At 33.9% G+C, this 72,089-nt stretch overlaps 1 protein-coding gene and 2 long non-coding RNA genes across 4 annotated transcripts; all 3 read right to left on the bottom strand.

The window, feature by feature from the left end:
* Positions 1-27,459: 27,459 nt before the first annotated feature.
* On the bottom strand, positions 27,460-43,549 carry LOC135156116 (uncharacterized). The gene is made up of 6 exons (XM_064107421.1): positions 43,451-43,549; positions 38,872-38,956; positions 34,429-34,491; positions 30,798-32,879; positions 30,403-30,490; positions 27,460-29,881 (listed from the first exon to the last, which is right to left on the bottom strand). Exons 1-4 carry the CDS (start codon positions 43,506-43,508, stop codon positions 32,711-32,713), a joined length of 375 nt encoding a protein of 124 aa, XP_063963491.1. The 5' UTR covers positions 43,509-43,549; the 3' UTR covers positions 27,460-29,881; positions 30,403-30,490; positions 30,798-32,710.
* Positions 43,550-44,085: 536 nt separating this feature from the next.
* On the bottom strand, positions 44,086-52,225 carry LOC135156117 (uncharacterized). The gene is made up of 4 exons (XR_010295242.1): positions 51,844-52,225; positions 49,151-49,204; positions 48,441-48,486; positions 44,086-44,196 (listed from the first exon to the last, which is right to left on the bottom strand). It is a non-coding gene; the product is annotated as an uncharacterized LOC135156117 (long non-coding RNA).
* Positions 52,226-53,282: 1,057 nt separating this feature from the next.
* On the bottom strand, positions 53,283-59,151 carry LOC129263044 (uncharacterized). Of its 2 annotated transcripts, none has more exons than XR_010295243.1 (4): positions 58,777-59,151; positions 56,289-56,428; positions 55,580-55,724; positions 53,283-54,982 (listed from the first exon to the last, which is right to left on the bottom strand). It is a non-coding gene; the product is annotated as an uncharacterized LOC129263044 (long non-coding RNA). The 2 variants fall into 2 exon arrangements; XR_010295244.1 differs by having other exon boundaries at positions 53,283-54,979.
* Between the last annotated feature and the right edge of the window lie 12,938 nt (positions 59,152-72,089).

Genomic DNA, 72,089 nt, shown 5'->3' with positions numbered 1-72,089 from the left:
TTAAACAGATTAGTAGAAATACCGTAATCTGTTATAACAGATTAGTAGAAATACCGTAATCTGTTATAACAGATTAGAAGAAATACCGTAATCTGTTATAACAGATTATAATCTGTTTAAACAGATTAGTAGAAATACCGTAATCTGTTATAACAGATTAGTAGAAATACCGTAATCTGTTATAACAGATTAGTAGAAATACCGTAATCTGTTATAACAGATTATAATCTGTTTAAACAGATTAGTAGAAATACCGTAATCTGTTATAACAGATTAGTAGAAATACCGTAATCTGTTATAACAGATTAGTAGAAATACCGTAATCTGTTATAACAGATTATAATCTGTTTAAACAGATTAGTAGAAATACCGTAATCTGTTATAACAGATTAGTAGAAATAGTGGTTTTTTTTCTCCGTGGCACTAATGGTCTTTCGTAATCTTGCCCACGATCAATTATAAGAATTCTAACAAATAATAGCTAAAATATTGCAAAATAAAACAGATTATAATTACTTTTTTATATCATATCTATTTATCTGTCTGTCTATCTACCTACATGACATATCTATCTCTCTGTCTAATATATATCTTTCTGTTTGAATACGTCCCTCTCTCTCTATCTATCCATATGTCTGTCTGTCTATCTACCTACATTGTATATCTATCTGTCTGTTTATCTCTCTCTCTCTCTCTCTGTCTAATATATATGTATATATCTGTTTAGATATGTCTATCTATCTATCCATCCATCTGCCTGTCTCTATCTATCTATCTATCTATTTATATATCTATCTATCTATCTGTCTGTCTGTCTCTCTATCTATCTATATATCTGTCTATCTATCTATCTATCTATCTTTATGTCTGTCTCTCTATTCATCTATATGTCTGTCTCTCTATCTATCTCTGTCTCGATCTCTATCAATCTATATGTCTGTCTCTGTATCTATCTATATGTCTATCTATCTATCTATCTATCTATCTATATATCTATCTATATGTCTGTCTCTCTATCTATCTATATTTCTGTCTCTCTGTCTATCTATATGTTTGTCTATCTATATGTCTGTCTATCTATCCATGAAGCTATCACGAGAAGGAGAACCATCTTCCAATTTCTCTCTTAATCCTTTGTTATCGCTTCCTTCGGGCGAAGGAACGATATCTAACATCAATTGGCGAGCTGCCAGGCGAAAGTTAGAGCCCGCTTACATAACGCGATAGGACCACGCAGCATGAAGCTATTACGAGATAGCTCGTAATAGCTTCATGATATGTCTGTCTCTCTATCTATATATATGTCTGTCTATCTATCTGTCTATCTATCTATCTGTCTGTCTCTCTTTCTATCTATATGTTTATATATGTTTTATTAATATAACCACCAATCATCTCTCTATCTATCTATATATCTATATATCTATCAATCTATCTCTCTATCTATAAGTCTGTCTCTCTATCTATCTATATGTCTGTCTCTCTATCTATATGTCTGTCTCTCTATATCTATCTTTATATGTCTATGTTTTATTAATATAACCACCTATAATTTATCTCTCCATCCATCACTCCATCCATCTAATATAATTATCTTTCTTGTATGTATCTGTTTGATTATGTAAATCTGTTTGTCTATCTATTTTTCAATCTAATATCTGTTTAAATATTTTTTTCCTGTTTATCTATCTATACGACAGACCACCTAATTCGTCCGCATGACGAATTAAAATCTAGTTTATTTATTATTAGGTGGTCTGTCTATGACAGATCACCTTTTATGTTTGTCCGAATTTTCTTTCTTTATTTATTTATTTATTTATTATTTCTTATTTTTATTTCCTCCATTTCTTGTGGACAGCAAATCTCAGAAAGTCCATATTCAATAATCATCAAAATATCACCACATATCAACATCAATAAGACCTCAATTCTGCAAGAATCTTAATGTCATGACGTCATCATGACGTCATCTAGACGCCATTTTGTAAAATCACATTATCAATCATATCTCCATTATCAATTATCAAAAATCAATCAAATTCACATGACATAAACTTCAGATCAAGGGTCATCAGGTCATGTCATCAAAGGTCACCTGAAGGTCACGACGCGCGCGTACGCGCGCGTCAAAATTTTAAAATGCTAAAAATCACTTTTTGACCAAAACAGAGTACGTTTCAGGTCATTTTAAGCATTTCAAAAAATTGCGCGCGCAAACGTATGCGCGCGCGTTTCCGCGCGTAACGCCTCAATGCAACTCAGAAACACCGTTTTTTTTTATTTCATCGCATTGATCATATAATTTTGAGCAATTTGATACCTTGATCAACCTTCTACGACCATTAATAAGGAAATTAACACCCGTTAAAGTTTGCAGCACGTGTGCGCGCGAGCTCTCACTATAGGCCATATATGGGCAAAAACATGCCTATAGAAAATCCGCTGTAGCTCTTCAGAACGCATGGGGACCCCCAATTTTTTTTTCATATTTTGATAGAGTATGAACTAGAGATATAATTTCATGTCTCATTTGACCCTCAATTATATTATGACGTCATCAAAATGGCGTCGGAATTCAAAAAATCCATTTTGCCTATTATGACGTCATTATAATTATGCAAATCTTGCTCTAACTCCGTGAATATTGGTCAATTTTCACCCAATTTTTGATATGTTGTAGCTTAGTTCTTACTCTTTCTGAATTAGTTGCCTTTATTTTTCATTTTGATAGACAAATCATCCTCAAAAATTGCAAATAATAATGGCATGTCATTTTTACTCATTTTGCGTGTAATCTCTATGGGACATGACTTTTTCTCAAAACTAGATTCTACATTCTTCTATTTCGTAAGCCATATCTCCAATTTTTGTTGCTAGTTATCCCTGAGCTTTTAGTATGTTGTAGCTGAGATTCTAAGCTTTCGGTTGCGTTTCCTTCATTTTCCGATCAGATGTCGGGATCATGCCCGTAATTCACTTGCAAGATTGGATTTGAGATTCTGGTGTTTTGCTTACGTGTTAAGTCTATGGGAAATATTCTAGCTCAATCGGTTAGGCGTCAGACTTACTTCTCATTCCATCATGCAGGCAGGGGTTCGAGTCCGCGGGTGAACATGATTTTTTTTTTTTTTTTTTTTTTTTTAGCTATCTTGCCCACGATCAATTATAAGAATTCTAACAAATAATAGCTAAAATATTGCAAAATAAAACAGATTATAATTACTTTTTAATATCATATCTATTTATCTGTCTGTCTATCTACCTACATGACATATCTATCTCTCTGTCTAATATATATCTTTCTGTTTGAATACGTCCTTCTCTCTCTATCTATCCATATGTCTGTCTGTCTATCTACCTACATTGTATATCTATCTGTCTGTTTATCTCTCTCTCTCTCTCTCTGTCTAATATATATGTATCTATCTGTTTAGATATGTCTATCTATCTATCCATCCATCTGCCTGTCTCTATCTATCTATCTATCTATATATCTATCTATCTATCTGTCTGTCTGTCTCTCTATCTATCTATATATCTGTCTATCTATCTATCTATCTATCTACATGTCTGTCTCTCTATTCATCTATATGTCTGTCTCTCTATCTATCTCTGTCTCGATCTCTATCAATCTATATGTCTGTCTCTGTATCTATCTATATGTCTATCTATCTATCTATCTATCTATCTATCTATCTCTATATCTATCTATATGTCTGTCTCTCTATCTATCTATATTTCTGTCTCTCTGTCTATCTATATGTTTGTCTATCTATATGTCTGTCTATCTATCCATGAAGCTATCACGAGAAGGAGAACCATCTTCCAATTTCTCTCTTAATCCTTTGTTATCGCTTCCTTCGGGCGAAGGAACGATATCTAACATCAATTGGCGAGCCGCCAGGCGAAAGTTAGAGCCCGCTTACATAACGCGATAGGACCACGCAGCATGAAGCTATTACGAGATAGCTCGTAATAGCTTCATGATATGTCTGTCTCTCTATCTATATATATGTCTGTCTATCTATCTGTCTATCTATCTATCTGTCTGTCTCTCTTTCTATCTATATGTTTATATATGTTTTATTAATATAACCACCAATCATCTCTCTATCTATCTATATATCTATATATCTATCAATCTATCTCTCTATCTATAAGTCTGTCTCTCTATCTATCTATATGTCTGTCTCTCTATCTATATGTCTGTCTCTCTATATCTATCTATATATGTCTATGTTTTATTAATATAACCACCTATAATTTATCTCTCCATCCATCACTCCATCCATCTAATATAATTATCTTTCTTGTATGTATCTGTTTGATTATGTAAATCTGTTTGTCTATCTATTTTTCAATCTAATATCTGTTTAAATATTTTTTTCCTGTTTATCTATCTATACGACAGACCACCTAATTCGTCCGCATGACGAATTAAAATCTAGTTTTTATTTCTTATTTTTATTTCCTCCATTTCTTGTGGACAGCAAATCTCAGAAAGTTCATATTCAATAATCATCAAAATATCACCACATATCAACATCAATAAGACCTCAATTCTGCAAGAATCTTAATGTCATGACGTCATCATGACGTCATCTAGACGCCATTTTGTAAAATCACATTATCAATCATATCTCCATTATCAATTATCAAAAATAAATCAAATTCACATGACATAAACTTCAGATCAAGGGTCATCAGGTCATGTCATCAAAGGTCACCTGAAGGTCACGACGCGCGCGTACGCGCGCGTCAAAATTTTAAAATGCTAAAAATCACTTTTTGACCAAAACAGAGTACGTTTTAGGTCATTTTAAGCATTTCAAAAAATTGCGCGCGCAAACGTATGCGCGCGCGTTTCCGCGCGTAACGCCTCAATGCAACTCAGAAACACCGTTTTTTTTTATTTCATTGCATTGATCATATAATTTTGAGCAATTTGATACCTTGATCAACCTTCTACGACCATTAATAAGGAAATTAACACCCGTTAAAGTTTGCAGCACGTGTGCGCGCGAGCTCTCACTATAGGCCATATATGGGCAAAAACATGCCTATAGAAAATCCGCTGTAGCTCTTCAGAACGCATGGGGACCCCCAATTTTTTTTTCATATTTTGATAGAGTATGAACTAGAGATATAATTTCATGTCTCATTTGACCCTCAATTATATTATAACGTCATCAAAATGGCGTCGGAATTCAAAAAATCCATTTTGCCTATTATGACGTCATTATAATTATGCAAATCTTGCTCTAACTCCGTGAATATTGGTCAATTTTCACCCAATTTTTGATATGTTGTAGCTTAGTTCTTACTTTTTCTGAATTATTGCCTTTATTTTTCATTTTGATAGACAAATCATCCTCAAAAATTGCAAATAATAATGGCATGTCATTTTTACTCATTTTGCGTGTAATCTCTATGGGACATGACTTTTTCTCAAAACTAGATTCTACATTCTTCTATTTCGTAAGCCATATCTCCAAGTTTTGTTGCTAGTTATCCCTGAGCTTTTAGTATGTTGTAGCTGATATTCTAAGCTTTCGGTTGCGTTTCCTTCATTTTCCGATCAGATGTCGGGATCATGCCCGTAATTCACTTGCAAGATTGGATTTGAGATTCTGGTGTTTTGCTTACGTGTTAAGTCTATGGGAAATATTCTAGCTCAATCGGTTAGGCGTCAGACTTACTTCTCATTCCATCATGCAGGCAGGGGTTCGAGTCCGCGGGTGAACATGATTTTTTTTTTTTTTTTTTTTTTTAGCTATCTTGTACGAAAGACCATTAGTGCCACGGAGAAAAAAAAACACTATTTCTACTAATCTGTTATAACAGATTACGGTATTTCTACTAATCTGTTTAAACAGATTATAATCTGTTATAACAGATTACGGTATTTCTACTAATCTGTTATAACAGATTACGGTATTTCTACTAATCTGTTATAACAGATTACGGTATTTCTACTAATCTGTTTAAACAGATTATAATCTGTTATAACAGATTACGGTATTTCTACTAATCTGTTATAACAGATTACGGTATTTCTACTAATCTGTTATAACAGATTACGGTATTTCTACTAATCTGTTTAAACAGATTATAATCTGTTTAAACAGATTAGTAGAAATACCGTAATCTGTTATAACAGATTATAATCTGTTTAAACAGATTAGTAGAAATACCGTAATCTGTTATAACAGATTAGTAGAAATACCGTAATCTGTTATAACAGATTATAATCTGTTTAAACAGATTAGTAGAAATACCGTAATCTGTTATAACAGATTAGTAGAAATACCGTAATCTGTTATAACAGATTATAATCTGTTTAAACAGATTAGTAGAAATACCGTAATCTGTTATAACAGATTATAATCTGTTTAAAAAGATTAGTAGAAATACCGTAATCTGTTATAACAGATTAGTAGAAATAGTGTTTTTTTTTCTCCGTGGCACTAATGGTCTTTCGTAATCTTGCCCACGATCAATTATAAGAATTCTAACAAATAATAGCTAAAATATTGCAAAATAAAACAGATTATGACTACTTTTTTATATCATATCTATTTATCTGTCTGTCTATCTACCTACATGACATATCTATCTCTCTGTCTAATATATATCTTTCTGTTTGAATACGTCCCTCTCTCTCTATCTATCCATATGTCTGTCTGTCTATCTACCTACATTGTATATCTATCTGTCTGTTTATCTCTCTCTCTCTCTGTCTAATATATATGTATCTATCTGTTTAGATATGTCTATCTATCTATCCATCCATCTGCCTGTCTCTATCTATCTATCTATCTATATATCTATCTATCTATCTGTCTGTCTGTCTCTCTATCTATCTATCTATCTGTCTATCTATCTATCTATCTATCTATCTATATGTCTGTCTCTCTATTCATCTATATGTCTGTCTCTCTATCTATCTCTGTCTCGATCTCTATCAATCTATATGTCTGTCTCTGTATCTATCTATATGTCTATCTATCTATCTATCTATCTATCTATCTATCTATCTATATATCTATCTATATGTCTGTCTCTCTATCTATCTATATCTCTGTCTCTCTGTCTATCTATATGTTTGTCTATCTATATGTCTGTCTATCTATCCATGAAGCTATCACGAGAAGGAGAACCATCTTCCAATTTCTCTCTTAATCCTTTGTTATCGCTTCCTTCGGGCGAAGGAACGATATCTAACATCAATTGGCGAGCCGCCAGGCGAAAGTTAGAGCCCGCTTACATAACGCGATAGGACCACGCAGCATGAAGCTATTACGAGATAGCTCGTAATAGCTTCATGATATGTCTGTCTCTCTATCTATATATATGTCTGTCTATCTATCTGTCTATCTATCTATCTGTCTGTCTCTCTTTCTATAGATATGTTTATATATGTTTTATTAATATAACCACCAATCATCTCTCTATCTATCTATATATCTATATATCTATCAATCTATCTCTCTATCTATAAGTCTGTCTCTCTATCTATCTATATGTCTGTCTCTCTATCTATATGTCTGTCTCTCCATATCTATCTATATATGTCTATGTTTTATTAATATAACCACCTATAATTTATCTCTCCATCCATCACTCCATCCATCTAATATAATTATCTTTCTTGTATGTATCTGTTTGATTATGTAAATCTGTTTGTCTATCTATTTTTCAATCTTATATCTGTTTAAATATTTTTTTCCTGTTTATCTATCTATACGACAGACCACCTAATTCGTCCGCATGACGAATTAAAATCTAGTTATTTATTATTAGGTGGTCTGTCTATGACAGATCACCTATTATGTTTGTCCGAATTTTCTTTATTTATTTTTATTTATTTTTATTTCTTATTTTTATTTCCTCCATTTCTTGTGGACAGCAAATCTCAGAAAGTTCATATTCAATAATCATCAAAATATCAGCACATATCAACATCAATAAGACCTCAATTCTGCAAGAATCTTAATGTCATGACGTCATCATGACGTCATCTAGACGCCATTTTGTAAAATCACATTATCAATCATATCTCCATTATCAATTATCAAAAATAAATCAAATTCACATGACATAAACTTCAGATCAAGGGTCATCAGGTCATGTCATCAAAGGTCACCTGAAGGTCACGACGCGCGCGTACGCGCGCGTCAAAATTTTAAAATGCTAAAAATCACTTTTTGACCAAAACAGAGTACGTTTTAGGTCATTTTAAGCATTTCAAAAAATTGCGCGCGCAAACGTATGCGCGCGCGTTTCCGCGCGTAACGCCTCAATGCAACTCAGAAACACCGTTTTTTTTTATTTCATTGCATTGATCATATAATTTTGAGCAATTTGATACCTTGATCAACCTTCTACGATCATTAATAAGGAAATTAACACCCGTTAAAGTTTGCAGCACGTGTGCGCGCGAGCTCTCACTATAGGCCATATATGGGCAAAAACATGCCTATAGAAAATCCGCTGTAGCTCTTCAGAACGCATGGGGACCCCCAATTTTTTTTTCATATTTTGATAGAGTATGAACTAGAGATATAATTTCATGTCTCATTTGACCCTCAATTATATTATGACGTCATCAAAATGGCGTCGGAAGTCAAAAAATCCATTTTGCCTATTATGACGTCATTATAATTATGCAAATCTTGCTCTAACTCCGTGAATATTGGTCAATTTTCACCCAATTTTTGATATGTTGTAGCTTAGTTCTTACTCTTCCTGAGTTATTGCCTTTATTTTTCATTTTGATAAACAGATCATCCTCAAAAATTGCAAATAATAAAGGCATGTCATTTTTACTCATTTTGCGTGTAATCTCTATGGGACATGACTTTTTCTCAAAACTAGATTCTACATTCTTCTATTTCGTAAGCCATATCTCCAATTTTTGTTGCTAGTTATCCCTGAGCTTTTAGTATGTTGTAGCTGAGATTCTAAGCTTTCGGTTGCGTTTCCTTCATTTTCCGATCAGATGTCGGGATCATGCCCGTAATTCACTTGCAAGATTGGATTTGAGATTCTGGTGTTTTGCTTACGTGTTAAGTCTATGGGAAATATTCTAGCTCAATCGGTTAGGCGTCAGACTTACTTCTCATTCCATCATGCAGGCAGGGGTTCGAGTCCGCGGGTGAACATGATTTTTTTTTTTTTTTTTTTTTTTTTAGCTATCTTGCCCACGATCAATTATAAGAATTCTAACAAATAATAGCTAAAATATTGCAAAATAAAACAGATTATAATTACTTTTTAATATCATATCTATTTATCTGTCTGTCTATCTACCTACATGACATATCTATCTCTCTGTCTAATATATATCTTTCTGTTTGAATACGTCCCTCTCTCTCTATCTATCCATATGTCTGTCTGTCTATCTACCTACATTGTATATCTATCTGTCTGTTTATCTCTCTCTCTCTCTCTCTGTCTAATATATATGTATCTATCTGTTTAGATATGTCTATCTATCTATCCATCCATCTGCCTGTCTCTATCTATCTATCTATCTATATATCTATCTATATATCTGTCTGTCTCTCTCTCTATCTATCTATCTATCTGTCTATCTATCTATCTATCTATCTATATGTCTGTCTCTCTATTCATCTATATGTCTGTCTCTCTATCTATCTCTGTCTCGATCTCTATCAATCTATATGTCTGTCTCTGTATCTATCTATATCTCTATCTATCTATCTATCTATCTATCTATCTATCTATCTATATATCTATCTATATGTCTGTCTCTCTATCTATCTATATTTCTGTCTCTCTGTCTATCTATATGTTTGTCTATCTATATGTCTGTCTATCTATCCATGAAGCTATCACGAGAAGGAGAACCATCTTCCAATTTCTCTCTTAATCCTTTGTTATCGCTTCCTTCGGGCGAAGGAACGATATCTAACATCAATTGGCGAGCCGCCAGGCGAAAGTTAGAGCCCGCTTACATAACGCGATAGGACCACGCAGCATGAAGCTATTACGAGATAGCTCGTAATAGCTTCATGATATGTCTGTCTCTCTATCTATATATATGTCTGTCTATCTATCTGTCTATCTATCTATCTGTCTGTCTCTCTTTCTATCTATATGTTTATATATGTTTTATTAATATAACCACCAATCATCTCTCTATCTATCTATATATCTATATATCTATCAATCTATCTCTCTATCTATAAGTCTGTCTCTCTATCTATCTATATGTCTGTCTCTCTATCTATATGTCTGTCTCTCTATATCTATCTTTATATGTCTATGTTTTATTAACATAACCACCTATAATTTATCTCTCCATCCATCACTCCATCCATCTAATATAATTATCTTTCTTGTATGTATCTGTTTGATTATGTAAATCTGTTTGTCTATCTATTTTTCAATCTAATATCTGTTTAAATATTTTTTTCCTGTTTATCTATCTATATGACAGACCACCTAATTCGTCCGCATGACGAATTAAAATCTAGTTTATTTATTAGGTGGTCTGTCTATGACAGATCACCTCTTATGTTTGTCCGAATTTTCTTTCTTTATTAGGTGGTCTGTCTATGACAGATCACCTCTTATGTTTGTCCGAATTTTCTTTCTTTATTTTTATTAGGTGGTCTGTCTATGACAGATCACCTATTATGTTTGTCCGAATTTTCTTTCTTTATTATTTATTAGGTGGTCTGTCTATGACAGATCACCTCTTATGTTTGTCCGAATTTTCTTTCTTTATTAGGTGGTCTGTCTATGACAGATCACCTCTTATGTTTGTCCGAATTTTCTTTCTTTCTTTATTTCTTATTTTTATTTCCTCCATTTCTTGTGGACAGCAAATCTCAGAAAGTTCATATTCAATAATCATCAAAATATCACCACATATCAACATCAATAAGACCTCAATTCTGCAAGAATCTTAATGTCATGACGTCATCATGACGTCATCTAGACGCCATTTTGTAAAATCACATTATCAATCATATCTCCATTATCAATTATCAAAAATCAATCAAATTCACATGACATAAACTTCAGATCAAGGGTCATCAGGTCATGTCATCAAAGGTCACCTGAAGGTCACGACGCGCGCGTACGCGCGCGTCAAAATTTTAAAATGCTAAAAATCACTTTTTGACCAAAACAGAGTACGTTTTAGGTCATTTTAAGCATTTCAAAAAATTGCGCGCGCAAACGTATGCGCGCGCGTTTCCGCGCGTAACGCCTCAATGCAACTCAGAAACACCGTTTTTTTTTATTTCATTGCATTGATCATATAATTTTGAGCAATTTGATACCTTGATCAACCTTCTACGACCATTAATAAGGAAATTAACACCCGTTAAAGTTTGCAGCACGTGTGCGCGCGAGCTCTCACTATAGGCCATATATGGGCAAAAACATGCCTATAGAAAATCCGCTGTAGCTCTTCAGAACGCGTGGGGACCCCCAATTTTTTTTTCATATTTTGATAGAGTATGAACTAGAGATATAATTTCATGTCTCATTTGACCCTCAAGTATATTATGACGTCATCAAAATGGCATCGGAATTCAAAAAATCCATTTTGCCTATTATGACGTCATTATAATTATGCAAATCTTGCTCTAACTCCGTGAATATCGGTCTATTTTCACCCAATTTTTGATATGTTGTAGCTTAGTTCTTACTCTTTCTGAGTTATTGCCTTTATTTTTCATTTTGATAATTAGATCATCCTCAAAAATTGCAAATAATAATGGCATGTCATTTTTACTCATTTTGCGTGTAATCTCTATGGGACATGACTTTTTCTCAAAACTAGATTCTACATTCTTCTATTTCGTAAGCCATATCTCCAATTTTTGTTGCTAGTTATCCCTGAGCTTTTAGTATGTTGTAGCTGAGATTCTAAGCTTTCGGTTGCGTTTCCTTCATTTTCCGATCAGATGTCGGGATCATGCCCGTAATTCACTTGCAAGATTGGATTTGACATTCTGGTGTTTTGCTTACGTGTTAAGTCTATGGGAAATATTCTAGCTCAATCGGTTAGGCGTCAGACTTACTTCTCATTCCATCATGCAGGCAGGGGTTCGAGTCCGCGGGTGAACATGATTTTTTTTTTTTTTTTTTTTTTTTTAGCTATCTTGCCCACGATCAATTATAAGAATTCTAACAAATAATAGCTAAAATATTGCAAAATAAAACAGATTATAATTACTTTTTTATATCATATCTATTTATATGTCTGTCTATCTACCTACATGACATATCTATCTCTCTGTCTAATATATATCTTTCTGTTTGAATACGTCCCTCTCTCTCTATCTATCCATATGTCTGTCTGTCTATCTACCTACATTGTATATCTATCTGTCTGTTTATCTCTCTCTCTCTCTCTCTGTCTAATATATATGTATCTATCTGTTTAGATATGTCTATCTATCTATCCATCCATCTGCCTGTCTCTATCTATCTATCTATCTATATATCTATCTATCTATCTGTCTGTCTGTCTCTCTATCTATCTATCTATCTGTCTATCTATCTATCTATCTATCTATATGTCTGTCTCTCTATTCATCTATATGTCTGTCTCTCTATCTATCTCTGTCTCGATCTCTATCAATCTATATGTCTGTCTCTGTATCTATCTATATGTCTATCTATCTATCTATCTATCTATCTATCTATCTATCTATATATCTATATATATGTCTGTCTCTCTATCTATCTATATTTCTGTCTCTCTGTCTATCTATATGTTTGTCTATCTATATGTCTGTCTATCTATCCATGAAGCTATCACGAGAAGGAGAACCATCTTCCAATTTCTCTCTTAATCCTTTGTTATCGCTTCCTTCGGGCGAAGGAACGATATCTAACATCAATTGGCGAGCCGCCAGGCGAAAGTTAGAGCCCGCTTACATAACGCGATAGGACCACGCAGCATGAAGCTATTACGAGATAGCTCGTAATAGCTTCATGATATGTCTGTCTCTCTATCTATATATATGTCTGTCTATCTATCTGCCTATCTATCTATCTGTCTGTCTCTCTTTCTATCTATATGTTTATATATGTTTTATTAATATAACCACCAATCATCTCTCTATCTATCTATATATCTATATATCTATCAATCTATCTCTCTATCTATAAGTCTGTCTCTCTATCTATCTATATGTCTGTCTCTCTATCTATATGTCTGTCTCTCTATATCTATCTATATATGTCTATGTTTTATTAATATAACCACCTATAATTTATCTCTCCATCCATCACTCCATCCATCTAATATATTTATCTTTCTTGTATGTATCTGTTTGATTATGTAAATCTGTTTGTCTATCTATTTTTCAATCTAATATCTGTTTAAATATTTTTTTCCTGTTTATCTATCTATACGACAGACCACCTAATTCGTCCGCATGACGAATTAAAATCTAGTTATTTCTTATTTTTATTTCCTCCATTTCTTGTGGACAGCAAATCTCAGAAAGTCCATATTCAATAATCATCAAAATATCACCACATATCAACATCAATAAGACCTCAATTCTGCAAGAATCTTAATGTCATGACGTCATCATGACGTCATCTAGACGCCATTTTGTAAAATCACATTATCAATCATATCTCCATTATCAATTATCAAAAATCAATCAAATTCACATGACATAAACTTCAGATCAAGGGTCATCAGGTCATGTCATCAAAAGTCACCTGAAGGTCACGACGCGCGCGTACGCGCGCGTCAAAATTTTAAAATGCTAAAAATCACTTTTTGACCAAAACAGAGTACGTTTTAGGTCATTTTAAGCATTTCAAAAAATTGCGCGCGCAAACGTATGCGCGCGCGTTTCCGCGCGTAACGCCTCAATGCAACTCAGAAACACCGTTTTTTTTTATTTCATCGCATTGATCATATAATTTTGAGCAATTTGATACCTTGATCAACCTTCTACGACCATTAATAAGGAAATTAACACCCGTTAAAGTTTGCAGCACGTGTGCGCGCGAGCTCTCACTATAGGCCATATATGGGCAAAAACATGCCTATAGAAAATCCGCTGTAGCTCTTCAGAACGCATGGGGACCCCCAATTTTTTTTTCATATTTTGATAGAGTATGAACTAGAGATATAATTTCATGTCTCATTTGACCCTCAATTATATTATGACGTCATCAAAATGGCGTCGGAATTCAAAAAATCCATTTTGCCTATTATGACGTCATTATAATTATGCAAATCTTGCTCTAACTCCGTGAATATTGGTCAATTTTCACCCAATTTTTGATATGTTGTAGCTTAGTTCTTACTCTTTCTGAGTTATTGCCTTTATTTTTCATTTTGATAGACAAATCATCCTCAAAAATTGCAAATAATAATAGCATGTCATTTTTACTCATTTTGCGTGTAATCTCTATGGGACATGACTTTTTCTCAAAACTAGATTCTACATTCTTCTATTTCGTAAGCCATATCTCCAATTTTTGTTGCTAGTTATCCCTGAGCTTTTAGTATGTTGTAGCTGAGATTCTAAGCTTTCGGTTGCGTTTCCTTCATTTTCCGATCAGATGTCGGGATCATGCCCGTAATTCACTTGCAAGATTGGATTTGAGATTCTGGTGTTTTGCTTACGTGTTAAGTCTATGGGAAATATTCTAGCTCAATCGGTTAGGCGTCAGACTTACTTCTCATTCCATCATGCAGGCAGGGGTTCGAGTCCGCGGGTGAACATGATTTTTTTTTTTTTTTTTTTTTTTTTAGCTATCTTGCCCACGATCAATTATAAGAATTCTAACAAATAATAGCTAAAATATTGCAAAATAAAACAGATTATAATTACTTTTTTATATCATATCTATTTATCTGTCTGTCTATCTACCTACATGACATATCTATCTCTCTGTCTAATATATATCTTTCTGTTTGAATACGTCCCTCTCTCTCTATCTATCCATATGTCTGTCTGTCTATCTACCTACATTGTATATCTATCTGTCTGTTTATCTCTCTCTCTCTCTCTCTGTCTAATATATATGTATCTATCTGTTTAGATATGTCTATCTATCTATCCATCCATCTGCCTGTCTCTATCTATCTATCTATCTATATATCTATCTATCTATCTGTCTGTCTGTCTCTCTATCTATCTATCTATCTGTCTATCTATCTATCTATCTATCTATATGTCTGTCTCTCTATTCATCTATATGTCTGTCTCTCTATCTATCTCTGTCTCGATCTCTATCAATCTATATGTCTGTCTCTGTATCTATCTATATGTCTATCTATCTATCTATCTATCTATCTATCTATATATCTATCTATATGTCTGTCTCTCTATCTATCTATATTTCTGTCTCTCTGTCTATCTATATGTTTGTCTATCTATATGTCTGTCTATCTATCCATGAAGCTATCACGAGAAGGAGAACCATCTTCCAATTTCTCTCTTAATCCTTTGTTATCGCTTCCTTCGGGCGAAGGAACGATATCTAACATCAATTGGCGAGCCGCCAGGCGAAAGTTAGAGCCCGCTTACATAACGCGATAGGACCACGCAGCATGAAGCTATTACGAGATAGCTCGTAATAGCTTCAAGATATGTCTGTCTCTCTATCTATATATATGTCTGTCTATCTATCTGTCTATCTATCTATCTGTCTGTCTCTCTTTCTATCTATATGTTTATATATGTTTTATTAATATAACCACCAATCATCTCTCTATCTATCTATATATCTATATATCTATCAATCTATCTCTCTATCTATAAGTCTGTCTCTCTATCTATCTATATATCTGTCTCTCTATCTATATGTCTGTCTCTCTATATCTATCTATATATGTCTATGTTTTATTAATATAACCACCTATAATTTATCTCTCCATCCATCACTCCATCCATCTAATATAATTATCTTTCTTGTATGTATCTGTTTGATTATGTAAATCTGTTTGTCTATCTATTTTTCAATCTAATATCTGTTTAAATATTTTTTTCCTGTTTATCTATCTATACGACAGACCACCTAATTCGTCCGCATGACGAATTAAAATCTAGTTTATTATTTATTTTTATTTCTTATTTTTATTTCCTCCATTTCTTGTGGACAGCAAATCTCAGAAAGTTCATATTCAATAATCATCAAAATATCACCACATATCAACATCAATAAGACCTCAATTCTGCAAGAATCTTAATGTCATGACGTCATCATGACGTCATCTAGACGCCATTTTGTAAAATCACATTATCAATCATATCTCCATTATCAATTATCAAAAATAAATCAAATTCACATGACATAAACTTCAGATCAAAGGTCATCAGGTCATGTCATCAAAGGTCACCTGAAGGTCACGACGCGCGCGTACGCGCGCGTCAAAATTTTAAAATGCAAAAAATCACTTTTTGACCAAAACAGAGTACGTTTTAGGTCATTTTAAGCATTTCAAAAAATTGCGCGCGCAAACGTATGCGCGCGCGTTTCCGCGCGTAACGCCTTGAATGCAACTCAGAAACACCGGTTTTTTTATTTCATTGCATGGATCATATAATTTTGAGCAATTTGATACCTTGATCAACCTTCTACGACCATTAATAAGGAAATTAACACCCGTTAAAGTTTGCAGCACGTGTGCGCGCGAGCTCTCACTATAGGCCATATATGGGCAAAAACATGCCTATAGAAAATCCGCTGTAGCTCTTCAGAACGCGTGGGGACCCCCAATTTTTTTTTCATATTTTGATAGAGTATGAACTAGAGATATAATTTCATGTCTCATTTGACCCTCAATTATATTATGACGTCATCAAAATGGCGTCGGAAGTCAAAAAATCCATTTTGCCTATTATGACGTCATTATAATTATGCAAATCTTGCTCTAACTCCGTGAATATCGGTCTATTTTCACCCAATTTTTGATATGTTGTAGCTTAGTTCTTACTCTTTCTGAGTTATTGCCTTTATTTTTCATTTTGATAAACAGATCATCCTCAAAAATTGCAAATAATAATGGCATGTCATTTTTACTCATTTTGCGTGTAATCTCTATGGGACATGACTTTTTCTCAAAACTAGATTCTACATTCTTCTATTTCGTAAGCCATATCTCCAATTTTTGTTGCTAGTTATCCCTGAGCTTTTAGTATGTTGTAGCTGAGATTCTAAGCTTTCGGTTGCGTTTCCTTCATTTTCCGATCAGATGTCGGGATCATGCCCGTAATTCACTTGCAAGATTGGATTTGAGATTCTGGTGTTTTGCTTACGTGTTAAGTCTATGGGAAATATTCTAGCTCAATCGGTTAGGCGTCAGACTTACTTCTCATTCCATCATGCAGGCAGGGGTTCGAGTCCGCGGGTGAACATGATTTTTTTTTTTTTTTTTTTTTTTTTAGCTATCTTGCCCACGATCAATTATAAGAATTCTAACAAATAATAGCTAAAATATTGCAAAATAAAACAGATTATAATTACTTTTTTATATCATATCTATTTATCTGTCTGTCTATCTACCTACATGACATATCTATCTCTCTTCCAAGTGTATGCATTCTGATCATGATTCCTCTTTCATCCTTCGGTCCACCTCATGTATTTTTACATGACTATAACCCGTCTCTCTCTCTCCTTCTCTATATCTATATTTTCATTAGATTTCATTATGATCATGATTTTGATCATAATCATTTCTCAGTATTTTGTTCATCAGTTAAGTTATCACTTCAGTTCAGGTCACAGTTCAATCTATCAGTTCATCAGTAATTCATTCATCAGTTTAGCTCATCAATTCAGTTCATTTCACATCAGTTCAATCTATCAGTTCATCAGTACTTCATTCATCAATTCATATCTTAATACATCATTTTACATTAACATTATATTGGATCATTGAATTGAAAATGAGCATGATCATAAAAATTGAAGACAGACCACCTAATTCGTCCTCATGACGAATTAAATTTCTAGTTATTTCTTATTTTTATTTCCTCCATTTCTTGTGGACAGCAAATCTCAGAAAGTTCATATTCAATAATCATCAAAATATCAGCACATATCAACATCATTAAGACCTCAATTCTGCAAGAATCTTAATGTCATGACGTCATCATGACGTCATCTAGACGCCATTTTGTAAAATCACATTATCAATCATATCTCCATTATCAATTATCAAAAATAAATCAAATTCACATGACATAAACTTCAGATCAAGGGTCATCAGGTCATGTCATCAAAGGTCACCTGAAGGTCACGACGCGCGCGTACGCGCGCGTCAAAATTTTAAAATGCTAAAAATCACTTTTTGACCAAAACAGAGTACGTTTTAGGTCATTTTAAGCATTTCAAAAAATTGCGCGCGCAAACGTATGCGCGCGCGTTTCCGCGCGTAACGCCTTGAATGCAACTCAGAAACACCGTTTTTTTTATTTCATTGCATTGATCATATAATTTTGAGCAATTTGATACCTTGATCAACCTAGCTACGACCATTAATAAGGAAATTAACACCCGTTAAAGTTTGCAGCACGTGTGCGCGCGAGCTCTCACTATAGGCCATATATGGGCAAAAACATGCCTATAGAAAATCCGCTGTAGCTCTTCAGAACGCGTGGGGACCCCCAATTTTTTTTTCATATTTTGATAGAGTATGAACTAGAGATATAATTTCATGTCTCATTTGACCCTCAATTATATTATGACGTCATCAAAATGGCGTCGGAAGTCAAAAAATCCATTTTGCCTATTATGACGTCATTATAATTATGCAAATCTTGCTCTAACTCCGTGAATATTGGTCAATTTTCACCCAATTTTTGATATGTTGTAGCTTAGTTCTTACTCTTTCTGAGTAATTGCCTTTATTTTTCATTTTGATAAACAGATCATCCTCAAAAATTGCAAATAATAATGGCATGTCATTTTTACTCATTTTGCGTGTAATCTCTATGGGACATGACTTTTTCTCAAAACTAGATTCTACATTCTTCTATTTCGTAAGCCATATCTCCAATTTTTGTAGCTAGTTATCCCTGAGCTTTTAGTATGTTGTAGCTGAGATTCTAAGCTTTCGGTTGCGTTTCCTTCATTTTCCGATCAGATGTCGGGATCATGCCCGTAATTAGCTTGCAAGATTGGATTTGAGATTCTGGTGTTTTGCTTACGTGTTAAGTCTATGGGAAATATTCTAGCTCAATCGGTTAGGCGTCAGACTTACTTCTCATTCCATCATGCAGGCAGGGGTTCGAGTCCGCGGGTGAACATGATTTTTTTTTTTTTTTTTTTTTTTTTAGCTATCTTGCCCACGATCAATTATAAGAATTCTAACAAATAATAGCTAAAATATTGCAAAATAAAACAGATTATAATTACTTTTTTATATCATATCTATTTATCTGTCTGTCTATCTACCTACATGACATATCTATCTCTCTGTCTAATATATATCTTTCTGTTTGAATACGTCCCTCTCTCTCTATCTATCCATATGTCTGTCTGTCTATCTACCTACATTGTATATCTATCCGTCTGTTTATCTCTCTCTCTCTCTCTCTGTCTAATATATATGTATCTATCTGTTTAGATATGTCTATCTATCTATCCATCCATCTGCCTGTCTCTATCTATCTATCTATCTATATATCTATCTATCTATCTGTCTGTCTGTCTCTCTATCTATCTATCTATCTGTCTATCTATCTATCTATCTATATGTCTGTCTCCCTATTCATCTATATGTCTGTCTCTCTATCTATCTCTGTCTCGATCTCTATCAATCTATATGTCTGTCTCTGTATCTATCTATATGTCTATCTATCTATCTATCTATCTATCTATCTATATATCTATCTATATGTCTGTCTCTCTATCTATCTATATTTCTGTCTCTCTGTCTATCTATATGTTTGTCTATCTATATGTCTGTCTATCTATCCATGAAGCTATCACGAGAAGGAGAACCATCTTCCAATTTCTCTCTTAATCCTTTGTTATCGCTTCCTTCGGGCGAAGGAACGATATCTAACATCAATTGGCGAGCCGCCAGGCGAAAGTTAGAGCCCGCTTACATAACGCGATAGGACCACGCAGCATGAAGCTATTACGAGATAGCTCGTAATAGCTTCATGATATGTCTGTCTCTCTATCTATATATATGTCTGTCTATCTATCTGTCTATCTATCTATCTGTCTGTCTCTCTTTCTATCTATATGTTTATATATGTTTTATTAATATAACCACCAATCATCTCTCTATCTATCTATATATCTATATATCTATCAATCTATCTCTCTATCTATAAGTCTGTCTCTCCATCTATATATATGTCTGTCTCTCTATCTATATGTCTGTCTCTCTATATCTATCTATATATGTCTATGTTTTATTAATATAACCACCTATAATTTATCTCTCCATCCATCACTCCATCCATCTAATATAATTATCTTTCTTGTATGTATCTGTTTGATTATGTAAATCTGTTTGTCTATCTATTTTTCAATCTAATATCTGTTTAAATATTTTTTTCCTGTTTATCTATCTATACGACAGACCACCTAATTCGTCCGCATGACGAATTAAAATCTAGTTTATTTCTTATTTTTATTTCCTCCATTTCTTGTGGACAGCAAATCTCAGAAAGTTCATATTCAATAATCATCAAAATATCACCACATATCAATATCATTAAGACCTCAATTCTGCAAGAATCTTAATGTCATGACGTCATCATGACGTCATCTAGACGCCATTTTGTAAAATCACATTATCAATCATATCTCCATTATCAATTATCAAAAATCGATCAAATTCACATGACATAAACTTCAGATCAAGGGTCATCAGGTCATGTCATCAAAGGTCACCTGTAGGTCACGACGCGCGCGTACGCGCGCGTCAAAATTTTAAAATGCTAAAAATCACTTTTTGACCAAAACAGAGTACGTTTTAGGTCATTTTAAGCATTTCAAAAAATTGCGCGCGCAAACGTATGCGCGCGCGTTTCCGCGCGTAACGCCTCAATGCAACTCAGAAACACCGTTTTTTTTTATATCATTGCATTGATCATATAATTTTGAGCAATTTGATACCTTGATCAACCTTCTACGACCATTAATAAGGAAATTAACACCCGTTAAAGTTTGCAGCACGTGTGCGCGCGAGCTCTCACTATAGGCCATATATGGGCAAAAACATGCCTATAGAAAATCCGCTGTAGCTCTTCAGAACGCATGGGGACCCCCAATTTTTTTTTCATATTTTGATAGAGTATGAACTAGAGATATAATTTCATGTCTCATTTGACCCTCAATTATATTATGACGTCATCAAAATGGCGTCGGAATTCAAAAAATCCATTTTGCCTATTATGACGTCATTATAATTATGCAAATCTTGCTCTAACTCCGTGAATATTGGTCAATTTTCACCCAATTTTTGATATGTTGTAGCTTAGTTCTTACTCTTTCTGAGTTATTGCCTTTATTTTTCATTTTGATAGACGAATCATCCTCAAAAATTGCAAATAATAATGGCATGTCATTTTTACTCATTTTGCGTGTAATCTCTATGGGACATGACTTTTTCTCAAAACTAGATTCTACATTCTTCTATTTCGTAAGCCATATCTCCAATTTTTGTTGCTAGTTATCCCTGAGCTTTTAATATGTTGTAGCTGAGATTCTAAGCTTTCGGTTGCGTTTCCTTCATTTTTCGATCAGATGTCGGGATCATGCCCGTAATTCACTTGCAAGATTGGATTTGAGATTCTGGTGTTTTGCTTACGTGTTAAGTCTATGGGAAATATTCTACCTCAATCGGTTAGGCGTCAGACTTACTTCTCATTCCATCATGCAGGCAGGGGTTCGAGTCCGCGGGTGAACATGATTTTTTTTTTTTTTTTTTTTTTTTTAGCTATCTTGCCCACGATCAATTATAAGAATTCTAACAAATAAAAGCTAAAATATTGCAAAATAACACAGATTATAATTACTTTTTTATATCATATATATTTATCTGTCTGTCTATCTACCTACATGACATATCTATCTCTCTGTCTAATATATATCTATCTGTGTTGAATATGTCCCTCTCTCTCTATCTATCCATATGTCTGTCTATCTACCTACATTGTATATCTATCTGTCTGTTTATCTCTCTCTCTCTCTCTCTGTCTAATATATATGTATCTATCTGTTTAGATATGTCTATCTATCTATCCATTCATCTGCCTGTCTCTATCTATCTATCTATCTATCTATCTGTCTGTCTGTCTGTCTGTCTCTATATCTATCTATCTATCTGTCTATCTATCTATCTATATGTCTGTCTCTCTATTCATCTATATGTCTGTCTCTCTATCTGTTTATGTCTCTCTATCAATCTATATGTCTGTCTCTGTATCTATCTATATGTCTATAGATAGATATATAGATAGATAGATAGTATCTATCTATCTATCTATATATCTATCTATATATATATCTATATGTCTGTCTCTCTATCTATCTATATTTCTGTCTCTCTGTCTATCTATATGTCTGTCTATCTATATATCTGTCTATCTATCCATGAAGCTATCACGAGAAGGAGAACCATCTTCCAATTTCTCTCTTAATCCTTTGTTATCGCGTCCTTGAGGCGAAGGAACGATATCTAACATCGATCGGCGAGCCGCGCGCCAGGCGAAAGTTAGAGCCCGCTTACATAACGCGATAGGACCACGCATGAAGCTATTACGAGATAGCTCGTAATAGCTTCATGATATGACACATTGCCAGAGATCTTCGAAAGATCCATCAAGATCTCTGAAAGACCAACTGAGACCAATGAAGGAACAATGAAAGACTAACCAAGACCCTCAGGAGAACTCTGAAAGACTGACTGAGACTACTGCATAAGTTTGAATAAACAGATAACAGCTAGTGTTCTGTACAAGCTCATTGATCCTGGACATATACTTCTGATAGTCTGCCTAAAATCTCTTCAGCCTTCTCCCTCCACAATGGTTCTTTCTTTAGTGTATTCTTGTAATCCTTGAGATTTTTGTTGTAAAATTCTGGGTGTTTACAGAGCCATTCTAGCAAATTTTCTTCTTCTCGTTCAGAAAGTGCCCATGATGCTTTTTCCTTTCATTTTTTTTTCTGGTTTGCTCTGCCCTCTGAAATATTAGAGTCCGACTCCGCCATGATTTCATCCGGGGCGTCTTCCAAATCAGGAGGCATCGGGTTATAGGCAGACCTTTTTTCCTTGTACGGCATGAGTAAGACTGATTTAAATTTGTGTGAACAGAGTGAGTTCAAATATTGAAATGCCGTTGTTTTTATAATTGCTTTGCTGAACTTCACTAGTCCCTCGGTGATCTTTCAATGGTCTTTCAATAGTCTTTCAGAGATCTTTTATGCAATAAATGATCTTTGGACGATCTCCATACATGTCTTTCATTGGTTTCTGTAGACTTATGCAGTTTTTTAAATGATCCCTCCTTGATCTCTCAGCAGTCTTTCAGCGATCTTGGCAAAAAAAATTGGAGACTGTCAAAAGATCATGGAAGGACTAATAAGACCTTTGATAGTTTATTGAGAGATCGCTGAAAGACTACTGAGAGACTACTGAAAGACCATTTTCCTGAAAGACCGCTGAAAGACTGTTTTGAACTGTTTCAAAAAGTTTTGGAGATCACTGAGACCATGAATACCACTGAAAGATTTGTCAGGAATCGTAAAAGACCTTGGAGATCATTGAAAGACCATTGAAAGATCAAGCAAATTTCATGGTCTTTCATCGGTCTTTCAGCCATCTTGCTTCAGTGGAATGGGGGTATAAGTAAAAGGTCCCCGGTTCGAGTCCGACTCCTGCAACTTTTTTTTTCTTTGTTATTCTTTTTTTCACCTTATTTCTTATGTCCATTGGAATGTATATAGGTACACATATTGCAATAAATAACCATTTTAAAGGTCATTTTCCATGTTTTTCATATAATTTCTCAGTATCAAGCCTTTTTTACGTATCTAATGCCTATACCACCATCTTTCTTGATTATGTTCATTTCCTATGTTCATTTTAATCACATGGATTATGATAGTGATCCTGATGATGCTGTTGATGACCATGCTGATAATAATGATGTTATGTATGATCATAATGATGATCGTTATGTTGCTTATCTCTGGTAATATCAAATGGTCATGAGCATATTAATGATCATGATCATCATAATAAACATATTACAGAGAGAGAGAGAGAGAGAGACAGAGAGACAGAGAGAGAGAAAGAGAGACAGACAGACAGAGAGAGAGAGAGAGGTTAAAAGAGGAAAGATTTTTCTTTCTCTGTTTCTCTTTGTTTTTAACATTACCATCATCACCATCATTACCAATTTTATCATGGTCACAAGCTGCGTTGTATTTATCATTAATCTTAGTTTATTCTGATCTGTCACTATCAATTTTTCCCGAAAATTATCATCGCCGTATCATTTTATGATATTTTGGCCATCATCAAAGGTTTGGGGCAAAAGCCTCCTACCAACCACCAATGAAGTCCGTTGAAAAAGAGAGAAAAGAAACAAATAAAAGAGGAAAATAGAAATTATAGATCATGGTCGACTTTCCTCTTTCAGCATATCTTCTGTATTTTTATCATCATCACAATCCCTTTTTTTTCATTATTGCCATGATTATCAACATATTCATCATCATAATTGTCTTTAATATGGTTCTCATTTTCCAAGTATGTTTATCAAGGTAGCACAAATATCTCAACATTCCAGCTTATCATTATGTGTGTGCGTGTGTAATTAAGTTTATACAGACGTGTATCAATCAGATATGATTATTTACGCCCGAGACCGACCTTTAACGTTAACGTCCGATAGACGTGACTAGGGCCCGAACCTCGAACATCTGCAGCAATTTATAACTTCCTCAATGTAGCTTAGATTACAGGCGCACGTCACAACGCCCATGCAATTAACTTCTGATATAAGTGGTGATGACGTCTCAAGATGGCGGTATACCACTAATCACAATGGAATTGTTCGTTGCTTTTTAAAGAAAAATTCATACTTTATGTTGTTCCATCAGTTGTAAAACAACAGTAGATTTTTTTGGAAAAGAAAGGAAAAAAAGGGGGAAAGGGGAACAGAGGATCAGGTACATGGTCTAAAATAATTGTCATCGCTGTCATTATCATGATCATCATTATAAGTGATTAAAGGCAAGGGAGCACCGCCTTTACACTTTAGTGATAAAAAAAGAAAGTACTCCTCCGCCCCCCCCCCAATAAAAGCGGGGAAAAAGGAAACGTAAAAGAGGTGCGTTAAAGGACAAGTACTTCATTTTTCCCATTTTTGACATCATTTTGTCCCTCATTGTATTAAGTCTCGACCTTCCCCACTTTTTTTTTTTTTTTAATTATCCTTGGATTTTTTCCATATTTTTTCTATTATTCAAATGATTTGCCATGATAACAATAAAATTGTTCGGATGATAATAAACAACTTTATTCAAAGTGACCCAGGACAGACTTTAATTACATTATTTACGGGTGCTAATGTCCTCCAGGTGGTCTCTTCTCTGACAAAGGTACTGATTCACAGTCAACAAATTAAAGGGTCTGAAGCATTCATGGGCAGGGATTTGCGTGGTAGACAATGAGACTGACAGGCAATGGTTCATAAACCTTTCTCTTTCAAATAAGTGCACGAGTGGTGAGGAGTCACTCAATTCTTGGAAGTCTTTTGTTTAGAGTGATGATAAACTTGACATCAAAGACTAAATTGGGGAGGGAGCTTTACATAGCTTTGACACATGTTCAATTATTTAAATTTCAAGAGTGCTTATTTAGTTCTCATGATCAAAGTTGTCAATAAAATAAAATTTCTAAATTATCATTATCATCATCATAATCATTATCATCATAATCATTATCATCATCATAATCATTATCATCATCATCACTATCACCATCATCATCATCATCATCACCATCATTATCATTATCATCACCATTATCTTCTTAATTATCAATTCAAACATCAACTGAATTTTATTACTTCATTTAATACTTCACTATTATAATCATGATTATCATTATCACAGATTATTTCCATTTCCTATGCACTTTTTTTTAGCAAAAGGATCATGATAATGATCATGATCATCATCACTATCACCATCATCATCATCATCAACATTATCATTATCATCACCATTATCATCTTAATTATTATCAATTCAAACATCAACCAAATTTTATTACTTCATTTAATACTTCACTATTATAATCATGATTATCATTATCACAGATTATTTCCATTTCCTATGCTCTTTTCTTTTAGGAAAAGGATAATGATAATGATCATGATAATGCTGTTGATGACCATGATGATAATGATGATATTCATGATAATTATTGTTATATTGCTCATCTCTGGTACATATTTAATGGTCACGAACATATTGATGATCATGATGATGATGACATCAATTATGATGACGTTTTTAATGACTATTCATGTATGCTTAAAAAAAAAAAAGAAGATAAAAAAGAAAAAGAAAAGAAAGAAAACCAATACGAGAGAGACAGAGAGAGAGAGGTTAAAAAAAGAGGAAAGATTTTCTTTCTCTCTTTCTCATCGTTTTTTAACATTACCATCATCACCATCATTCTCTATTTTATCATGGTCACAAGCTGCATTGATCTTAGTTTATTCCGATTTGTTGATTACTTTCATTCGTAACATAATCACTATCAATTTCTTCTCGAAAATTTTCATCGCCGTATCATTTTATGATATATTTGCCATTATCAAATGTTTGGGGCAAAAGCCTCCTACCAACCACCAATGAAGTCCGTTGAAAAAGAGAGAAAAGAAACAAATAAAAGAGGAAAATAGAAATGATAGATCATGGTTGACTTTCCTGTTTCAGCATATCTAATGTATTGTTATCATCATCACAATCCCTTTTTTTTTCATTATTGCCATGATTATCAACATATTCATCATCATATTGTCTTTAATCAAATAAAATTTCTAAATTGTTTCTCCTGTTTGTAGACAAGTGTTTTGATGATATTAAACATTATTATTCATTACAATACCCAGCATTTATCACCAAGGGCTGGTATCCTCCAGCTGCTCCGTTCACTAACAATTTCAGGGATAAACATGGTCAGCACATTACTCACAGGGGCTATAGCATTTACAGACACCAGACTTGTAAATTATGATCATCAACATCGCCATTATCATTACCACTACCATAATCATCATTCACCATTAAACCACAATGACCTTCTTTGCTATTATTACCTAATCTCTTTCACTGTTTTTTTTTTTTTTCAGGCTTATGGTGTGGTTATTACTTTAAGTACAATGATAAGAGGAAATAATTTCAAAATTTAAGGAAAAATTGAATTTACTGCATCACACTAAAAGAAAATACTCTTTAGTATTTTTATTTTCTATCTTTATTTGTACAATCAAAAGCCATAAAAGATAATGACAGATTTCTGAACATAAAAAAGAAAATATAAATACAATAACAATGATCAACAAATAATTCATAATAATCAAATTAAAAGGTTCACAGCATTTTAACTGTTACCCAAAGCCCTGAAGGCTTGGGCTTACATTGTTATTCCAATATCATAGGGATCCTAAATACATACACAGACTACATACATAAAGTTTCATTCATATAATGTATTATTGCAAAATACTGCATCTAAACAGAAAAGTGATGCTTAGTTTAACAATTCACTGGGAAGAGGGGGGGGGGGGGGCCTGGTGGAGTAGACCATTTTTGTTGTTTGATATTTTTTGCAAAAAGTCCATTAAGCGAAAAGCAAAAATTCATTACAGATGCATACACAATCAAAGTTACAAGATGATCTACAAAATTGTAAAAGTAAAAATGAGTATTTTTATCTATTTTTTTTTAATTTTGTGAACTTGACCTCTGACCTCATGACCTTTAAACTGATGAGATCTTCTTCACCGCCATTCCATACAGGATTCAAGTTTCAAGTGAATCCATGAAACTGTTTTTGAGTTGTAGCAAGAACAGAGTATTTATTATGTACTTGCTTGAACTTTCTGACCTTGACCTTGATCTGTTAACCCTAAATAATGAGATCATGTACCAACAGAATATGAATATTAATTTTTTTCTAACGATACATACATGCATACGCATGTGTGAAATCATTTTGAGCACCTAATGCATATATGGTCCAAGTTGAAGTTGATCTGTGAAATGGTTTTTGAGTTACTGCGAGAACAAAAATGGAATGAACAGACAGATGAACGGATGGACGAACAGACGGATAATCCAAAACATAATGCCACCGGCAACCACTTTTGATGAGCAGAGGAATAAAAATTCTTTAGCTTGCTTTAGACAATGTCAGTTACTGATGTATAAAGAGAAACTAAAATAATAACTTTCCTTTATGAATAGTGGGATGTTTTACCATTCACGCAGGTCAATTCGTAATGAAGATCTCTTTAAATATAACTGGCTTAATTTTTTGTGGTGTTAAATCAACTGTGAAAACTGACAATGTTGAGAACTCATCAACACAGTGGTTCAACACAATTTACATACAAGCTTTGCACATTGTTCCATATCAAATTCATATATGTGGTTCTCAAGTTATGCAATATTATGTAAATGACTGTCAGGCTTTAAAATGCTGTAATGATCAAAACAAATCAAATAAACTTTTCTCCCAAAATTCATAAATGTGTCATTATTTCTACTTTTACTCAGTCAAAACAATCTATGTTTTTTGGTGATTAAAATGATGTTGCCACAATTCTCATTGAAAACTAGATAAATCTCGACTGTGCACGGTCAAAATGTATGCCTCCGCCACTGCCCGACCAGAAAAATATTTCTTACTTTCTATTTCCATGAACAAAAAAACACTATAGACCTTCAATCTTCACACTTTGAAATCTAGTCAGGTAACTGTTTCTCCAAAAGGCAGACATATGAACTGAAATTTAAAATGGATGCAAATTTTCTTTTTTACATTCAATCACCATTTCACAAAAGAATCACAACAGCAAAACTGAATTTCCAATTATCTGAATACATTGGTAATAACGAAACACTCAAGTGCAGTGACAAATAAAACAGTAGTAAATGGATAATATAAAACAATACAAAAATGTAACATAAGTAACCAATTTAAGACACTTTCCTTAAAGGAGTAGTCCACCCCCAACAAAAATTGATTTCAACCAAAAGAGGACAATCTAGGAAACATTATGTCACACACTTAATACAAATTGCATGGAAAATAAGAAAGTAATGTAATTTTAAAATATTGGTTATCTTATACAAAACAGTTATAACCAAATCGTGGTCATGTCCAAATCAATGAGTTGATGATGTCACATACTCACTACTTCTTTTGCATTTTATTACATAAATCATACCAAATTTCATGTTTTTGAAAATATGATAACACAGATACACTTAATTTCTTCACAACAGGTTTTATCAATGGTTTATGAAGAATGTGAGAATAGAATCAAACTTGGTTTGTTTCCTAAGGAGGAAAAAAATGAAATATTTCATATTTTATTTAATAAAAATACAAAAGAAATAGTGACTTGATGTCATCACTTTCTAAATTGCATACAAAGCATGATGTGTATATAACTGTTTTGCTGAATACAGAAAAACTTTGAACTGACATAATGTAGTATTCTGGATTTTTGGGGGAAGTTGTCAGGACACTCCAGAACACAAGACACGATACGACGAGAGTTGTAGGTTGTGAGCGGAATTTAATTTCCCACTTGAGCACAACAGTTGTTCAGTATATAACAAATTGGAAAAGAAAAAACCTCTGCAAGCACAAAAGAGAGAAACAATAAAGAACATGAGTATAATGTTCAAAATATCATTACAGCATGAATAAAGCATTTACATGTCAAGACAGAATATAAACTCTTAATATTACGAATACACCTGTCGATCACTGAGCAGGCCACTACAATGTGTGTTTTTTTTTTTTTTAAATGATTTGCAATCATATAAGTAGATATTAGTCTGCGCTCGATAATATGCGAAAAGTAATAATATTTATAACAAGTTATTAATACAACTATCGATAATTAAATAGTCACAATTATCATAGATATTATATGTTTCTAAGCTTAAATCGACCTCTTTTGCAATAGTTTCTTTCATTGTAAAATATATGAATTCACAATTTATATAGCAAACTTTGGAAACATTCTTCCAAATATATCAATCTTTTATATATGTCAACAAATTCAAACTTTCGTAATCGATCACAAAACACCGTTAATTTTGGTAAAAAATGCTGCACGTATCAATCTTTTAAGTACGGCCATCTTGACTCACCCGACTAGGGCAGATACAGGTTAAAAACCATACCAAGGACCAAAACAATCACTTTCTAGGGTCAGATTCCGGTACCCAACACTGCAATCTAAAATAAATAATAACATACATTTGCATGAGTAACTATTCAACTATATCATAATACCTTTTAGGTTCCTATACATCTTACAGGGAAATTACAATCGATTAACTGTAAATGTTCTTAACATCATATTGACAAAAAATTAGAATTATTAATTCAAACACCGTGATCTAATGAAAAAGTTATCATTTAAGCCTTCAATGCTCGAAGGAAAAAAATCAAATTCACCAATCATTCTTATCCTAATATTATAAGATATCACTTCGAACAACACAGTCATTAAATTACAAGGAAAATTCATAACTTTTCGTACCTTCGTAGAAAACCCAGAAATCATCACAATCCAGCTAGTTCCATCAACAATGAACATTCAAACTCCTAAATAAATAAACGATACACCAATCCTTAATATATATGATTGTATAATATCAATTGATCACGTATCATTTTAAAATCTAAAATATATAACTGAACTGGCGAAAATATTAATCGATTAAAGTTAAATCGATAATTAATCGAAACCATCAGTACGAAATGATTTGACATTGCCTGACCTTGAGGCTACCATTTACCAAATCTCCCGGTTTACGAATTATTCACATTTATAAATTCTACTCATCGTCTATTTAAATACACCAGGTAAATAATTTATCGAGCGTTAAAGAAATACAACTACATAAATATAGTCCTCCAATTCCGCAATTCCAAGACAAAAAGGAAAGAGTGATACCATCTTGAATCGATAGGTACCCGATACATATATACACACATTCATTGTTACGTAACATGCCACGTAGTAGGTATCCTTGACCTAACAGAAAAATTACGATTCAATGCTCTAATTCTAGTTCATGATTTAGAGATAATATATTCCAAAACATAGATATCCTTCTCTTATAAAATAGCACATATCAATCAACATACCTCGACAGGATTGAGATCTAAATTATCTGGATCCTACAGGACTCTCTGACTGATTGCTCTCCTCACTGAGTAGCTTGACCAATGACCTCAAAACAATCGATCTCTACTGACCAAGCGGGTTTTCTTCCCGCGTAACATAATCACTTTCACAAGATCCTTCCTCTTTACTAAGTTATAACACCATTCCGTAATACAATTTCATAAAAAAGGAAGTATACTTTATCCCAAGCAATTTACATAATTATATATAATTTTCATTTCTAATAACAGTCCATATTCAATATAATAACTTTACAAAAATGGAACTATTTGTTCTGAGATGTACATTTCAATGTTGTGATAAGACAAACACTTTACACCCTCTTCGTCCAACTCTTGTAAGTAAATCTTAAAGGAAAAATCCGACCTCTTTTCAAATACTATAATAACATTCAATTTTGATGAAATTTTCAGCATAAAGCATGTTCGTTTGATTTTTCCCTTTTCGTCCAAATCCATTTGTTCTTGGGGTGGACATGGCTTTTATAAGTCTTGAATCATTGATTTACTTTTGATTTCTTTTTGTATTGCACATCTCAGTTGGGGTTTACATATGAAGCAGATTGTGAACTATAATTTAAAAAAACTGTTGAAAATCAAAATAAACAAAAATTCTGCAATGATAAGAAAGCTGAAATTGTTCAGATGATAATAAACAAATTTATAGAAAGTGACCCATCACAGAGTCCAGTTACATTTTAGACGAGCCAATGTCCTCTAAGTGGTCTTTTCTTTGACAATTTCAAGGACCTGTAGCATTTGTGGGCAGGCGATTTGTCTGGTAGCCAATGAGACTGACAGATTATGGTTGATAAACGTTTTTCTTTGAAATAAGTGCGCAAGTAGTGAGGAGTTAGTCAATCCTTGTCTTGAAGGTGTGTTCTTCATTAAAGTCTTTTGTTTAGAGTAATGATAAACTGGACGACAAATGATTAACTGGACGACAAACACTAAATATGGGTGAGAGGGGATTACATATCTGTGACACATTTTCAATTATCTAAATTTCATAAGTTATCATCATCAAATCTTGTCAATAAAACAAATTTCTAAATTGTTTTTCCTGTTTGTAGACAAGTGTTTTGATGATATTAAACATTATTATTCACCACAATACCCAGCATTTATCACCAAGGGCTGGGATCCTCCAGCTGCTCTGTTCACTAACAATTTCAGGGATAAACCTGGTCAGCACATTACTCACAGGAGCATTTACAGACACCAGGCTTGTATGGCACCGATTGGGATTGGATATAAATTTCATCAATACAAACCAATGGAGTGAAACTGCATAAATGAATGGCTTTGTACACTATGCACACTCCTACATGGTCCCAAATCATTAGATGAAAAGCGGTCTAATAACCGCAAGTCAGGCAGTAATCCCCAAGAGGAGTTATCACATTGTTGGTGTTTGGGTTCTTGTTGGTACCTGTACTTAATAGTAACATTGAGAGAACAACATTATTACACAGTGTATTACAGAAACTGCAAATGGTATGTAAAGAAAATTAAGAACTATTACACAATACACTTATATATCTTTGTCCCATAACCCCCTCCCCCTTGGACTACCTTTTTTCTGAGTCGATGTATACCATGTAGTCATTATAAATTACAAGATTTTTGTATTCATTGAAAATAAAAGCACATTCTTAGTAGAAAGTTTTCATTTCTTTCACTTCCAAACTAGATTCAAATTCTGTTTCATTTCTTTTTGATAATTGCTGTTGCAATAATAAACTGATGCTTCTTATGACACCATGTATTGTAAAATAAAATATCTTTGCAGTAGTAATTGCATTTTGAAACCAGACGAATCTTTGACTGCGCACGGTCGAAATGTACGCCTCCGCCACTGCCAGACGAGAAATATATATCCTAGTTTCTCTTTCCATAAAGTATAAAATAGTAGACCTTTGATCTTGCGACTGCAGAATCTAGTCAGATAACATATAAACTTCACTGAATCCTGTGACCTTGAGACCAAAAATCTGAACAGGTCACTGTCACTTGTATATGCACACATGAAAGAAGTTGGAAGTTGATCCTTCAAAGGGTTTAAAAGTTATCATTAGAACAATCTATTTCTTATGCATTTTATTCAATTTTATGACCTTCACTTTTGACGTTGAGACCCAAAATCTACTCAGATCATTGTCAGCTGTATATGCACACATGAACCAGTTTTGAAGTTGATCTGTTAAAGGGTTTTGGAGTTATCATGAGATCGGTCTATTTTTGATGTATTTTATTGAATTTTATGACCTTGACCTTTGACCTTGACATTCAAAAAATTTAATCAGCTCATCGTCTATTGTATATGTACACATGAGCCAAGTTTAAAGTTGATCTGTCAAAAGGTTTTAGAGTTATTACAAGAATAGTCTATTTTTTATGTATTTTATTGAATTTTATGACCTTGACCTTTGACCTTGAGACCCCAAAACTTATCAGCTCATTGTCACTTGTATATGCACACATGAGCCAAGTTTGAAATTGATCTGTCAAAGGGTTTTTGATTTTTTGTGAGAAAGGTCTATTTCTTATGTATTTTATTGAATTCTATGACCTTTGACCTTTGACCTTTGGACCCAAAAACTACTCAGCTCATCGTCACCCAGATAGGTGTCCTCGAGCCGAGTATGAAGTTGATTAGTTGACTGGTTTTTAAGTTATCGCGAGAACGAAAGTGGGACGGACGGACGGACAACCCGAAAACATAATGTCTCTGGCAGCACCTTTGGTGGGTGGAGGCATTGTCATAATGTCCTTTACATGAAATGTAATGTTTTGAACTTGATTTAAATATACTTGGTTGAATATCCTTTTTTTTAAATTAATGTATTCATAAATCCAGAGCTCTTTTGAAAATTGCCTTTATTCATAATCTATGCAGACTTTCATTTATCAAAATATGTTAAATTTTTCATTTTGCAATCATAACTATTTGATCAATACAAAATTAAATCTACACTTACCCTTTATTCTTTCCTTCTTGCTTTTCTAAGATATCAGATAAACATTCTCCTCCCTTTTGACATCTGTATCGTACGATAAATAACAGTCAAGATATTTTAATACATTAACAAACTGCATTCACAATCATATTACACTCAATATGATTTTTTTTTACATGCCTCAAAATTAATGCTTCTTGATTTAGGATGTTACTATAATGTATCTTAAGTAAACACTTCCAAAATTCAATAGAAAACGGGTACATGAGTATTTTTATTTCATTTCACGTCAACTAAAATATTACTTGAATTGCTTCATGATAACTATAATACACAGGAATGACTTCAGCTTCTAATGAGTCTAATCCCTTACTGTAAACATGATCTATTAATGTTCCACTCTCTGTTGTAGGATTCATAACATGCTGTTTGTAACCATTCATAGACATTAACTGATGTATCTTTGATGATCCTTTCATCAAATTTTCATTAAAATCACCTGTTATAATACATCTTGTGCATCTTTTATTCAGTTCATTTATCAAATCAGTCAAATTTTGACAAAAATGATTAATATCATAAGAAGGAGGTCGATATACGACTGAAACAACAAGAGAAGGAGATCTACTAATAAGAACTGCAATAAACTCCAAATTATCCACATTTATGTTTAATCTGCTCGTGTCAATTTTCTTCACATACATTCCAACGCCGCCGTGTGCTAGGTCTTTAAATTTGCCTGAATTTCCAGATTCATTGTATGAAAGACTACGTGGCTGATGGTAGAATTTATGTTCATCCATAAAAATATTTAAAATGTTGTCATCATTAATCCATGTCTCAGTCAAACAAATTATGTTTGCATTCATAAATTGTTGTTGGGAACGAAGATCTAAAAAATGTTGTCTTAATCCTTGTATATTGTGCAAAATTAAAGTGAACTTATCACTATCACTCTTTTCAGCTTCCAAATTTTCAATAAATGGTTTCATGTTATCCAATCTTTCTTTGATTTCAGGATTACAATGTATGCTTTTAGATTCAAAATTTTCTATAGTAAGGCCAGATAATGAAGAAACACGACTAAGCCCAACATATGCTTGACCAGACTCAAATGTCCTTTTCAATGATACCACAGCTTTGTCTAAGGTCAAACCTTGTACTTTATGTATTGTACATGCATAAGCAAGTTTCAATGGAAACTGTCTCCTTGAATACTTCTTACCCAAAAATTCGTTACATTTTTCAATGGAATGTATACCAACATTTTCCTTGTCAAATTTTACTCTGATGCAAACATATTTAGAATTTGTTTGGTCCATAATTATTTCACAAACATTTCCAAAGCATCCATTTGTAAGGCCTTTGCTAACATCAATGTTCTTGACCAACATGACTCTTGCATCAATGGCAATCCATAAATAACTGGGTAATTGGCTTCTACAACGTGTGACAGGTTTTTCGCGAACTGTACTTCCCTTCTTCGAGTCTCTTTCTGTGTCTTCGGCTTTCAAGCATATCACATTGGAACATTTCTTATGCAACAATTTCCTGTTCCATTCATCTACTTCCTTATTACATGAATAAATATGAAGAGCGTCTTCATTTTCTTCACCAGTTTCACAGGATTTTAGCACTGCCAGGTCTTCATCAGAAAGAATATCATCTCGTTTTTTTACTCTTAGTCTGTTCAGTAAAAGAGCAAATTTTGCATCGTCTTTTTGTCTCATAATTTCTTGAAGTTCTACTTTTTTTAAATTGTCATTCCATAACACTCCTTCAAGTGTATCTTTATATAAAGGGCTTCCAAAGACAGGAGGTAATTGATACATATCTCCAACAGCAATAACGGAAACACCAGCAAAAGCAGTCTGATCTCGTGATTGTTTTATTTGCCGTAGACGACTGTGGACATAAAACATCAATTTTTGATTTACCATGGACACTTCATCAATGATTAGAATTTGCAACTGAATTAGCTTGTTGCGAAGAATGCTTATTTTTTCTTCACTTAATGGCTGGTAAGGCATCTGTGCATTAGCTGGAATAGACAAAATACTGTGAATAGTATGACCATCTATATTATAAGCTGCTACTCCAGTGGGAGCCATTTTCAACACTGAGACATCATCAGGATTATGCATCATTCTGGCTAATATACGTGTTGATTCATAGTATATGCATTTGACTAAATGGCTTTTTCCAGTGCCAGCTCCACCTGTGATAAATACATGAAAGGGTTCAACTTGTTTTCCATTTATTTTATCGAGACACCACTGCCGTATCTTATAAAACACAATTTTCTGCTTCTCATTCATTGACCTAATGATACAATGCCTATCTTCTTTTGAAATTTTATGAGTCCTAATTTCCACTGCAAAGTTTTCTTTATTTTTGGATTCTTTTAGATCAGGCATAGCAAGTTCTTCATCCTGGTCTTCGGCATCAACATACACGTTTGGATGTTCAAGTCTCTGTACTTCACTTTCAGGACATAATAGGCCCCATGCATCTTCTGGTACACCAAAACGATCTAAATGCTCTTGTGCCAGTTCGATAGAATCTGCTTTGATTTCAAATTTTTTCATGTTATTACTGATAACTGAGCTAACCCTTTGCAAGTCATTTCCAGATAATTTTACACAACCTGTCTCATAGAACTCTTCATAACTTTTGAACCCAGGAGGCTTCAACTGCTCATCGATATAATGTGGCAAAAAAAGTTGCAATATACTCATGAAATACGTTTCAGGTGATCTGGTGGACGAGAATCGTGGATATCTTACGACTGCATCTTTGGAACGAGTTCGTCTTTGAATGTATCCCAAATTATTTCTGAGTTTAAAGATGTTTTTGTGCACTTTGCTTTTCATATGGCAAGCGGTCAATATCCTATATTGAGAACAAAAAGTTGCAAGACACATCTTTTTGAACATTGCATCTTTAGGTCGAGCTTTGTATCTCTCAATTTTGCTAGGAAACCAAATATTTTCTTCATCATCATCACAATCAGGTCTGTTTCTTATGACATTTAACGGTAAACTCATTCTTATGGGATCAGGACCAACAGATATAAATTCAACTTTCCTAGAACATTCTTTCAGTCTTAGACTGCAAACACGGAATACACTTTCTTGAGCCGATACTTCGCGGTTTTGCATGTACACTTGCCCGACTGATTTCATACTTTCTTTAGCATCTTTATTTCCATCTTTCATCTCAGAAACTGTTTGCTCTAAAAGCATTCCCATTTCTCTTTCTGCCTTTGACATGTAGGACACAATGTAAATAACACAGGCATAGGCATTTGTCACATATTGTAAGTCCATGTTAGCATTCCAACACCTCAATAAGTTAGGGTTATACTGATTTATCCATACATCGCCAGGCTTTCTTCTGATTACCACACTTTCCTGTGATGCAATCTCGTGATGTGCCTCTTCAAACTGGCTTTGTGTAATTTCAAGTTTATCAAAAAGTTCTTTAGTACTATTATATTCAGTTCCATCCGACAAGGCATTTTTAACAGAATTCAACAATTCTTTTGCATTTTCTGTAGCCTTTTTCTCAACATCTTCATTATTTTCACCCTTTTTCTTTTTGTTTGTTTTTCTATCATCTTCTCCATTTTCACCCTTTTTCTTTTTGTTTGTTTTTCTATCTTTAACTTTAATGATAAACGTCTCTTCTGAAGGTGGTCTCGGGAAATTAAATCTACAAGTCGTTCCTTTTTTTCTGCACGATTTAGAATGCGTTTTACTGTGTTGCTGTACAGAACGAACAATTTCATGCAATTCTGGATCGTCTTCCTTATCAGGCGTCACACAAGAAATATACTTATCTATAAATTGTACAACATCTTCATCTTTGTCTTTTCCTAATTGTGGGGCGTCAACCCAGAACAAAATATGGCAATGTGGACTTCCTCTTTGTTGAAACTCATATCTGTATGCAAAGTCTTGGATGTTCCCAATAGGAGCAGATGGTGATAAAATGACTTTATGAAGAAAAGTATGAAATCTTTTCTCAAACATCCTTGCTAATGTTACTGGATTTGAGTTCATCAGCTTGCATTTTTGTGCCCAATCTAAGGTACTTGACTTTCTGCTATCTCCTTGCTGTTTTAGTAATGTGTTCATAATCTCTGGCCATCTCATATCAGCACAAGAAAATGAAGCAAACCAGGTTGGTTTTCCAAGCTGTCGAACCATTGCTAGAATATCTTTTTGTGTTTTCTGCCAGTAAGGAGGTGTCCCTCGAATCTGCTTAAGAAATTTATATCCTTTGTCTGATTTTAAAACATTTTTAATTTTTTCAGGACATCTCAAATCTGAGGCAGTAATTGGTGAGGAATCATCTTTTTTGTTGCAACTTTGTCTCAATGCAATAGACACTTGTGACAAAACTTGTTGAATTTCATAGATATACTGAGCATAAAAAATAAAATCTGTATTTTGAGCAAACCTGTTGTCAACATGCATCAATCGGTTCAGCAGATAACGTCCTAATGTTATCCTCTCTTCCCTTCTATCATGGTACGTCGGCTGACCTTTGGGAAACAATATAGGAAAACATTTAGCTTCATTAGTTTGATCTTGCAGAACGGATACAGGATTTTTTCCTTCACAAGGGGCACAGCATATTATTTCATCAAAATATTGATCAAGAATTTCCTGTCCAATATCAACTGGTTGAAGACATGAATCTAGATGCAAACCATGGAAACGGTCTTCCTCGTCAGTGATGTCTTTTTTTTCATCATTGATGTCATTTTTGTTTGATTTTGTATTTGGCACGTTGGCACTCTGTCTGAAGTTTTCATCATTTTTCTTGTCCTTAGACAAAATACTGTCAATATCTTCATTCCATTTTTTCCAATAATTTTTCCAATAATTTCTTAATTGAGTCTGAGCACTCATTTCGCTTTCCTGTTCTTCTTCAGTTTCATCGTCATTTTCATTTCGTTCCATTGAATTTTTCCATCCCTCATTCACAGTGATATTTGAATAATATTTGTTATTTAGTTTTAGATAATGCAAAGCACAAAGCAGTTTTTCTTTATTTACAAATTTATACTCGTAATGACCTTTGTAAGACAATTTTCTTTTCAGTTTAACACGAATCAATTGATCTTCTGATTGTGCTCTTGGTAAAATATCTGCAGTTTCATAAGAATTTGAAGGGACACACACGACTGGACCATGAACTCCGTTTTGACCACCTTTAGGCAATGCCATCAATTTCATGAAGGGAATATTTAGTGCTATTAAATGCTGTTCCAATGTGTTTAAGTTCGCAAGTTCTTTTGGAATTTCATGTAATTGCAAGTTATTTAGGTTTGCTTCTGCAGGTACTCTGTCAGATTTCAACTTTCTATGGCAAGTAAAGCATATCCATAAAGATGATCTAGCTGAGGTTTTTACTGGACAATCTCCTCTACATTCTGAATTACAAACATGCAAATACTTTGTACTAATACAGATCTGAAACTTATAATCATCAATTACACATTTCTTGACTTGATTTTCAAAAAGAAGTTTAAAGCATACAGCACATACATATTCTGGACCATGAGATACAATTTCTCTAAATTCTTTGATTACATTGTTAAATTTACACAATTTTTCCTTTTTAGCAATAGTTCTTTTAGTATTTCGTTTTATTACACTTTCTCTAAACTTTTTGATTTTTCTATATTTCTCTTTTGACATTGCCAATTTCCTTTGTCTATATTGTCTATTTTTATATCTCCTTAAAGACATGAATTTCATGGTATTCCTTTTATTTTGTCTGAACTGCGCATCTTTTGCATACTTCTCTTTAAAAATGTGTTTCATGATATTCTTTTGTTTTTTTTTGTAGATTTCCTCATTCTGGTATCTATTTCTAATGATATTCTTTTGTTTTTGTTTGTACATTTCTTCATTCTGGTATCTATTTCTCATAATATTCCTTTGTTTTTGTCTGAACTGCTCATCTTTTGCATACTTTTCTTTAAGCATGTGTCTCATGATATTCTTTTGTTTATATCTGAACTTCAAATCTTTTGCATACTTTTCTTTAATCATGTGTCTCATGGTATTTTTCTTTTTCTGCTTGTAATTTTCTTCATTCTGATATCTGGTTTTCATAGTCTCTTTCACTTTTTGTTGGAAGTCTTTATCTGTCATATATCTTGTTTTATTTGCATTAAGTCGACGTGTTTTATATTTCAAATTAGATTGATACAGATTTTTCATGGTAGCACATTGTTTTACCTTAAAATCAGAATCAGATGTGTATTTGTAGTTTCCTTTGACCTTGTTAATTTTTTCCATTCTCCAGATAATATCTTCATGATATCTTGATTTTTTGCTCTCTTTTTTTCCTTTCTTAGGTGTATTTGCATCTTTGACACAAGCCTCTACTTTGTTTTCATATACCCTACCACGAATTTTTCTCATAAACTCCTTTTTGTATTTCATTCTTTGTGTACAACTTCTTTTACGTCTTTTCTGCATTTTCGTACTGCTTCTATCACTTTTCATGTCAGTAATATTTCTTTCATTGATATTTTCCGTTCTCTTAGAATTTCCATCTTTAAGGACAGAACTGTCTCTGTTTATGTCCTGCGATCTAAATTTCTTTGTTACTTGGCAAACATCTATGTTAGCTTCTATTTCTTGCTCCAAAGTATCCAGTTTTCGTTTTCTTGTCAGATTACAACTTCCATTTTTTTCTAAATTCTGTGGCTCATTGGCACACCGATTAAAATCATTAGCATCAGTACTTTCCATACTAATGTCTTTGTCTGCAGGGGAGCTTTTCATAGTCCATGTTGTCGATTCTGAAGCTTCTTTTATCATATTGCTTTCATCACAAAAGATTATGTCATCCACTTCATCAACTGGACTTAATAACTCGTCTTCATCAATTAATTTGTCAGAAAAAACACTTTGTTCTATTGTTCCAACATTATCACAGATATCATTCTCTACGTGTATTGCATTGTCACTCGGTAATGGATCTTGGGGCAATGAAATGCCAGGTAACTGAAAGCGACCATTCAATGTCTCATTCTTGCCGGAAATTGTTCTTGCAATAACACCTGTGATTTCATATTGCGTATATTCAGAGCAACCCAAAGTCCTTGCCAACCTCATACAATGCTTGTGAACACCTTGCCAGCTTGGACTTTCTAGTACTACACTAAAGCCATCCTCTATGAGTAAGCCTCTTGAGTTTCTTGAATGAGAATCAAATACAAAAAAAGATTCAAATGCAGATATGACAACAAAAGTGTTCCCAGAAAATGTTACAAAGCTAGCATTGACATCACTGCATAACTCTTGCTCTAGTGCTTGTTTCAGTGGCAATGAAATTGAGTCCACCAAAGTTGATTCATCTCCTTCTAGCAAACCAGGAATCGATTCACGATATTCAATCTCGAACAATTCATCATAGGCTTCCAAGAGTTTTGGTAGATCAGAAATCAATAAATATTCGTCTTGGCGTGAAACAAACTGCCTTATGTTACGATACAATTCATCCCCGTTGATCAAAATCCTATCCAAATCATCATTATTCCAATCAGCCGCATTTTTCACTTTGCTGTACAACAGAGCTGATAATGAATTAGCAACACATTGCTTTCCAGATGAACAACCAAATCTTTCATGACCTTGATTGAATCTTCCCTGTGCAACTGGTTTGACTCGTGTATCTACTGCTGTACTCACATCTTGTTTTGTTTTTGTGGTCTTTGATGAATCACTACCAAGACTCTTAACAGATTCAACTACATTGAAATGATTATTATCTGTGTATTGTAGAAAAATGCCTCTCTCAGTTGTAATAACATTTATGCTGCCAGGTTTCTTAGCAGAGTACAACTGCCAACACGGTACTTGGTCATTATAAGAATAGATATCAGTATCAATTAAGTTGGCCAATGCACTCATCTCCGTGTCCGTAGCCCAAGTTCCATCTTCCGATATTCTCTTTTCAACAACATATTCTCTGACACTTCTGAACTCACTTGTCAATGTATTCCTGAACATATCGTTAGTTTCTAATAAATGATTAACGGTAAGTCTCCGCAGAATCGCATGATGACGTTCAGTACCGGAAATTCCATACGAAATTGCACGAAAGAAACAGTTGCCATCTCTAATTATAATTTTTATGCACGAAGGAATCCCAATATTCTCGTCTTTATTAAAACTTTCATGCCAGCTCTTCTGTGCACAATTAATATTCATTTTTTTACAAATCGCTTGTTTCTCATTCATCTCGAGGGGTACAAATTTGAAAGACTTGTCTGGTCTATCGCACATTCCAAGATCTGATACAAACTCTACTTCGTCTCCTGATTCATTCGAACAGATTTCAACTTCATTTTCTTCTTCAACAATGTCTGCTTTGATATCAGATTCCAAGGAAATTTGCACATGAGAGTAATCAATACACTCATCTCCCGTATTCAAAATTGCATTGCTTGTATTTTCGTTCAGTCTTGCATCTGGAACAATTTCAATGTGACACGTTTCATCAAGTACATGCTGTGTACCAATACCCTGACATGACTCTTCACTTTTAATTGAACTACAAGGTATAACTGCAACAGTTTCAATGCTGGTGTCTGAATCTGAATCGATGTAATTCCTACGATTACGTTTGATAGGTGTATCAATGTCAATGTCGCTACCGCTTTCCTCATTCTCTTCAATATCATCCTGCAAATCGACTTGCCTTACTCCATTGGTGACATTCATGTTTTCTGCACTACCGATACTTTGTTTTCTAATTTCACCTGTTCCATTCTCATTTAATGGCATGTTTGGAGGATGACCGTCATTACTGCCTCTTGATTCTCCTTTATCTTTGCCTACTGTGATCGATTTATCAGAATTGTTTGATTGATTAGAAACTTTTTCTTTCTCTGAAGAATTTGTCACTTCATTGTGGATCATATCTGTGTTCAACTCTTTTACTTCCTTCTTTGACGATTTTGAAAAAGTGCAATCGACATCATCTACCCTTTTTTTCACTTTGATAAACTGACCTTTCTTGTTCCTTTGTTTGCCTCCTGCATGAACTCTGTACCGTCTCAAATCCTTCATCTTTCCCAGAATATTACACGTTCTTCGGTTGGAGTGCTCAGCAGAATCTGGTTTCGACAATGGAGACAACTTAGTAGTTACATTAGCATAGGATCGATTTTGCATTTTCTCAAATTCCTTACTGGCATCATTACAAAATTTCATGGAAAGCGGAGATTTCACACTGCAAGCATAAATGCTCAATAGAGTTTCTGCATAGGATTGGACACCAACATGTTTTTCTTCATTTTTCATTTTGTGGTTCTCATCATTCTCTTTTTTCTGTACTGTGTTTTTCCTCTTACGACTTCCATAAAATGTCTTGAATGCTGTGCCAATGTACGTTACACCTGGTTCCAACAATACACCATTGACTGATCTTTCCTGCCTTTTGCCCTGATCATTTCCTTGTTCTGAATTTGATTGCAACCTTTCTTCCCTTTTTCTTGCCATTAGTTTTGCTCTCTTGCATTTTACTTTCACCCAGCTATTGTCAAATTCTTCACTGAGCAAGTTTTGAGACAGATTGTCTGTTACACCATTTTCATATCTGCTACATTTCTCTGAAAGCACTGTGCTGTTTTTAACTTTAACATACCTCTTCTTTGCTCCCTTTACTCGTCTTCTCTGTTTGAAGGTTTCAATGTTCTGATCATCATTATCATCCTCATCACCATCATCATCATCTGCTGCCAAGAGAGGCTCATATCTGTTATAATGAGATGGAATACATACTCTGTCAAATATGCGATCTCCAATGTTGCTATGACCACAACACAAGCAAATCCAAATCAATGTCTGGTCGGCAAATTTGTCATTGTTCAAGTATCCCTCACAAATGACATGGAAATGGTTGGTACAAGATTCGCACGTTACATAGGTGTCACTTTCATTGATCTCATCCATGCAATGATAGCATTTACCAATATCTAAGTTGATCATCGATGTGTAACTGGAAAGCATGCTTAGAATTTCATGAACAATAGAGCTGAATTGAGTGGCAGCCATTTTCAATTTCTTTATTTGAACAGACCATAAAAAACTGTAAAATACGAATTTACACAATAACTAATTGTATTTTTAAAAAGTCCCTTGATGTTTTATTATAGCAAATATCTTAACAATAATTTTAACAATTTCACGTACAACACTTTGCACTATTTTGTAATATTATTCCCCTCAAATTAGTCTGCAATTCCCTTTTTATATTTATTTTATCAATAAAACACACTTGTATTTGGAGGATCTTTCAACTGTGTACTCCAAAATCTGTATTAAAATTTCCTCTCACAACTCTAAATTTTCTTACCAAGAACTCTGAGTACCCTGAGACAATTTCCTTTTAATCTGTTCTACGTAAAGCAGTATTATATTTGCAAGATTCTCAAACTCTCTATCCAAAATTTCGAACACTTTGTAACACTCACAATGATTTATTAAATCAAATTTAGTATCTCCAAGTCACTTGCTTTTAACAAACACTGAATATATTCCCAAGATTTCTTCTATACTTGGCCTATTACTATATAATGAAAACTATTAATTGCAACTATTGAGATCCAGTTATATTTTGTGCCTGGTTCTCCTTCAGAATTTCCTTTCTTTAATATTTGAGTACTTTTTTTCAACAATTCTGTCAGCAACAATCCTCTTTTCAACAATTTGAGAGGACTTTTCAACCTTGTTCTTATACTTCAATTTTCCAAAAATCAATCTTTTTGATAATTTATCAAGCTAACTTCTGTTATCAAATATCCTATTTCCAGGTATGCAAGTGCACTTGTATTTCTGAACCCTGTTCTTTAACCTCAATTTTCCTCACTTTTTCTCAATTATCAAGGTCACTGCTTTATACAAATATTTCAACAATCAAATATTCTACTATTCTAATTGCTCACTCTTAATTACAAATTTTCACTATCCTCACACAAATGTTATCCTCTTAATCAATCACGCTCTTGTATTCCTACAACTGTAAATATGGGAATCTGCTTCCACCTTTCAAACACACGCTTATATTTCTCAAGTTGAAGTGTGTAATATCAATATCCTAATATTGTTTGTAATCTACTCAAGCCTGTTTGTTTAATTTTCTCTCTCTCCGTCTTTTACTTAAATGTTTCTCACCAGTTTTGTAATCTATTAATCTCGTTTTTTTTTAATTATTACTCTTAATAATCAACCTCTTTGCAATTACTCAAGCCCACTTGTATTTCTAAATCGTATTCTCTTATTTCAAAGTTTCACAATTTTTTTGGTACTTTTATAGACTCACTTCTTTTATAAAATAAAAATTACTGTCGACAATAAAGTACCCTGCTTGTCTTCCAAATGCTTGCTCTTATCACTTCTTTTCAAATTTCCAATATCCTCATACAATATTTTCTTTCTTTTCTTGACCAAAATAGGACTTTACAAAACTTGATATATATTGATTTAATTTCTTTGATACTCTATTTTCAATCTAATTAACTTATATTTTCAACTATCTCTCTCTCTCTCTTGTATAACAGAAACCTCTCAATTTGTTTTGAACCAAGCTCACTTATATCTATGACACGATATGTGTCTGGATCAAATTTTCTCTGTATGTGATCAGTGAAGCTCACTGATATTCTTTTTCTAATCAAACTGGTCCTTTTCTACACAATTTTCAATCAACCAATCAAACACTTATTCTCTGTCAAATCTAATTCCAGCAAATGCTTCAGTCAATCAAATCAATTTCTTACAAACACCTAAATATATACTTTGTTCAAATGGTTCAGTCTTTTCAATTAAGTTCTATTCAAATCTGATGTTCTCAATTGTCTAAAGCTTATTTTAGGGTCTCAAGTTAATCTCAAGGTCTGAAGCTAATCTCAAGGTCTCAAGCTAATCTCAAGGTCTGAAGCTAATCTCAAGGTCTCACTGTCTTGCTATCTGTCACAACTCTTCTGGACTCACCCTAGCCTCAAATTGCTATAGTTATTGTCATGAGCTGCTAACTGATAAACTTTGTTCAAATAGTTCAGTTCTTTTCAATTAGGTTCTTTTCAAATCTGATGTTCTCAATTGTCTCAACCTTATTTTAGGGTCTCAAGTTAATCTCAAGGTCTCAAGCTAATCTCAGGGTCTCAAGCAAATCTCAAGGTCTCAAGCTAATCTCAAGGTCTCAAGCTAATCTCAAGGTCTCACTCTCTTGCTATCTGTCACAACTCTTCTTGACTCACCCTAGCCTCAAATTGCTAAAGTTATTGTCATGAACTGCTAACTGATAGACTTTGTTCAAATAGTTCAATTCTTTTCAATTAGGTTCTTTTCAAATCTGATGTTCTCAATTGTCTCAAGCTTATTTTAGGGTCTCAAGTTAATCTCAAGGTCTCAAGCTAATCTCAGGGTCTCAAGCAAATCTCAAGGTCTCAAGCTAATCTCAAGGTCTCACTGTCTTGCTATCTGTCACAACTCTTCTGGACTCACCCTAGCCTCAAATTGCTAAAGTTATTGTCATGAGCTGCTAACTGATAGACTTTGTTCAAATGGTTCAGTTCTTTTCAGTTCTTAGGTTCGTGTTCTTGTTGGTTCTTGTTCTTTTTGGTTCGTTCTTTTAGTTCATTCGTTTTTCTTATTTTAAAATTCTTTCTAGTTCAGTTGCTTTGAAAGGAGTTCTATTGAAATTCTAGATGGAGTTCTCAATGACTGTTTTTTCTCAAAACCTTTTAGTGTAAAGGTTTGAGAATGGAGATGAAATCTAATTCCAGCAAATGCTTCAGTCAATCAAATCAATTTCTTACAAACACCTAAATATATACTTTGTTCAAATGGTTCAGTCTTTTCAATTAGGTTCTTTTCAAATCTGATGTTCTCAATTGTCTCAAGCTTATTTTAGGGTCTCAAATTAATCTCAAGGTCTCAAGCTAATCTCAGGGTCTCAAGCAAATCTCAAGGTCTCAAGCTAATCTCAAGGTCTCACTGTCTTGCTATCTGTCACAACTCTTCTGGACTCACCCTAGCCTCAAATTGCTAAAGTTATTGTCATGAGCTGCTAACTGATAGACTTTGTTCAAATGGTTCAGTTCTTTTCAGTTCTTAGGTTCGTGTTCTTGTTGGTTCTTGTTCTTTTCAATTAGGTTCTTTTCAAATCTGATGTTCTCAATTGTCTCAAGCTTATTTTAGGGTCTCAAGTTAATCTCAAGGTCTCAAGCTAATCTCAGGGTCTCACTGTCTTGCTATCTGTCACAACTCTTCTGGACTCACCCTAGCCTCAAATTGCTAAAGTTATTGTCATGAGCTGCTAACTGATAGACTTTGTTCAAATGGTTCAGTTCTTTTCAGTTCTTAGGTTCGTGTTCTTGTTGGTTCTTGTTCTTTTTGGTTCGTTCTTTTAGTTCTTTCTAGTTCAGTTGCTTTGAAAGGAGTTCTATTGAAATTCTAGATGGAGTTCTCAATGACTGTTTTTTCTCAAAACCTTTTAGTGTAAAGGTTTGAGAATGGAGATGAAATGGTATGATATGAGTGAAGATGATATTGATTTAACAAATAACAGAAACAACACAAATACGATACAAAAGAAAAAAATAGTACGCAATTAAAATTAAAACTCAGTTTATAGGACATGATGAACAGTTACAAATGGATGTGATATTAAATCTCTTGTGCCTACAAATAATAGAACAAATGGACATGTGACATTATCACAAATTTGCTCACTGCATATCTATAAAAATAAGCATATAACTGTTTAACCAAACAAATCAAAGCTTTAAATCATCATTAATCATCTGATTTTAATGATTTTTCTCATCTCGATTTTAACCCACTTATGAAATCATATTATTTTTCCCCTAGAGTACCCCATGATAACATTATCATTTTTCATCCGATTTTCATGATATTTCTCATCTCAATTTTATTCCTTCAAATTAAATCATATTATTTTTACCCTAAAGTACTCGTTTAACCTGATGAAATTACCTGCTTACGATCTGCAACTGCAAATTTCTGGAAATCAGTTAGTAACCTGGGGAAAAAAGGAGAAAACCAGAAAAATCAAGCAATTACACTTCACATTTATTCCAACTAGAAAGATTCTTAATCTTAACTACTTAGAATTAAATTTACGTTTCTGCCGTCACACAATTAAGTACATTGTAGATAATTTCTCTGCATTTTCAGATTTCTCTTCATTTTATCAAATTGAAAAAAAAATCATCAGTCCCCCATCAATCCTTATAAAATTATATGTACAGAGTACATTCACAACATTTTAAAATTTGATGATCTTTAATGGAAATTATAAATTTCCAATCTGATTACTATGAAATCAATTAATAGTACATATCAAAATATATGCCAAAAAACATTTTTTCTTCAACGTACTTTTTAATCAGTCATGCAAAAATTCTTACAATGCATTAAATATAATGATGTTGATCAACATGATCATTCTTAACACTAAAAGCAAAAATTTATTTCTCAAGTGGTTAATAAAACAACAGTTTGTCTATTACATTGTGTATTAATATTAAAATGACTGAATAATGAAAAAGAATACTAATTAGTACATACTATTTATTTGATTTTTAAAAAGGGTCCACAAAGAATCAATGTCGCTTTGCGAATCAATGCTCTATACCATTCATATACACTTAACAAATAACTAACACCCAAAATTTTATACTTACGGCTCAATGCACTTGGCCAATATCACTGCCTTTCACTTCAAAGGTACTACCTGTCTATATAGAAAGAAAAAAGAAAAAAAAATTGGACACTGACCAGTAACCAAAATATTTATTCACAAAGAAACCCTAATCTTGCATGCTACTCTCAATTTGAATGTGTGCAGAACATTTGTCACAAAAAACGTGTGCCAATGGTATACAACCTTCAAATTTTTTCCACAAGAAATATGCTGTACACATACAGATCAAGAATGGATTCTCTACACTTATCTCTACCTTTCGCACCGTGTAACCACCTTTTATGTACTGAAACTTACCAGTACACAACATAGTAAAAATAGAATCTTAAAAATGTAATTCTTGTAACCAAAAAATCTTGTTTGTGTTTTTTATTATTATCTTGGCTGTCAGCTTCTTTTTTAGTCACAGGAACACTCGAATCTTGAATTCTGACCACATTCTTCCAAGGCCCTCTACAATATCGAATTGTAAAATCCAAGTAAATACACTACTGGGCCTCACAAAAAATATGCTCAAAATTAAAAGATGTCAGCAATCTGGTGAATAAAAAACAACACAACAGCCAAAATACAAATGAAAGACAGATCATTTGTGATTATTTTTCTCTTTTATTTATTACAATAATACTATTTTAAAGAATTTTTTTTTCGTATTGGTTATGTGCTGCCTTCTTTTTGTACACAGAGTCAAACAGCACAAGCTTGTATCACAACCTTGTGCATTGGACGTATGGTGTGCTGCATATATTCTCTACAAACATGCCGCATAAGACAGATACAGGCATGCAGGGTAATTCATAAGCACTACAGGTGCAGTAAACTATTTAACCATTGCAGAATGCAAGCACTCGTACAATGCAAGGAGTAACCTTGTGCTGCTTTACCACCCTGTCTGTACAAAAATTAGACAGCTCATAAACAATTCTAAAAAAAAAAATCTTAAAAATATGATTCCTGTAACCAAAAGATAAAAAAATAATAATAAGTAATGAATGATCTATCTTCCATTAGTATCTTGTCTATTAGGCCTATGTTGTTTTTTATTCACCACAGTGCTGAGATCTTTAATTTTGTGGATATTTCTGTGAGGCTCTCTAGGATTTTGACTTGGTATTTATGATTCCTCAGAGGGCGTTGCAAGAATCTGCTCAGAATTAAAGATTTGAATACTCTTGTGAATAAAAAACCTGTTAGCCAAGATAATAATAAAAGTCACATAATTCATGAGTGGGATATTTTTTTTGTTACAAAAATGTATGACCCCTAATTTACCAGATGACTGGCTTGCAATCCAAAACACTCCAACCTTTTTTGTTTGTAGCCTATAGGCCTACCATAACCTGATCTCAATTTATCACAGAAATAAGAAAAGGTATCAGAAAATAAATTACTATTAATCACTTAGCCTATAACCTTTTGACCTCATGGCTGTTGTATTGTTTTTTTATTCACCAGATTGCTCAGATCTTTAATTTTGAGCACATTTTTGTGTGGCCCTCTAGTGTATTGACTTGCTTTTTACAATAAGAATTAATTTTATTACACGTATAGAGCGCCTTGCAACATATATGCCAAAATGCCCCGTGTCTCTGCAGTCCAGTGCCCATGTGTGTGCATATATGCGTATCTGGGCGATTTTACTCAAACAAAACTTGCAATGAACTCAAAACATTCCATCTTCAAATACGAGATAGATATTCATTGAAATCCGAGTAAAAATATTGAAGAAATGTTAAATTTCAGACACTTTATACACAAGCCTGAAATGCAATCTTCCTCAACAAAAATCTACAAAGTGTGTCCAAAGTGAATAAGAATGCAGACATGGGCAGTATTGCCTCTTCAATCTCAAAATGACAAGACTGCAATTTCTTGTACAAATTGACATATTTGCCCTAATTTTTGACGAGATTTTATCCTAAGAATACAAGGAATAATATGAAATAATAATATGAAATAATATGATTGTCACACTACTTCCGCGATGAGCTACGGCAGGTGAATCAAAGACTGCAACAGCTTTTTGTTCTAAAGTCTTCTAATATCGGATTTCTTGAATGGATATGATGGACCTAGCCCTAGGCCTAGGTAATCAACTGATTTTAGAAATTTCGATGAATTTTGCCAATTTTTTCCCTTTTGGTCATTCTTTTACCCCCTGTAATCGATTCTTGTCATTCCCGTGGATACTGCGTTAATTCCCACACGCGTACCATTTGTAATGCGCAATGTGGTCGGTTTAAAAAAAGGTGGTCGATATGTGGTGGACCTAGGTACCATACATCAGCGCGAGTGCTGGTTACAATAATCACATTCTCAAAACTCTTTTTTTTTTTTTCTAATTAGGCCTATGGAGTATGGGCTAGGCCTATGTCATATGTACTGGTAAGCCTACTGCAAACTTTCAATACACAAAAAGTGATTGCACAGTACATATGAGTGCACTTGGTAAGCATGTGGTTTTAAAAGCACAGACAGAGCCCTGCTATGCTACATAGATTCTCCACACAGCTTAACTTTACTACCTGTGGCTCCATGCATGCTCCGTGTAGCTCCAACAGTGTTGTTGGCAACACAGGCAAAATAGTTCAACAGCACCTAGTTAGGTCATGAGGCTCACCCTGACCCAACATCTTTGAAACAACACATTAATAAGGGCGAAAAGAAACTTACCAAATTTTTGAATTATCAAAACTCACAATATCAACACAACCTAAGGTGATAACAACCAATATTTCTGAATTTCGGAAAAACTTTGATACACTTCCAACTTTCACTAACGTTAAGGCCCGTTTACACCGCATCCGGCACGGCGACCGTGCACGGCATTCCGGCACGGCATACGGCACGCCGTGCTGTTTTCCAGTTTCCACTGCCCCACGGCACGGCAATAAAGCCGTGCACGGATCCCGTCCAGCAGGCAAAAACCGTCCAATGTACCCATGAAAACCCAAGGCAAAGAAGCCTGCTTCAGGCGTGGCAAGAAGTAATTTTTAAGGATTTTCGTGTATCTATGTCCCATGTATAAATTAATCTTGTCTTGAATTCCACCAAGAAGCATCAATCTGACGGACTGCTCATTGGACAGACACAAATATTCTTTGTTATTCACTCATATCTATACGGGAATTGATCGTTCTATTTAAATGTAATTGAATTTTGTCATGATTAATCTTTTTATTTTACACTTTGCTTTCCATACTTCACTTCCCATTTCTATGCCATTGTCACCTGTTCATCTCATTCCTTAGTTTATCTCATTCCTTACTCCTTAGTTTATATATCAGATTCTAATGCCATTACAACTCCACATGTTTCTATTGTCTTCTCATTTATATTCAGAACATTCTTCTTCATTCATGACCTCGTGCTCATTGGTTCACCTTTCACCCTTAGTTCTTCCACTTTTCTTGATTCTTCTATCCTCTCTGTTTCTATTAGTTAAATTGGTTATACGAAATTATTTCTGAACATATTTGAATACGGTATATTATTTGTTTAAAGGTCAAATCCACCCAAGAAAACTGTTAATTTGAATAAATAGAAAAAAGTCAAACTAGCATGATTCATGCAGAATCGGATATAAAAAGTTATGACATTTTAAAGTTTCGCTTATTTTCACAAAAGAGTGATATGCACACCTCAGTGATATGTAAATGAGACAGTTGATGTCCCTTACTATTTCTTTTTTTTTTATTGTTTGAAAAATACAATATTTCATTTATTTGACAATAATGACCAACTTGACTAAACCAATGCTAATTCTACATGTTCAGGGAGGAATTAATTGTTGTTTCTCTTGACAATGAGAAGAAAATTACATTTCATATTTCATATAAATAAAATACAAAATAAATAGTGAGCGAATGACGTTATCAGTCTCCTCATTTGCATACCGATCAGGATGTGTATATAACTGTTTTGTGAAAATTAAGCGAAACTTTAAAATGTCATAACTTTCTTATTTTACATCTGAATTTGATGATATTTTCAGTGTTATGCTTGTTGGATATTTCTCTTTTATTCAAATCAACTTTTTTGTTGGGGTGGACTTGTTTTTTAAAAGCAATGCCAAGTGAGGTCTGGCCCAATAAATAAGAGCAACACTGGACTTCATTTTGTCGACATCTTTATTTTGAGTTTAGTTCAGCTCCAAATATATTTTAGGTTCTTCAGCAATCTACATTATATTTGTTGTTGAAAAAAAAGTGATGCTCATTAATTTATTACAGAAAAAAATAATACGAGATATATAAACAACAAAAAATGCATGGGGCGTCAAAAAATTTCTTGAAGATGAATGTATTCTTTTTATTTCACAATCAACTTTCTTTTGTCAGTATTCTTCATGTCCAGGGGCCCATTTCAAAAGTACTTTAACATTATGGCAACTACCATGGAAACCACAATTATAATTGGATGTTGCGCCATATTAAAGACAAAGTTATGATAGTTGTACCTCTCTATGAAACAGGCAACAGGAGTGTCATTGCCATTCTGTTTAGAGATGAAATTTTGTTTCTAACATTTTGTCATATTTCAAACAATCCTAGATCTCTGTTTCCAAAATAAAACATTAGTCCAGAAACGTTCCGTCCAGTACCCATCATTTTTATTTTCACAGTAACTGGTTTCATGTGTTGATATTTGATAGTGCATTACTAGTGATCATGTTAATACATGTATTTGCATGAACCAAATTTCTGTGATGTGCAAAATGCTCAACTTCTCTTATCTGTGAACAAATCCTGATTTTAAATTCAAGTATAATTTAAGAAATAAATATATTTTTAATAAATGGTGAACATGCTCAGACGATATTTTCCAGATCTACAAAAGAGGAAGATCATAATCCTTCACAATCGTAATTTCTGCAAATTGAGACTGACTTGCAACTGTAACAATGGGAGATGTACATTGGCGGTGGAAGCCAAAAAATAAAAAAAAGGTTATCAACTAAAAATTTAGGGGGGGGGGACCTGTCCCCGCTTCCGCTGCCTATGGAGATGTCAAAGTGAAAAATTCAAGTGGAAATTAGAATAACACATTTAATGGTGTCGTTGTTTATAATACGATATCAGTCATTAAAGTTGTAGATTTCCTGCAAATGATTTATTTCATATGGATTTATCATAAGTAATTCAGATGTAATCATATATACACCGCTTTTAATTTGTTGGTGATGCTGCATGTCTGACATTGCATCTTTTATGTTACAATCGAAAGAGTATTGAGTGATGTCAGAGCATAGAGCTATTAGCTCCATGGTCAGAGGGAATAAGATATCAGCTCTCTTTTTAGCGGTGGAGCATAGCAAGTTAGAGCATTTTCCGTTAACTTTTTTTTTAATCTACGAAACATATTTGGATTCTTAAATTGTGAGATGTTTATAACATCAATAAGAATCGACTTGGAGTTAGATGACACAAAAACTTTAATTCCTATAGTAGTATGTTCAATGTTCAGACGACCGAAATTTAACCTCATAGCAATGGAGCTGGCATTGAGGTAACTTTTACAGTGTGGGACAATGGGGGACAAGCTGGAGAAAAATTTATCTACAGTTATGTTGTCACCATGACTATCAGTGCTTTGAAAATACTGCAACATTGTGTCCTCGATTTGAAGTGAAGTTGGGACTTGAAGACTGGACTGATGTTGCGGACGTGCCTGAGGATGATGACGAGGAAGACTGACCCACGTTGTGGACAGATGTCACCCACCATTCTCCTGCTCAGTTTCTTCCTGCTTGGTACAGGCTTCTCCTGGTGTGTCCACATCAAACACAGGATCCAAGATTGAACTTGTTCTGCTGACAGAAAAATCATATGTTCAAATTTATTTCATATGTTTTACTCATAATAATGAATACTAAAAAAATCGACTCTCATGTACCAAGTCGATACAGTTTGTCTGTTCTTTACTTCATTAATATTCGAAACATCTTAAGTTTTATTTTATTATATTATATTTTTTAAGGGTAATTCTCTGAAGGCAAATGGCTCTCACTTCAAGGAAATGCAACACCCATTAACCTGTACTATTTTACACAGGTAGTCAAGTACAAATATGATAAATCATATTGAATGAAAATGTGGATGTATAATTACAGGAAACGGGTTAATGTAAACATGAGAGAATGAGCCAATCATCAATGTATAATTCAAAATGATTTGTATAGTTTGTATGAGAGCGCTCATATCCACCCTGCAGAGTGCACAAAGTGCAAATTAATACCATAGCTGTTGCCCGACCGTTTCCTGTCAGAACCCAGAAACTAAACCTGGGTTAAGTGAAGCACAATATCAGAATTCATATTTATAAAATACATTTCTTTGCATGAATTCAAATTGATATACACATATTCTCTCTTCCCTGGGATAAGAAAACAAAATATTGAATATCTTACTCTCGATTATGTATGTGGGGAAGTAGGAATTCCATTGCCTCACTGTACTTGTATTTACGTGCTGCATTTGAGGGAGCTCCGTCACCACTCTTCCTCTCCATTTCTGTCGTTTTTTAGGAAGTTGTCCCTCAACTCGCTACGTCACCTTAAAATAATGAAAAAACAACACGAAATCTAATTCCTATAACCTCTGAAAATTTTCATTTCTGTTTATGACTCATTTCAAGCCCTACCCACCCCCCCCCCCGAAATATTTCAATGTGAAATTGGACAACATGCTTTTGATAGTAAACAATTTTGCCTCCATTTTTTTTGCTTGTAAAAGTGACGTGATATTTATATTACGTATTTGTGAGGAGGGGTTGGTATATATTTTTTGGTCCACATCACAAAGCAAGGTCTCTTTCTGCATTTACATACCCTTGCTCTTGTGTCTCATTTAATTTGTTATTTTTTTTAAACACCAGACTATTTTACACATGTGCAAACAATTTCAAAAATGGCCATAATGACCAAAACTTACCATTGGTATTCATTGAATTACAACAACCAGAAGTTAGCTACAGTTGTTAGATTGTGAACTTGATTTGCTTTCAAACATCCACATACAAATATAACTCTTTTACATTGTTCAATATTTTTCTTCAAATTGATAGTGAAAAAATCGTGAAGTTTGAAAAAAATTAATATGACGTAAAATTATACCAACCTGAGATTACAAGCTGACGCCCAATGTCATGTCATACATCATTTTTTTACTTCTGTATCCTTGAACAGCTCCAATCTCTTGTCATACAGGAATGGATTTTCCTACACTTCTAGGATAAGGGCTTCCTCCATGTTGGTTATCTGTCATGCAACACATTCCATATAAATTTTGTTAGCAAATAATAATAATAAAGGTTTAAAGAATTGCAAAAGCGATTAGTGAAAGGCCAGTGCCCAATCAGCAATTTCTTACATTTACATTGTAACTGGCAGGCTTGCTGATCAGGGTCCAATTTTTATAATGCACAAATAGAAATTCTCCTAATTGAAATGATTTTGCTTACCGGTAGTTGTAGAGAAAAGTGATCGTCTAGAAATTCCTTCAAGAGCTTGAAATAATTATTTTTTATCATTTGAAAAGTACATGTAAACATAGGGTCATGTTAAGAAAAAAAAAGATAGAGGCACAATTTTTTGCCTCCATGAGAGCCTATAAGCTAAGCCATATAATGTTTTTTTTTAGGGATGAAATGTTTGTTGAATAAAATGTCAGCAAATTATGTCTTCTCTGTATAGTATACGTACCCAATCACTTCAGCCCCCCCCCCCCCCAAAAAAAAAAAAAAAAAAAAAAAAAAAATAAGAAATAAACCAATGAAAAAAGAATGAAATTACACAAATAAAGCAATCAATTTTTGGAACAGAAATGTGCAGATTTAAAAGTTATGCCAGCACACAAAGGACATATTTCATATTGAAAAGGGGTCACTTTTGTTCTGGGGGATTTCTATTTCGGGCAAACCAGTGCCAACCCAAACCCCTTCCCATCGCCCCACGATTGAGCTGCCCCTGAATAAAGGAAAGTGCGCTCATTTTAAAATCCTTTACATAATAACAGACTGACAATTTTTGACAAACTAGAAACAATAACTTTTTTTAATGCAAGTTCTCTCCAAAATTATAGTAGCCTAAATTTAGTGACTAGGCCTAGACTCTATATTTCAATGAAAACAATGTCTAACGTTAATTAGCTAAGCCTAAGTATGACGTCATATGGGGAGGATTTAGAGTCTAGGTTTTTACATTATTTATTCGTAGGCCTAGGCTTTTCCAGAGAGTTTGTGGGAAATAACTAAGTTAGCCTTACTCCTTAGCCTTCCACCATTTGTTTCGATCTAGAACAGATCGACCAGAGGGTCCCACAAAAATATGGTCAAACTGAGCAATCGGTCTAACTTCTTTCAGTTCAGGCTACCCAAGTTTCACCACTCCAGATCCCCTCTTATTAATTCCTTGCCACCCTCCTATCTGCCACTCTTGCTGCTGACAAAACGACTCAGTGCCTAGCTCTCATCTATTATAGACCCTACTACTAAAACTAAAGTACTACTACTACTACTAGGCTAGGCTAGTCTATATCTTAATATAAATAATTCATCCCGGAATTCATCATATTCGTTCAGAGGTCTAACTTACATGTACTAGTGTTACTAACGTTAGACCTATGTGTAGACTCTAGACTACTGAGGCCTTACGTTAGACCAACAACGTACAGGTCTAACTTTTGTTAACGTTAGTTATAGGTCTAACTAACGTTAGATCTAACTATAACTTAGTAACGTTAGGCCTAATGTTACTGTTAGTTAGACTCTACTAAGTGATTAAGTCTAAATTAAAGATAAATGCCAGTTGTGGTAACGATTTCAAAATGAGTTCGTACAGTCTACAGAATCCAATGAAATGACCACCAAAGTGTCTGTTTGTATAAATAAAAAATATGTGCCAAAGGATTCCGGAAGAAATTGTGTAATTGCTGAGAAATTAGCAAATAAGCACGGGATTTGGGTCAAGCGTCGGGCCGACATTCAAAGCAATAATTTTTAATAGTACAGGTACACTGTCCCACGTGCGCTTATCTGTGTTGGTGATCTTCAGTATGAACATTTTTCAGCGTAGATTTCAAGATTTCACAAAGTTCAGTTCATGTAACTGTACCAGATCTAGATCCTCGATTATATAGTGACAATTAAGCTCGGTTTTACACACTTTCTCGTGAAATCAGTGTTTCCTGCAACTACTTTCATTTATCTTTAGGCCAAGTCCTAACTTTTTTAGTATTAAAATATTAGTAGGCCTAGGCCTAGGCCTAATTACGTTAATTAGGCCAGTCTAATTGATTATCGAGTCTAACATTAGGTATATAACGTTAGATCTAGATGTAACTTAGGCTAGGATAAACATCTAGCCTATCTAAATTAGATAGGAGCCTATATCTTGTTAGAACTTAGACTAGAGTTAGACCGAGTCTAAGCCTAGCCCTAAGGCTAAGCCTAAGCTAACTTACGTTAGATCTTCGGACGTTAGATCATAACGTTAGGCCCTATCCCAGGCCGGCCTTATATTATTTGGCCTTATTTTCTTGTGCTCTACTTTCTGGGGCTCGGTTCTACAGTATGCGAAATGACACTTGTTCTTAATTAGTTGCTTACCAGACCAAGAATTGCAAGATCAAGTCCTCCTTCATGCAGTCACCTCTCTTCAGCTCAACAGGTAATACACGTAGACCTACGTGTATGTGCGATTTTGCATTTAACACGTAAACTCCCATAGACTATCACCGCAGGCGATTTGTCGCTTGATCAGAAAATATGTGGGCAATGACGTAATTTATCTGGACTTTGATTGGCCAGAAGTGAAAAAACCGTGTGCCGTGCTCTGAAAATGGCTTGCTGATCGATCTGCAAATCCGGCAAATTACGCCGTGTTGTACAATACGGCACGGCACCGTTGAAGTGGAAACAGTTTCATAGGATTTAGTGGGGATCGATTTTTTTTGCCGTGCCGGATTGCCGTGGTGCCGTGCACGGTCGCCGTGCCGGATGCGGTGTAAACGGGCCTTTACGTTGGGAGTAACAAGTTGCACATATCATGCAAACACGCACGGCCGGAACGGTCACAGTCGTCGTATCAAAGTATCGATCACCAAAGTATCGATCATCATCGATGACCAAATAAAAAGCAACCAAAGAACTATAACTAGATGTCACCAAATATTTCCATATCAATAATATTTCTTCTTCTGTTTTTATTTGGAAAATATTATTACTGCCCATTTTCCCGAATTTTATCTGTCTGTTGCCAATAATGTGACGACTGGATTATCATAACTTTAACATTAATTTTTGTATAGATGTTAATATTAGGTAGTCAGTATATGAGAACAGAATTATTCAACAAAACTTTGCTGACAAAAAAAATAGCCATTTAGAGACTCAAGGGGAAAAAAAAGATTTTGGTTTCATTTTTAATACTTAAACTTTTTATCTGAAATACCTCAACTTCAACTTTTATCAAAAATTAGTTTATATGACCTCAACTCAATTATCTGTGACAAAAAAATCTTATGCTAATTATAGCTGTTTATTTTGTACCAAGATGATTCTGAAGGTAAAATTGGCCAGTGTTATATTTGCAAGTATCATAAGGCAAAACATATAAGCCTATCTATTTTTTCACACTTTTCGAATTTCATTTCATTTCAAATAGCAATTTACAATATCACTTTTCTCCATTGTAATATTCCAATAAAACATACTTTCACCTGTGAATTGCCCCCCCCCCCCCTTCCGATTAGTCACTTTCATCACATTAACGCATAAAATCCGATATTTTTTTCAAGAATATTTTCTATGTTGAACATATCATAATGAAATAAATTTTAATTATTTCATTGTTGCATTCAAGAAGATCATCCACAAAGACATCAAGTGTTTCTTTCAATTATGATCATTAACTCCATCACCATCACCACCACCACCATATTTCCATCATCTTTGTGAACATCCTCCCTTTACATTACAAATCACACAAATTCATACCAAATTGCCCAGCTTGACACTGACATTATAACATCTCAAGGTAATGCTAAGCCACTTAATTACAATTGCAACTGTTAGTAAAGGTGCCATGGCCAACTGGCCTACAGAAATGTGAGGATCAAAATTCTCATCTCCAGCACGGTATTTAGTTATGCCATTGAGCAAGGCATTTTAACCACATTGCTGTTTTATTCTACATAAAATAATCAAAAATGCTATATGCACTATGGAAACAAAGGAAGGTATGGGAGGGGGGGGGGATAAGACTGTTCTTTGCTTTTCACATTTCGAAAAGATTTCCAATAAGAAATTTCTCCACAGGTATACGGGCACACAGCCGTGCATACAGGGGGGGGGGGGAGAAGGTTCAAGGCCCAGTTGACCCCTCTCCCCTGCAAAAAAATTGATAATTTTTTCCTTTTTATTATGCTGCTTGTCAGATTTCAAAAAGGAATAACCTTTTTTTTCTTCTATACATCTATTTCCTATAGAGACAAAAAGGGTAAACCTGAATCAGTTTTACCTTCTTTCCAACATTTCACCTCCACAAATAAGATTTAAAAACCTCAACACAAATGGACAAATCAAGCAACAAGATAACCCTTTCGATATATTTCACAAACATCAACCTACAAAAAAAACAAAAACAAAAAAAAAAATCCTCAACACCATTTTCTCTACTCACCTACACATTACCATTATCATCAACCTATAATGATATCAATAAAATCATCACTATTATCACTCATATGACTTTCACCATCATTTCATCATTATCAAAATAAAAACCACTCAATACAATTATCATTAACATTCCCAATAAAATCTTCTCTTCATTATTATTACCTTTACACCATCAACAATTTCTTCATCCGATCACAATTTTCTTTTACAAAATTCTTTCTTATCCAATATGGCATTACATTTCATATGACAAATTTAAAGCATAACATCGACAACCAGGAAAAGACGTTACATTCTCAACAAATCATTACAAAATGCCACCATACTAATACAAACACAAACGTATCTCCAAAACTTACATGCAAACATACATTGCACAAGGTAAAAGGTGCACTTACCATCTTTACACGTAAAATGAATAAAACCTGTAGAGAGTCCTCCAAATATGAATGTGTCCAATAATATTCCATATTCCCAGTAACCAAACAAAATCACCACACATATCACAAAAACTAACTTGGCTATAAGCACAAGCCACATTCTAATTTTTCGCTGACCAATAATCAAGACAACAAAAGAGATAATATTGTTCTCCACAGATGAATATTGCAATAGAAATACTTGAGATGTTCAAGATGAACACTTCCTCCACATGAAATCATACAAACAAAATGTTTCACGAAAATAACATTCCAAAATTCATATATTGTCACAAAAAAACCCCAAACAACTGTAAGAAATGACGAAGAAGAGAAAAGTTGTTTTCAACTTTCTTCTGATGGAACATAGTGATTAAGGAGAATACAGACAAATTTACGAAATGTGCAGTGAATCACAGATAAATGTGCTCTCTCATTTCTTGGCATATTTATGACCAGAAAGTCGACTCATATTCAAGGAGACTGTCTGACCTCTTGGACACATGAAGGACGGTCAAATTTCGAAAATGCATCAGTCTCCACTTATAACAGAGAATAAAATGAAACCGTACACTACATAGAAAATACGTATTGTCCATATGAAAAATTATATTTCGGAATTAAAATGAAAGACCTAAACATAGAACTTCTGAATGTCCATTTCTCTTTCCTAACAAATGTGTCTCACTACAGGCTGATAAAAAGAATAAGAGATGCTAGTGGTTTTAAAGTTTACCAAGTATTCACTTAAAAGGTTCAATATTCTCAGAGGTATATATAAAATTGCTTCCAAAACAACACACTCAAAATGTGTGCCTTCGCCACTCCCACACCAGTGGGGCATTTCATCAAACAATTAGTCAGTCATGTTCACCGACTAATGTTATAAGCTACTGGAAATCCTTGCATCTGATTGGCTGAAAGCAAATTAGTCGGTGAAAATCACCGACTAAATGTTTCATGAAACGCCCCCCAGAAATATATTGACTGATCAATATTCTCTTTCTATGGGCGCTCAGGTTTTTTTACAAATCTGATCAAGGGATCATTGTCAACTTTTGCCCCAACATTAAATTTCAAATTACCCGTTTTCCGTCTACATCCAAACCCTACGACTTTCTAGCAAGCTTACCTGTTCACCATTAGACGCCCACAATCCACGTTCTTTATACGTCGATATTGCAAATGCTTAAAGACGAAGTCCAGGCTAAAAATGACTTCATTTAAAAAAAAAAAATGTTTAAAAAAAAAGACAAAAATACTGGTCAAAGTTTGACGAAAATCTGTCAAATAATACCTAAGTTATGGATATTTCACATTTCCGAATTGTGACATCACATGCAAACAGTTCCTCCATAGGTCATGTAATAAATAATCTATAAATTCGATTTTTTTTTTCATGATCCATGACAAAAACATATATTTCCTCCTCAAAAAGTAGTAAGAAATTATATTTCTGATGATATATCAAATGCTCACAAAAAATAATTTGAATTTTCTGAGAAAATGGCATGTTACTTATTTTTTACCATATAACATGTAGAAGAGTTGCTCGCATGTGACGTCACAAAATAAAAACTTGAAATATTCATAACTTTTCTATTATTCAACGGATTTTCGTGCAACCATTACCAAAATTTTTCGTTATTTTTTCTACATTCTTTTACAATCAACTTATTTTCAGCCTTGACTTCCCCTTTAAATATTGTGTGTCCACTTCTAGACTGTATTATTGAATAATATTCCACTGTTTTTTTTTTTTTTTTTTTTTTTTTTCTTTTTTTTTTTCGAGCGTACAGATCAGTGGAGTCCCGCGATTAGCGGTCTTCCACTATGACTGTATAGTATGCGAATCAGTGGGCGTGTGAATGTAGGGGATCTGAGAAGCGGACAATTAAAATCGGCCAATATCTCTGGACTAAACTGTTGTACCAAGCTTGCCTGTTCACCACTAGAGGGCCGCAATCCATGTTCTTTTTAAGGCCATACCCCATGCATCATTCTCGATTATCATCTCCATTTTCTATGCTCCTTTTTTAGCAAAAGGATCATAATAATGACATGATTATGCTACTGATGACCATCATGATAATTAGGTGGTCTGTCTATGACAGATCACCTATTATGTTTGTCCGAATTTTCTTTCTTTATTATTTATTAGGTGGTCTGTCTATGACAGATCACCTATTATGTTTGTCCGAATTTTCTTTCTTTATTATTTTTATTTCTTATTTTTATTTCCTCCATTTCTTGTGGACAGCAAATCTCAGAAAGTTCATATTCAATAATCATCAAAATATCACCACATATCAACATCATTAAGACCTCAATTCTGCAAGAATCTTAATGTCATGACGTCATCATGACGTCATCTAGACGCCATTTTGTAAAATCACATTATCAATCATATCTCCATTATCAATTATCAAAAATAAATCAAATTTACATGACATAAACTTCAGATCAAGGGTCATCAGGTCACGTCATCAAAGGTCACCTGAAGGTCACGACGCGCGCGTACGCGCGCGTCAAAATTTTAAAATGCTCAAAATCACTTTTTGACCAAAACAGAGTACGTTTTAGGTCATTTTAAGCATTTCAAAAAATTGCGCGCGCAAACGTATGCGCGCGCGTTTCCGCGCGTAACGCCTCAATGCAACTCAGAAACACCGTTTTTTTTTATTTCATTGCATTGATCATATAATTTTGAGCAATTTGATACCTTGATCAACCTTCTACGACCATTAATAAGGAAATTAACACCCGTTAAAGTTTGCAGCACGTGTGCGCGCGAGCTCTCACTATAGGCCATATATGGGCAAAAACATGCCTATAGAAAATCCGCTGTAGCTCTTCAGAACGCATGGGGACCCCCAATTTTTTTTTCATATTTTGATAGAGTATGAACTACAGATATAATTTCATGTCTCATTTGACCCTCAAGTATATTATGACGTCATCAAAATGGCGTCGGAAGTCAAAAAATCCATTTTGCCTATTATGACGTCATTATAATTATGCAAATCTTGCTCTAACTCCGTGAATATTGGTCAATTTTCACCCAATTTTTGATATGTTGTAGCTTAGTTCTTACTCTTTCTGAGTTATTGCCTTTATTTTTCATTTTGATAAACAGATCATCCTCAAAAATTGCAAATAATAATGGCATGTCATTTTTACTCATTTTGCGTGTAATCTCTATGGGACATGACTTTTTCTCAAAACTAGATTCTACATTCTTCTATTTCGTAAGCCATATCTCCAATTTTTGTTGCTGGTTATCCCTGAGCTTTTAGTATGTTGTAGCTGAGATTCTAAGCTTTCGGTTGCGTTTCCTTCATTTTCCGATCAGATGTCGGGATCATGCCCGTAATTCACTTGCAAGATTGGATTTGAGATTCTGGTGTTTTGCTTACGTGTTAAGTCTATGGGAAATATTCTAGCTCAATCGGTTAGGCGTCAGACTTACTTCTCATTCCATCATGCAGGCAGGGGTTCGAGTCCGCGGGTGAACATGATTTTTTTTTTTTTTTTTTTTTTTTTAGCTATCTTGCCCACGATCAATTATAAGAATTCTAACAAATAATAGCTAAAATATTGCAAAATAAAACAGATTATAATTACTTTTTTATATCATATCTATTTATCTGTCTGTCTATCTACCTACATGACATATCTATCTCTCTGTCTAATATATATCTTTCTGTTTGAATACGTCCCTCTCTCTCTATCTATCCATATGTCTGTCTGTCTATCTACCTACATTGTATATCTATCTGTCTGTTTATCTCTCTCTCTCTCTCTCTGTCTAATATATATGTATCTATCTGTTTAGATATGTCTATCTATCTATCCATCCATCTGCCTGTCTCTATCTATCTATCTATCTATCTATATATCTATCTATCTATCTGTCTGTCTGTCTCTCTATCTATCTATCTATCTATCTGTCTATCTATCTATCTATCTATATGTCTGTCTCTCTATTCATCTATATGTCTGTCTCTCTATCTATCTCTGTCTCGATCTCTATCAATCTATATGTCTGTCTCTGTATCTATCTATATGTCTATCTATCTATCTATCTATCTATCTATCTATCTATCTATATATCTATCTATATGTCTGTCTCTCTATCTATCTATATTTCTGTCTCTCTGTCTATCTATATGTTTGTCTATCTATATGTCTGTCTATCTATCCATGAAGCTATCACGAGAAGGAGAACCATCTTCCAATTTCTCTCTTAATCCTTTGTTATCGCTTCCTTCGGGCGAAGGAACGATATCTAACATCAATTGGCGAGCCGCCAGGCGAAAGTTAGAGCCCGCTTACATAACGCGATAGGACCACGCAGCATGAAGCTATTACGAGATAGCTCGTAATAGCTTCATGATATGTCTGTCTCTCTATCTATATATATGTCTGTCTGTCTATCTATCTGTCTATCTATCTTTCTGTCTGTCTCTCTTTCTATCTATATGTTTATATATGTTTTATTAATATAACCACCAATCATCTCTCTATCTATCTATATATCTATATATCTATCAATCTATCTCTCTATCTATAAGTCTGTCTCTCTATCTATCTATATGTCTGTCTCTCTATCTATATGTCTGTCTCTCTATATCTATCTTTATATGTCTATGTTTTATTAATATAACCACCTATAATTTATCTCTCCATCCATCACTCCATCCATCTAATATAATTATCTTTCTTGTATGTATCTGTTTGATTATGTAAATCTGTTTGTCTATCTATTTTTCAATCTAATATCTGTTTAAATATTTTTTTCCTGTTTATCTATCTATACGACAGACCACCTAATTCGTCCGCATGACGAATTAAAATCTAGTTTTTATTTATTAGGTGGTCTGTCTATGACAGATCACCTCTTATGTTTGTCCGAATTTTCTTTCTTTATTTTTATTTCTTATTTTTATTTCCTCCATTTCTTGTGGACAGCAAATCTCAGAAAGTTCATATTCAATAATCATCAAAATATCACCACATATCGACATCAATAAGACCTCAATTCTGCAAGAATCTTAATGTCATGACGTCATCATGACGTCATCTAGACGCCATTTTGTAAAATCACATTATCAATCATATCTCCATTATCAATTATCAAAAATAAATCAAATTCACATGACATAAACTTCAGATCAAGGGTCATCAGGTCATGTCATCAAAGGTCACCTGAAGGTCACGACGCGCGCGTACGCGCGTGTCAAAATTTTAAAATGCTAAAAATCACTTTTTGACCAAAACAGAGTACGTTTTAGGTCATTTTAAGCATTTCAAAAAATTGCGCGCGCAAACGTATGCGCGCGCGTTTCCGCGCGTAACGCCTTGAATGCAACTCAGAAACACCGTTTTTTTTATTTCATTGCATTGATCATATAATTTTGAGCAATTTGATACCTTGATCAACCTTCTACGACCATTAATAAGGAAATTAACACCCGTTAAAGTTTGCAGCACGTGTGCGCGCGAGCTCTCACTATAGGCCATATATGGGCAAAAACATGCCTATAGAAAATCCGCTGTAGCTCTTCAGAACGCATGGGGACCCCCAATTTTTTTTTCATATTTTGATAGAGTATGAACTAGAGATATAATTTCATGTCTCATTTGACCCTCAAGTATATTATGACGTCATCAAAATGGCGTCGGAATTAAAAAAATCCATTTTGCCTATTATGACGTCATTATAATTATGCAAATCTTGCTCTAACTCCGTGAATATTGGTCAATTTTCACCCAATTTTTGATATGTTGTAGCTTAGTTCTTACTCTTTCTGAGTTATTACCTTTATTTTTCATTTTGATAGACAAATCATCCTCAAAAATTGCAAATAATAATGGCATGTCATTTTTACTCATTTTGCGTGTAATCTCTATGGGACATGACTTTTTCTCAAAACTAGATTCTACATTCTTCTATTTCGTAAGCCATATCTCCAATTTTTGTTGCTAGTTATCCCTGAGCTTTTAGTATGTTGTAGCTGAGATTCTAAGCTTTCGGTTGCGTTTCCTTCATTTTCCGATCAGATGTCGGGATCATGCCCGTAATTCACTTGCAAGATTGGATTTGAGATTCTGGTGTTTTGCTTACGTGTTAAGTCTATGGGAAATATTCTAGCTCAATCGGTTAGGCGTCAGACTTACTTCTCATTCCATCATGCAGGCAGGGGTTCGAGTCCGCGGGTGAACATGATTTTTTTTTTTTTTTTTTTTTTTTAGCTATCTTGCCCACGATCAATTATAAGAATTCTAACAAATAATAGCTAAAATATTGCAAAATAAAACAGATTATAATTACTTTTTTATATCATATCTATTTATCTGTCTGTCTATCTACCTACATGACATATCTATCTCTCTGTCTAATATATATCTTTCTGTTTGAATACGTCCCTCTCTCTCTATCTATCCATATGTCTGTCTGTCTATCTACCTATATTGTATATCTATCTGTCTGTTTATCTCTCTCTCTCTCTCTCTGTCTAATATATATGTATCTATCTGTTTAGATATGTCTATCTATCTATCCATCCATCTGCCTGTCTCTATCTATCTATCTATCTATATATCTATCTATCTATCTGTCTGTCTGTCTCTCTATCTATCTATCTATCTGTCTATCTATCTATCTATCTATCTATCTATCTATATGTCTGTCTCTCTATTCATCTATATGTCTGTCTCTCTATCTATCTCTGTCTCGATCTCTATCAATCTATATGTCTGTCTCTGTATCTATCTATATGTCTATCTATCTATCTATCTATCTATCTATCTATATATATATCTATATGTCTGTCTCTCTATCTATCTATATTTCTGTCTCTCTGTCTATCTATATGTTTGTCTATCTATATGTCTGTCTCTCTATTCATCTATATGTCTGTCTCTCTATCTATCTCTGTCTCGATCTCTATCAATCTATATGTCTGTCTCTGTATCTATCTATATGTCTATCTATCTATCTATCTATCTAATCTATCTATCTATCTATATATCTATCTATATGTCTGTCTCTCTATCTATCTATATTTCTGTCTCTCTGTCTATCTATATGTTTGTCTATCTATATGTCTGTCTATCTATCCATGAAGCTATCACGAGAAGGAGAACCATCTTCCAATTTCTCTCTTAATCCTTTGTTATCGCTTCCTTCGGGCGAAGGAACGATATCTAACATCAATTGGCGAGCCGCCAGGCGAAAGTTAGAGCCCGCTTACATAACGCGATAGGACCACGCAGCATGAAGCTATTACGAGATAGCTCGTAATAGCTTCATGATATGTCTGTCTCTCTATCTATATATATGTCTGTCTATCTATCTGTCTATCTATCTATCTGTCTGTCTCTCTTTCTATCTATATGTTTATATATGTTTTATTAATATAACCACCAATCATCTCTCTATCTATCTATATATCTATATATCTATCAATCTATCTCTCTATCTATAAGTCTGTCTCTCTATCTATCTATATGTCTGTCTCTCTATCTATATGTCTGTCTCTCTATATCTATCTTTATATGTCTATGTTTTATTAATATAACCACCTATAATTTATCTCTCCATCCATCACTCCATCCATCTAATATAATTATCTTTCTTGTATGTATCTGTTTGATTATGTAAATCTGTTTGTCTATCTATTTTTCAATCTAATATCTGTTTAAATATTTTTTTCCTGTTTATCTATCTATACGACAGACCACCTAATTCGTCCGCATGACGAATTAAAATCTAGTTTTTATTTCCTCCATTTCTTGTGGACAGCAAATCTCAGAAAGTTCATATTCAATAATCATCAAAATATCACCACATATCAACATCAATAAGACCTCAATTCTGCAAGAATCTTAATGTCATGACGTCATCATGACGTCATCTAGACGCCATTTTGTAAAATCACATTATCAATCATATCTCCATTATCAATTATCAAAAATAAATCAAATTCACATGACATAAACTTCAGATCAAGGGTCATCAGGTCATGTCATCAAAAGTCACCTGAAGGTCACGACGCGCGCGTACGCGCGCGTCAAAATTTTAAAATGCTAAAAATCACTTTTTGACCAAAACAGAGTACGTTTTAGGTCATTTTAAGCATTTCAAAAAATTGCGCGCGCAAACGTATGCGCGCGCGTTTCCGCGCGTAACGCCTTGAATGCAACTCAGAAACACCGTTTTTTTATTTCATTGCATTGATCATATAATTTTGAGCAATTTGATACCTTGATCAACCTTCTACGACCATTAATAAGGAAATTAACACCCGTTAAAGTTTCCAGCACGTGTGCGCGCGAGCTCTCACTATAGGCCATATATGGGCAAAAACATGCCTATAGAAAATCCGCTGTAGCTCTTCAGAATGCATGGGGACCCCCAATTTTTTTTTCATATTTTGATAGAGTATGAACTAGAGATATAATTTCATGTCTCATTTGACCCTCAATTATATTATGACGTCATCAAAATGGCGTCGGAATTCAAAAAATCCATTTTGCCTATTATGACGTCATTATAATTATGCAAATCTTGCTCTAACTCCGTGAATATTGGTCAATTTTCACCCAATTTTTGATATGTTGTAGCTTAGTTCTTACTCTTTCTGAGTTATTGCCTTTATTTTTCATTTTGATAGACAGATCATCCTCAAAAATTGCAAATAATAATGGCATGTCATTTTTACTCATTTTGCGTGTAATCTCTATGGGACATGACTTTTTCTCAAAACTAGATTCTACATTCTTCTATTTCGTAAGCCATATCTCCAATTTTTGTTGCTAGTTATCCCTGAGCTTTTAGTATGTTGTAGCTGAGATTCTAAGCTTTCGGTTGCGTTTCCTTCATTTTCCGATCAGATGTCGGGATCATGCCCGTAATTCACTTGCAAGATTGGATTTGAGATTCTGGTGTTTTGCTTACGTGTTAAGTCTATGGGAAATATTCTAGCTCAATCGGTTAGGCGTCAGACTTACTTCTCATTCCATCATGCAGGCAGGGGTTCGAGTCCGCGGGTGAACATGATTTTTTTTTTTTAATTTTTTTTTTCAGCTATCTTGCCCACGATCAATTATAAGAATTCTAACAAATAATAGCTAAAATATTGCAAAATAAAACAGATTATAATTACTTTTTTATATCATATCTATTTATCTGTCTGTCTATCTACCTACATGACATATCTATCTCTCTGTCTAATATATATCTTTCTGTTTGAATACGTCCCTCTCTCTCTATCTATCCATATGTCTGTCTGTCTATCTACCTACATTGTATATCTATCTGTCTGTTTATCTCTCTCTCTCTCTCTCTGTCTAATATATATGTATCTATCTGTTTAGATATGTCTATCTATCTATCCATCCATCTGCCTGTCTCTATCTATCTATCTATCTATATATCTATCTATCTATCTGTCTGTCTGTCTCTCTATCTATCTATCTATCTGTCTATCTATCTATCTATCTATCTATATGTCTGTCTCTCTATTCATCTATATGTCTGTCTCTCTATCTATCTCTGTCTCGATCTCTATCAATCTATATGTCTGTCTCTGTATCTATCTATATGTCTATCTATCTATCTATCTATCTATCTATCTATATATCTATCTATATGTCTGTCTCTCTATCTATCTATATTTCTGTCTCTCTGTCTATCTATATGTTTGTCTATCTATATGTCTGTCTATCTATCCATGAAGCTATCACGAGAAGGAGAACCATCTTCCAATTTCTCTCTTAATCCTTTGTTATCGCTTCCTTCGGGCGAAGGAACGATATCTAACATCAATTGGCGAGCCGCCAGGCGAAAGTTAGAGCCCGCTTACATAACGCGATAGGACCACACAGCATGAAGCTATTACGAGATAGCTCGTAATAGCTTCATGATATGTCTGTCTCTCTATCTATATATATGTCTGTCTATCTATCTGTCTATCTATCTATCTGTCTGTCTCTCTTTCTATCTATATGTTTATATATGTTTTATTAATATAATCACCAATCATCTCTCTATCTATCTATATATCTATATATCTATCAATCTATCTCTCTATCTATAAGTCTGTCTCTCTATCTATCTATATGTCTGTCTCTCTATCTATATGTCTGTCTCTCTATATCTATCTATATATGTCTATGTTTTATTAATATAACCACCTATAATTTATCTCTCCATCCATCACTCCATCCATCTAATATAATTAGGTGGTCTGTCTATGACAGATCACCTCTTATGTTTGTCCGAATTTTCTTTCTTTATTAGGTGGTCTGTCTATGACAGATCACCTCTTATGTTTGTCCGAATTTTCTTTCTTTATTTTTATTAGGTGGTCTGTCTATGACAGATCACCTCTTATGTTTGTCCGAATTTTCTTTCTTTATTATTTATTAGGTGGTCTGTCTATGACAGATCACCTCTTATGTTTGTCCGAATTTTCTTTCTTTATTTATTTATTTCTTATTTTTATTTCCTCCATTTCTTGTGGACAGCAAATCTCAGAAAGTTCATATTCAATAATCATCAAAATATCACCACATATCAACATCAATAAGACCTCAATTCTGCAAGAATCTTAATGTCATGACGTCATCATGACGTCATCTAGACGCCATTTTGTAAAATCACATTATCAATCATATCTCCATTATCAATTATTAAAAATAAATCAAATTCACATGACATAAACTTCAGATCAAGGGTCATCAGGTCATGTCATCAAAGGTCACCTGAAGGTCACGACGCGCGCGTACGCGCGCGTCAAAATTTTAAAATGCTAA

This window comes from Lytechinus pictus, chromosome 12 (genome assembly GCF_037042905.1).
Source record: "Lytechinus pictus isolate F3 Inbred chromosome 12, Lp3.0, whole genome shotgun sequence".
In the NCBI taxonomy this organism is placed as follows: Eukaryota; Metazoa; Echinodermata; class Echinoidea; order Temnopleuroida; family Toxopneustidae; genus Lytechinus; species Lytechinus pictus.
The sequence above is the reverse complement of the archived record's forward strand: the minus strand, read 5'-3'. Positions and strand labels throughout refer to the sequence as shown.

Excerpts from the sequence above, each read along its gene's own strand:
- LOC135156116 (XM_064107421.1), bottom strand. The coding sequence starts at position 43,508 with ATGAAGGATTTGAGACGGTACAGAGTTCATGCAGGAGGCAAACAAAGG. Across the intron at positions 38,957-43,450 it reads CAAACAAAGGAACAAGAAAG|GTCAGCCGACGTACCATGAT; the intron begins GTCAGTTTATCA and ends TGTTTCCCAAAG. Across the intron at positions 32,880-34,428 it reads CAAGAAGGAAAGAATAAAGG|GTACCAACAAGAACCCAAAC; the intron begins GTAAGTGTAGAT and ends TATTAAGTACAG.